The sequence below is a fragment of the Monodelphis domestica genome, chromosome 8 (assembly GCF_027887165.1).
Source record: "Monodelphis domestica isolate mMonDom1 chromosome 8, mMonDom1.pri, whole genome shotgun sequence".
Lineage (NCBI taxonomy): Eukaryota > Metazoa > Chordata > Mammalia > Didelphimorphia > Didelphidae > Monodelphis > Monodelphis domestica.
Genome location: NC_077234.1, coordinates 247,135,540 through 247,207,628, shown reverse-complemented (window position 1 = coordinate 247,207,628; position 72,089 = coordinate 247,135,540). Strand labels below are relative to the sequence as shown.

Genomic DNA, 72,089 nt, shown 5'->3' with positions numbered 1-72,089 from the left:
CTTGGAGAGAGTTGAGCTGGCCAGGAGAAACTGAGAGACTTTGAACTTTGTTTTTTCTCTGCGGTTGAAGCTGAGAAAGGAGACAAGCCAGGCTGAAGGAGAGATTTTGAACTTTGTTTCTCCAAGAAGCCTTGCTAATTTTTGAAGAAGAAAGAAGATTTAAAAGCTGTTGTCCTAACTGTCTTTGAGTCAGTTTGTGACTGGACTACTTCCTCAAACCCTTCTAAAATTATCCTTGTAGTTTAGGGAAATCCTCATCCCTCTCACCTCAGTTTCCCATCCTGCCATTCCAATAAACCCCTTGACTTGAAACAGGAAAAGAAAAGAGATTCTTTATAATTCACTCAGGGGAGGAGGGAAGAACTGGGAGGAGAGAGTGGCAGGAGGAAGAGGGTTGGAGAAGGGAGAGAGTGAAAGAGAGAAGGAGATTACAAAGATATACTGATCCATCAGCCATCAGTAGGGATCAGTAGGCAGACAGACCTCAGAGTATTCCCCAGAGCAGTCCCTTGTGTACCAGCATCTCTGTGTGCAATATCCCTGTGTGGCAGCATCCCTCAGCACTTCTCATTCCTACCTCCATTACAAATAAGCAGCCTCACATCCCATTAGCAGCTCACTCTCTAATCATAAGCCAGAGAACAGCAGTCATTGCAAAGAGAAACAGTTTTCCTCAATTTATCTTTTTCTGTTTCACCAAGTAATAATTTCTTTCAGTTTACCTTTTCTCTATTACAATACATACATATATTTATATATGCAACTAGAGATAAAAAAAGAGGTTAATGCTAAAAGAAATGGGAAAAGAAACAAAAGGGGGTAAATTCATATGTCACAAAGAAGCTCATGGAGGGAGGGGAGAGAACATCAATACACTGGAAGGGTAAGAAAGTTGGAGATAAGAAATACTCAACTCTTATGTGCATTGAAATTGACTCAAAGAGGCAGGAATAATCAAATACATTGGGGCACGGAATTGACTTATGCCCTACAGGGAAGTAGAAGGGTAACAAACGGGCAGTACAAGGGAGGGAGGGGGGAGGGGTAGTTTAAAATGACTGTAAAGAAAATAAGGGGGGAATAAGAAGAGAGGGGGTAGAAAGAGAAGTAAAATAATGGTGGGAATTAGGGGGGCTGATTAAAAAAATCATTGGTGTATAAGGAAATAATGAAAGAAGAAAAGGCAGGATTAGGAGTAGAAATCAAAATGCTGGGAAATACACAGCTGGTAATCATAACTCTGAATGTGAATGGAATGAACTCACCCATAAAATGCAAGTGAATAGCAGAGTGGATTAGAATCTAAAACCCTACCATATGCTGTCTACAAGAAACACACATGAGGAAGGTAGATATGCATAGGGTAAAAGTAAGAGGATGGAGCCAAATCTATTAGGCAACAACTGATAAAAAGAAAGCAGGAGTCATAATAATGATATCTGACAAAGCCAAAGTAAAAATAGACCTATTTAAAAGAGATAGGGAAGGTAATTACATCCTGATAAAAGGCAGTATAGACAATGAGGAAATATCCGTACTCAACATGTATGCATCAAATGGCATAGCATCCAAATTTCTAAAGGATAAACTAGTGGAGCTCAAGGATGAAATAGATAGAAAAACTATACTAGTGGGAGATCAGAACCTTCCTCAATCAGAACTAGATCAATCAAACCAAAAAATAAGAAAGAGGTAAGAGAAGTGAATGAAATGTTAGAAAAATTAGTAGATCTGTGGGAAAAAATAAATAGGGACAAAAAAGAATACACCTTTTCAGCAGCACATGGTACATTCACAAAGACTAACCATGTATTAGGGCATAAAAAAATCTGCAAGCAAGTGCAAAAGAGCAGAAATAATAAATGCAACCTTCTCAGATCTGTGGAAAAGGCATGGAGAAAGAGAGGACTTGCAAGCCAGGTCATGCAAGAAACAAGGCTGGGGACCTGTCTGTCAATCAAGGAGAAGGTTCCAAATGGAATGTTCCCAAGAGGAGGAGGCAGTTGAGCTGGCCAGGAGAAACTGAGAAACCTCTGCTCTCTCTGCAGTCTCTTGACTGACCAAGGAGACTTTGGCTCTCAGGAATTTTCTGATCAAAGGAGGTAAGTCTGACTGTATGGGGAAGAAGCTGAACTGATTATTATTAGTTTCTGTCCCAGGCTGAAGGACCCTTGAGGGGGGACTTCTGAAATTAGGCTGAGAGACCTTGGTGGCTTTGTGGAGAAGAAAAGAACAGTTGTCCTCCATCTCTCTGACTGTCCCTCTGTTACAGTTGTGACTGGACTGATTTCCCAAACCCTCAAATTCTCCTTATAGTTTAAGGAAACCCTCATCCCTCTTTCCTCAGTTTCCCATCCTGTTGTTTCCCAATAAACCCCTTACCAGAGAAAGAAAAAAAAAGTATCTTTATAGTCCACTCAGGGGGGAGGGAGGAAGCCAAAGGCTTCAAGAAGTGGGTAGTTAAGGGAGGGAGTGAGGGAAGAAGAGGGTAGAAGGAGGTTAGGAAAATATTGATCCATTAGCCATCAAATAGTGATCACTAGGCAAACTCCAGAGCATACCCCTGTAGCAGCATCCCTCTATCTCTAACAGCATCTCTCAGCATCTCTCAGTGTCTCTCAAAGTACATCTATCTCCATTGCAAACAGACAGCCCTCAGGTGTGTCCCCTAGTAGCAGCCCTCTAATCACAAGCCAGAGTATATACTAGTTAAAGCAACAAGAAATAGTTTACACTGATTATCTTTCTATTACAGATCACAATGCAATGAAAATAATAATTAGTAAGGGTAAAAGGAGAGGCAAATCAAAAACTAATTGGAAATTAAATAATATGATTCTCCAGAATCAGTTAGTTAAAGAATAAATCATAGAAACAATTAATAACTTCATTGAAGAAAATGACAATGATGAAACATTCTTTCAAAATCTATGTGATGCAGCCAAAGCAGTACTCAGGGGGAAATTCATATCCTTAAGTTCAAATATCAAAAATTAGAGAGGATAGAGGTCAATGAATTGGGCACACAAATTAAAAAACTAGAAAGTGAACAAATTAAAAATCCTAAAATGAAGACTAAATTAGACATCCTAAAAATCAGGGAAATTAGTAAAATTGAAAGTCAAAGAAATATTGATTTAATAAATAAGACTAGAAGCTGGTACTTTGAAAAGAAAACAAATAAAATAGACAAAGTACTGGTCAATCTAATTTAAAAAATGAATGAAGAAAACCAATTGATAGTATCCAAGATGAAAAGGGAGACATCACCACTAATGAAGAGGAAATTAAGGCAATCATTAAAAACTATTATGCCCAATTATATGGCAATAAATATGGCAATCTATGTCATAGGGATGAATGTTTACAAAAATATAAATTGCCTAGACTTACAGAGGAAGAAATAGACTACCTAAACAACCCCATATCAGAAAAAGAAATTGAACAAGCCATAAAAGAATTCCCTAAGAAAAAATCCCCAGGTCCAGAGGGATTCACAAATGAATTCTATCAAACATTCAAAGAACAACGAATCCCAATATTATACAAACTGTTTGACAGAATAAGCAAAGAAGGAGTTCTACCAAATTCCTTTTATGACACAAATATAGTACTATTAATAAGCACATGAAAATGTTTTCTAAATTTCTTATAATCAGAGAGATGCAAATCAAAACAACTCTGAGGTATCACTTCACACCTAGCAGATTGGCTAACATGACAGCAAGGGAAAGTAATGAATGCTGAGGGAATGTGGCAAAGTCAGGACATTAATGCATTGCTGGTAGAGTTGTGAATTGATCCAACCATTCTGGAGGGCAATTTGGAATTATGCCCAAAGGGCGCTACAAGACTATCTGCCCTTTGATCCAGCCATAGCACTGCTGGGTTTGTACCCCAAAGTGATAATAAGGAAAAAGACTTGAGCAATAATATTCATAGCTATGCTTTGTGGTGGCAAATTTGGAAAATAAGGGGATGCCCTTCAGTTGGGGAATGGCTGAACAAACTGTGGTATATGTTGGTGATGGAATAATATTGTGCTCAAAGGAATATTAAACTGGAGGAATTCCATGTGAACTGAGACGACCTCCAGAAATTGATGCAGAGCAAAAGGAGCAGAACCAGGAGAACATTGTACACTGTGGTACAATCAAATTAATTGGATTTCTCCATTAGTGGCAATGCAGTGATCCTGAACAACTTGGAGGGATCAACTAGAAAGAACACTATCCACATTCAGAGGAAAAACTGTGGGAGCAGAAACACCAAAGAAAAACAACTGCTTGATGACATGGGTCGAGGGGATGTGGTTGGGCATGTAGACTATAAATGAACACACCAACAACATGTAAACAGGATCAAGGACACATGTAATATCCAGTAAAATTGTGTCAGCTATGGGAAAGGCGAGGAGTGGCGAGGGAGAGAAATATTGTGATTCTTATAACCAAGGAATAATGTTCTAAATTGACTCAATAAATAAATAAAAATAAAATTACCACTGGTTACATGAAGTTAGGTCAAAGCTAGTTTCTATACAAACCACCAAATTGTGATCTGAATCTGTAAGATAAGAGAGATTTTGCATTTAGGAGAGAGACAAGTCTCTAGGAGGGACCAGCTGAAGAGAGAGTGGAGGAAAGGCAAAGAAAAACTAGAGTTCTAAGGAGGAATCAGAACCTTGGAGCCAACTGACTTGAGAGGATTACTTCCAGCCTAGGAGGTGGAGGAGAAAGATGGATTTCCTGAAAGCTGAGAAGCCCATTTCATTTGAGATTTCCTATCCCTCCTAAAACCTCAAATACCTGCACTAGGACTCTCAACCATAGCTGTTTAAATCTTCAAAAAAAAATTGTGGATTTGGACTTTGAAACAGAGCCATCCAGACCCTTTTCTGAGATATTCTACTCTCTCTCTCTCTCTCTCTCTCTTACTTGTCCCTAGACTTATACGTTCAAGATCTAGTTAGTTTGAGAGTAGGAGCAAGAAATCAGGTGGCAAAAGGCAGAGGTCAGAGCTAAGAAATCTGTGACCTCCAGACTCTAGAGGGCCAACCTGCAAGAGGGGAAAATCTTTAGAGTTTCCTTTTTTACCCACTTTCCTGCCTCATATCCCTGCCTTTCCCTTCCTACTTTAACCTCAATAAATTAATTGACATTTAGGATTTGGGGTTTGGGTCTGTCTCTAAATAACATAATCAAGGTAATCAAAGGTATGGGAGGGTCATGCTTCTCATTAAGAGAGGTTTTGACTTCCAGACCCCTGTAATTCAAGACTGTCTGACCAAGGAAACTGATACCTTTCCTTGAGAGCTGACAGCTTCTAAGCCACTGAAAAGGCTGACAATAAATGTCTCTTTGGGAAGTAGAAGTATAAGAGATCATCTTGCCTCTCAAAGACAGATTTGATCTCAGGAGCCCTGGGTTCCTCTGAGGGAGGCATCTTGCCAAGTCGTTGGGGCAACCCCACTCTAGCCTCCTGTTCCCCATCATCTCCCAGATAATATCTCTGTGGAGCCATACTCTTTTCCCAAAGGGACAGGGCTTGGCTTATCTCTCCCCATAAGTAAAGGAGGAAACAAACAATCCCTGCATTCTCTCTTACCCCCATTTTTCCTCTTTCTCCCCATCTTCTCCTTCTTTATAGTTGGCACCCCAGTTAGTGTAGGACAAGTACCTGACAGTTACTGGTTAAAAGTTAAAAAAGTTAAAAGTTACAGTTAAAAGTGACTAGGGGGAGGGATAGCCATCTTGGGACATAGAATCCTGTCAGTAGTACTCCTGTGGGGGAGTTGCTGAGAGGGGCAAATTCAGACAGACAACTGTTTTCCTTTGAGAGGTTTTTATAATAAAAAGGGGTAATGTTGGGGTACATTGATATACAAGATGTACCAAAAATATTTGTGACCTGCATAATGCTACTTATGCTGGCACAGCTTTACTATTCATTTATGGAATGATAACAAAAATCATTTCTGATTTTGTAGGGACAATAGTTAATATGACTAAATACTGGGAGCAGATAACATTTGAAATAAAAACCTTATGGTCAATATTTCCTGTCATATATGGGTCAGCAATGATGGTATGGCAATTCTACAGCACTGTAAAAAAAGAGATTTAAACTGATCATGGACAAGAATAACAACACTGACAATACACTAGAAAAAGTTCTTATTGAAATGGCCACCATGACTAAAATGTACCAAGATGGACAAGTTAGGAGTGGGAAAGGACATGATGGCTAAAGCTTCCTCAGAGGGGAGAGAGAAGCTTTAAGGTAGGAAGATAGAGAAAGGATAGAAGTTTTAGATACCATGAGGGGGATGATGGAGTCTAATTAGAGATATGAGGTGGCAGGAATGAGTCTTTATTAATTATCAATGAGCCACAGCCAAGCTCTGATCAAAGGACCATTCCGAAGGCTTATACCAGTCCAGAGATCCAGATTTAATACCACACAGGTCGGAGAGATGATAGAGAAAGATTAGAGATGGAGCCTGGCCAAAGGCCAAGCTCCAGAAAGGACAGGCATCAGTGCGAGCTGGAAGGGAGGAAGAGCAGAAGAGAGAAAGGAGGAATTGGCTGGGGCATATTTAATCTCTTTGATATGCAAATATACACAGTACACAGGGATGATCATCATTGGTTAATGACAAGGCATAGGTGTGGTTTCTCTTAACCAGGTGATCACAAAGAAACCTGTGTTCCCGCCTAACCTGGGGGAAGCTGGGGTCAAGGGTCAGAGGCTTTCCCAGCCACGTGCAATACTGAGCATGCTCTCTTCTAAGGCAATCTGTACATACTAACTGTTTCCCTTGCCCATAGCTAGGGGTGGACTGCTACATCGGCAAACAAAGACACTGACAAAGACAATGATAAGGGAGAAGTCACCTCAACCGCTTTAACTGTGGGGTTCTGCACAGAAAAAAAAAAAAACATGGCACACAAGCAAACCAACACTGAATCCACACAAACAGAGGGGGCTGCAGGGGCACAAAAAATCATGCCTTTGCAAGATTTTGCAAAAATAACACCAGATTCAGGTGTAGTCCGTATGAAAGTCCATAAGCTTTTTTCAGCCATGAACCTGGAGGCACTACATAAAAGAATGCCTCATTTTTGCACTGAGCCATTCAAATGTGTAAAGGAGCCAACACATGCCTTTAAATTATATGAGTCAGATTTGGGGGATATGGAGATTATGTTGCAAGAATTATTTACTCCCCAAGAACAAGTCCAATTCATTAGGAAAACTAGGGAAGATCAAACACTTACCAACGGGTCAGAATATTTTGGAGATGTTAAATTTTCTGGACCTCAGAATCTGACCTATCTCAAAAAAAGCAAGAGAAGATCTATCAGAAGCAATAAAGTCTTTTTCTGTCCACCCAAATGCATGGAGCAAATTTGAGAGAATGAGACAAGATTCCAAAGAACACCCTCCATCTTTTTAGATAGGTTCCTGGAAAATGCAGAGGCCATTTTAGGATTCCCCAAGACAGTGAGCAAGTTATAGAACAACATGTGAAAAGGCATTTCTTAAAAGTATGTAATAACATAATTAGGACCTTCTTTTGGAACTACTGTCCAACATACAAATCTCTCACTGTGCAAGAACTGAGAGATTCTGTCACTTATCTGTATGAAACCAATTCAGAACAACAGAGAGAATAAAATGACCAGATCAGGGATTTAAAACAGAAATTAGATGAGGCTAAAGAGACACTCAAACAAAAAGAGATAGAGGAAGCTAAAAATTTGGAACTGTGAGAACATTCTCCCAAACAAAATCTCAATACCAACAAAGAGGTCAAGGGGCTGCAAGGAAATGCTTTTTGTGTAACAAATTTGGTCACATTATCAAATTCTGTCCTCTGAAGTCACAATATAAGCAAGGAACTAACAGAAGATCACATTACAATGGTAATTACAATCAAAACAGGAATAACAATAATAACTATTTTAAAGAAGAGGATTTACAAGACAAGACAAGCATGCAACACAAAGTAAAGGACCTCAGCTGTCAATCAAAAAAGAACATTCCAAATAGAATGTTCCCAGGAAAGACAGTTGGAATCAAGCCAGGCTGAACAGGGAAGAAGCTGTGAACATGACCCCTGTTAGATTCTGTCCTAGGCTGAGGGACTGGTGTGGCTTTTGGAGCTGAGGGAGAAATTTGTGAATTAACTTTTGGCTAGTGGCTGAGTGTAGTGAAGAAGATATTGGTGTCTCTGACACTTGAGTTGAAGGAAGAAGAAAGAAGATTAAACAGTTGTTCTCCCATCTCCCTGACATTTTGTGTCACAGCTGTGACAGGACTGACATTTCCCAAAATCCTCCTAATCCTCTTTTTGGACTAGGGATAATCCCATCCCTCTCACCTCATCTTCCATCGTTGTTGCTGTTTTTCCCAATAAACCCCCTTACTTGAGAAAGAAAGAGTATTTTCTCTAAACCTCATAGTTTATCCTGAGTGAGGGGGGAAGGGTGAAGCTGAAAGGCTTTTGAAGAGGGAGGTGAAGGTTGAAGGGTAGGCAAAAATCTTGATCTATTAGCCATCCAGTATAGATCAACAGGCAAGCACCAGTATCTATTTTATTACACTATAGGGGAAACAATTATTACAATAATTACAAACCAAAATGTTGCGATTCTTGTGAACTCAGGAACCAAAACATATCAGATTTAAAAACAATGCAGAAAATAATCAATTATGGAGCTAAGCCTAGGTATGAAACTGTGGTTGCCGGAGAGGATGCATGATATACCTTATGAAGCCAGAGGAGGGCCATACCTAGTTCAAAAACTATACGGGGTCCAAGGCAAGGGCTACAGCACATGAAGTACTAAAAGAGTTCTTAGTGGAGAAAATAGAATCTGGGGAGGCAGAAGCCAAATACAAAAACTTGAAACAGTGGGAATGAGAAAAAGAAGAAAAAGAGTTGCAAAAAAGAGGTATTAGACATGAAATATAAAATCTTTAAAACATACAGGAGTACACAAGAGAGTAATGGGATGAACAAAGAACAAATCAAAAGATACTTAGACATTCTTACATGCAAATATGGGTTAGGAATAAGCAACATAGTTTTTTCTCACAAGTCCTCAAAACACATCCAGCATCACAACAGAATAATTGGCAACAACAAATCTTCCATATATCCTACAAATCCCCAAAGCTTAGAAACAGGTAAAAAGGAAGTTCAAGCAAGGTCCAATGCTAGACAGGGAACAAATCCTAGCATGCAGGAATGTATACCCCCACATTCTGGAGGGCTAGGGCAAGTTTCTGTACAAAGGAAAACAAGGGATGATGAACAAAAATCTAACCTAGAACAAAATGCAAAAATACTTTTATCCCAAAACAATGGCTAGTGTACATCCCTCAAGTAACAGCAAAGAATCAATCAATGATATCAAACCCCAACAAGAGATCAATGGGGAAAAGGACTGGGAATTGGAGGGCAATGTTCAGACTTCAAATCAAAAATGAATGCCTTTCCATGAACCAGTACTTACTTTAAACTCTAGGGATATGAGTAAGGGAAAAAAGAAACAAAACCAAACAACTTTTTCTTGTCTAAATAACTGTAACACTGAACTTCCACAAAAACAAAGCACAGCTTTGTCACACTCTGCAACTGAAGGTCGGAAAAATCTAACACTGAATAATTTACACACAAGTAATTCAATAATGGGCACAGACATGAATGGAAAAAATTGCACATTACCCAATATAACATCAAGCTATACAAATGAAAAACAAGTCATTGATAGCTTCACAAAACAGGATAGAGAATCAACATCTAACAGAAGGGGAGACAGGTTTACAAACTGAAGACATGGGTCTAGAGCAAGATATCATTGGGGAAGATTTAGTTCGAGGTTTGGAAAACACCGAATCACTGAATGCCATGGTACCATGAAATGGTACCTCTCTTGCAAAGCAATGACAACCAAGAACCTTATGTGTGGACCAAAGTTGGGGAACAAAATTACAAAGCTTTAATTGATACTGGGGCAATGAGTTCTGTTCTCAAATTATCACCAGAGAATAGCAGTGTAGATGGGTCTGAGAAAAAAAGCTGGGGCTACTGGGGAGATACAGAGGGTTCCAAAACTAAAACCAAAGATGGTTAAGCTAGGTCCTTTAACACTTGACCACACCTTCTTATTAATACTGGGTGCCTGGATAATCTTTTGGGGATAGACATTTTATGTAAAATAGGGGTGACTATTCAGTGTGAACAATCTGGGAAATTCTATTTACATCTACCCAAGCAGTCACTGAAACACTATTCTCTGTTATTCCTGGGCAATTAGATTAACACCCAGTCAGCTACACAGACAAACCAATTTATGAAGTCCCCCAAAGATGTCCTGGAAGGGATATGGGCTAAACATGCAAATGAAGTGGGTAGGATCAAATCCATTACACTAGTGAAGATCGAAGTGAGACAGGGGACACCACCAAAAATCCCTCAGTATAAGCTAAGCAAAGACACTATAGATGGCATTACCCCAATTATTGAGAGCTTAATCAAACAAGGCATACTAAGACCAACAATATCAGAATATAATAGCCCTATAATGGCATTCAAGAAAAACAAATCATCTGTTGATGTAGTGTAAAACATGTTGTGTAAAACAGCATGGATATTTGTACAAGATCTCAGCAAAATCAATAATTTTATAAAGAAAACCCAGATAGTTGAATATTGTAGATGAGTAAATTGAAGAAAACCTGCAAACAGAAGCAATGGATAAAGGTTTGCAGAAGCTGTCAATCAAGGAGCATTCAGAAGAGAATGTGACCAGAAGGAGACTGTTAAAAAAGGAAACACCCAAACTTTTAGAGCTCTCTCTTTCTCCTGAGACAGGAAGGAGTAAGGACTAAGAAGATCCTCTTCTTACTGATTTCTCTCTACTGTATCAGAAAGTGACTCTTAGCCACATCCCTCATTTAAGACTCTACACTATTATTCTCAATATAGGATTATTTAAGATCAGGAAAACCCTAAACCCTCTCTCCCATCCAATTTCCTCTTCCTCCCCCTTTCTTTAAGTAAACCCCTTGTTCCAACCATTCAAAGAGTGAGTTATCTATTAGATATATCAGGAAACTTACTCAGAACTGACTTCTAGTTTGTCCCCAACTGAAGAGACTAACTGAAGGGGAAGGGAGAAGGGAGGAGGCAGACAAAGGGAGAAGGGTAGCAGATCTGATTCCTTATTACCATAATCCTTAAAGAACAACCACCTAATACAATGGTCACTCCGTCCCCTAGTGCTATAATATCAGAGATTCCTAGTTCAGCTAAATGGTATACAGCCGTAGATCTGGCTAACGCGTATTTTATGGTCCCCTTAGAGACAGAGGGTTAAAACATTTTCATGTTTACATGGGGACAAAAATAAGCTCTGTTGGACCAAGTTGGTCCAGGGGTGTTCAGAAAGTGCATGGATATTTTGCCAATTATTGAAAAGATACCTAGAATCAAGAAAATTCAAACATAGCAAAATAGTGCACTATGTGGATGACATTTTGCTTGCATCACCATCTGTAAAAAATATGCATACAGGATTCAAAAGCATTGTTGATTGGACTATACAAGAAAGGGCATAAAGTATCAAAGAAAAAAATTACAGAGGGTGTTACCAAAAGTAGAATATCTTGGCTTCATCTTTGAAAATAGCACTAAAAAGATCTCAAGCAAGAGGATAGCAGATATCCAAAAACTGGGGATGCCAAAGGAAAAAAAAAAACCGCTAAGAGCTTTCCTTGAGGTTTGTGGATTTTCCAGAAATTGAATTGTTGGGTACACTCACATCTCCAAATGACTGACTGGTCTAACATAAAATGAAGTAAAAGAACCTTTGAAAAATCACAAAGTAACAACTAAATGCTTTGGCACGATTAAAGCAAGCCATTCTCACAGCCCCGGCCCTTGGAATCTCAGACTACAACAAGGAATTTCACTTGTATGTTCATAAAGCATGTGTGAAAATTGGAATTAGCTATCTCCTGATTATAACAATGAAGATACTTAGCTCTTTCTTTATTGTGAAAATAAAATTGTAATCTCCTGATTGTAACAATGAAGATATTTAGTTCTTCCTTTATAGTGAAGCTAGAATTGTAAGCTACAATCTATTTTTAGATTTTAACTACAAAAAGGTATTAAGTAACTATGAAAGGTGAATTAACCACAACAAAAGTATTAAGTAACTACAAAAGGTGAACTTACCACAAAAAAGTGTTAAGTAACTACAAAAGGTGAACTTACCACAAAAAGGTGTTAAGTAACTACAAAAGGTGAATTTACCAAAAGAGGTATTAAGTAACCCAAAAAAATATAATCTAACCAGAGACGGTGAGAACCAAAGAGTGGGCACTCCTGGAGAAAATCTAACCAAAGATGAGAACTAAAAAATTGGCAATCCTGGAGAAAAACTTCTGCTGTGATTGGTAGACATGAAAATTTAGGGGAGGTGACACAAGAGAAAAAGATCTTTTAAAAAAGGCTATAAATGCTAGAAAAGAACAGTCAGTCACCCAGGCTTTAAGTGAAGGATCAGTCACTTGGAGCTGAAGGGAAGACGGACATTTGTTCGGAGATTTGGCCACTGACTTGGAGGAGAGACCTGAAGGCAGACACCCAGACTTCTTTAAGGCTGTCTCCGTTGATGAGTGAAAAGCTGACTTAGTGACCCCACCTTTCTGGAGGTGTGAAGCCTCTAGGAAAGGCCCAACTTCTTGAGACTCTCTTCCCCTGGCTGGGGCTTAGAAATTTTAACTGGTATCAGAAGAAGCCAGAGTTCTCTCTCTCTCTCTCTCTCTCTCTCTCTCTCTCTCTCTCTCTCTCTCTCTCTCTCTCTCTCTCTCTCTCATTCCTTAATATCTTCCTTATATTGTAAATATTGTAAATAAACTACCATAAATTCCATTTACTTTATTAATAATATATTTCAGTCCAACCACAATTAATTTTAACAGGGGATAGCTTCTGGAGTCTTAGCTCATACTCTAGGACTGCAAATGAGGCCCATTTCATAATATAGCACAAAATTAGACCCTGTAGCTCAAGGCATGGTACATTTTTTAAGGTGCATAGCAGCAGCCCCAATGGTGCAAAAAGCAAATGAATTGGTCCTGGGATGTAAACTGCATGTATACTCAGTACATCAAATAGAGAACATACTAAAGAAGATTAACATGCAAGCTTTTATATCTGCCAGATTATCCCAGTATGAAGTCATCTTGTTAGACAATGAGAACCTCTCCCTACAACACTGTATACCACTAAATCCAGCCACCCTGATTCCAGAGTTACTCCTAGCAGGAGAGCCACTGCATGACTGTTCACAGACCATAGAACTAATGCTGAAATACAGATAGGACTTAAAAGATATACCATTAATAAGTCCTGACCTGGAGATGTTCTCGGATGGATCATCATGGGTATGTGGTGGTACAAGATTCACTGTAGCCTCAGTAGGCACCCAAATGGGTAAACTAAGGCATGCATCTTTGCCTAGCCATGTCAACACACAGGGAGCAGAACTGAAAGCTCTCACTATGGCATTCTTGTAGGAAAAAACAAACGAATCAATATCTTTTGTGATTCTTTTTATGTATTTTCAGTTCTACATGGTACAGGAGATATACGGAAAAATAGGATTTACAACATCAGCAGGAAAAAAATAGAGCATATGGGGAACTCATATCACAACTCTTAGATGCAGTTCAATTGCCAAAGGAAGTAGCCATAAATCATTGCAAGGCTCACTTCCTTTGGTAAAGACAAGATATCACAGGGAAACAACAGGGTGGATATAACTGCAAAATTTGTAGCTAGGTTTGGACCCATATATGTGCTGAACTTCCTTCTAGTGGAAAAGCAAGAATCACACAAGCTTATAATGAAAGAGAGGTTCAGTCATGGAAACAGCAATTGGGGGCCAAGCTAGTACATGGAATTTGGATAGCAGAAGGAGGGAAACCCATTTTTGCCCAAGATGTTGTACTACCATCTGTGCAATGTCATACATTCAAAAGGGCATCATATGGCACTCTAGCCCTGAAAAACACCATCTGGAGATTTTGGGTAGCCCCAGGTCAACATATGCAATAAGAGTATGCCAGGCATGCACTCTTTGCAGGCAATACAATCAAGGGAAATTCAAAAGCAAAGCGTTGGGGGGTAGACCTTTAGCTTTTAAACCCTTTGAATGATTGCAAATCGACTTCATTAACATGCCCAGTGATAAAGGACATAAATATGCCCTAATGATTGTGGATAGGCTAACCAGGTGGCCCAAAGCTTTTCTAGTCCAGAAAAAACAACATAGCCTTTGTAGTTAAAACCCTCTTAAAAGAAATCATTCCCAGACATGGTTTTCCTGACAACATAGATTCAGATAGAGGAAGCCATTTTTCATCTAAAATTCTACAAGAAATGTATCAAAATTTGGGAATAAAAGGGAATCTACACACGATCTATCATCCCAGAAGTACAGGTCAAGTGGAATGTCTTAATAGAGTTGTCAAAACTGCAGAGGGAAAATTAAGTGCACAAACATATCTTAAGTGGACAGAAGTTCTCCCACTTGCACTATTCCATCTAAGAACAATGCCTCAAGTGGATTTACACATATCTCCCACTGAACTATTGTATGGACAGCTATTTTGGCAAGGAAGGACCATAAAACCAGCTTGTATTTCCATGCTTGGAGGAAAATTCCAACTACATACCTATTTAACATTCATCCATAACAGGCTGAAAGAACTACACAATCTTGGCTTAGTTGTACAAAGAGTACCGATAGGCTTTTTCACTGTATAATATTAACCCTAGGGATATGGTATATATAAAAAAGCTTTACCAGAAAAGCAATAACAGACCCAAAATGGAATGGACCATATCAAGTGGCATAAATAACTCATACTGCGATAAAAATCTTAGGAAAAGACCCATGGTATTATATCTCACATGTGAAACCCCAAAACGCCATGACCAACTCAGAAGAAACAAACTTAGAAACCATTCAAGACCCAAACCAAGATGAAATGACTCAGAGCAATGTTGACATGAACAGTAGACCACAAGCTGCTACCAGCTTAGAAACAGATTAAAGTGATATTGAGACATAAGTAAATGATAAAAAGGACTAATTTTTAAAAAAAACTTGAAAAGATAAAAACCCATTACTCTCTCTAATAAGAAAACTATCACACATAATCAAAAAGCTCACTGCAACAAAAAACTCTACACTTCTTCTTACCCACACTCACACAATCTCAATCACTTTCACACCTCCACTCACCCAAATATTACATGCACACACATGTTCCAGTGCAAGAGAGAAGAGAATCGTCAATCAAGAGCAGATGACAGGCAAAATATGCATCCAGAACAGATGAAGAGAGAATCAAAAGAATATCATGAACAAAAGAAAAACTTCTAGGACCAGCAAAGGATCTGAATGAACTATAAGGGACAGATAAAGAACTTTACCCAGGAACAATATGGAATAAAGATCTTCGTGGGACAGGTTATGTAAGATGGTAGCGCCGTGAACACATTAACTTCACATGAGGGACATACATCCAATATGCACACATCTCTGAGAAAGAAGATAGATCCCTTCAGACATGTGACAAGGACATCTTTCAACATGGAATATGTACATGCTAACACTACATATCTAGGGCATGACCACTCCACACACTGACTTAGGGAACCTGTCATAAATAAGCAGCATCCATAACAATAAAAATGTAAGAAACTGTAAATAAAGTTTTTGCAGGGCTCAAACAGATAAAAAGGATGAAAAGACCTTTCTGTCTGGTTGACCCCAAAGCAGAACCCTTGTATGTATGTAATATATGTATGCCTATCATATGTAAATGTTGTACAGCGAAAATTACATGTACATAATGTAAATCACAGTGCAATGACCTACTAACACCACATAGAGATTAAAAATAGGTATACCACTAACAGCAGTAGGACTAACAAACATAGGAAAACCAAGAGTAGGGAAAGCATAGGGAAATAGGAAAGCTGATACTCAATAAGTTAAAAGAAAGGGACAGAATTATGTCATACAAAGTTATCATAATTCAAACATAACAGTAAGAGATTGTTGCCAAATAGCTTTAAGTCAAATTGATGCAAATTGTTCTGGGACATTGCTTGTCCAAAAAACCTAAATTTAATTGTATCAATTCCATGCAACCCAGAAAATATTTACCCATAGCCTTTTTTCCCATAAATCCCATCTTAGAGTTACTTAAGTAAAAAAGGTAGTTAAGGGGAAATAGATTTTTTCTTTTGGGGGGGGATACAAAAATAGTTTTAAAATAGTTAAAAACCTAGTGTTAAGAACAATAATATTAAGTCACTTGTTTAACCCCAGCACATTGTCTGAGTGACAAAAGGCACAAGACAAAAAAGGGGGATTTATAAGATAAGAGAGATTTTGCATTTAGTAGAGAGACCAGTCTCTTGGAGGGATCAACTGAAGAGAGAGTGGAGGAGGGGCGAAGAAAAGCTCAAGGTTCTAAGGAAGAATCAGAAACTTGGAGCCACTGACTTGAGAGGATTACTTCCAGCCTGGGAGGTGGAACAGAAAGGTGGATTTCCTGAAAGCTGAGAAGCCCATTTCATTTGAGACTTCCTATCCCTCCTAAAACCCAAAACCAAAACACCTCTCTCCCTCTCTCTCTCTCTCTCTCTCTCTCTCTCTCTCTCTCTCTCTCTCTCTCTCTCTCTCTCTCTCTCTCTCTCTCTCTCTCTCTCTCTCTCTCTCTTTCTCTCTTACTTGTCCCTAGACTTATACGTTCAAGATCTAGTTAGTTTGAGAGTAGGAGCAAGAAATCAGGTGGCAAAAGGCAGAGGTCAGAGCTGAGAAACCTGTGACCTCCAGACTCTAGAGGGCCAACCTGCAAGAGGGGAAAATCTTTAGAGTTTCCTTTTTTACCCACTTTCCTGCCTCATATCCCTGCCTTTCCCTTCCTACTTTAACCTCAATAAATTAATTGACATTTAGGATTTGGGGTTTGGGTCTGTCTCTAAATAACATAATCAAGGTAATCAAAGGTTTGGGAGGGTCACACTTCTCATTAAGAGAGGTTTTGACTTCCAGACCCCTGTAATTCAAGACTGTCTGACCAAGGAAACTGATACCTTTCCTTGAGAGCCGACAGCTTCTAAGCCACTGAAAAGGCTGACAATAAATGTCTCTTTGGGAAGTAGAAGTATAAGAGATCATCTTGCCTCTCAAAGACAGATTTGATCTCAGGAGCCCTGGGTTCCTCTGAGGGAGGCATCTTGCCAAGTCATTGGGGCAACCCCACTCTAGCCTCCTGTTCCCCATCATCTCCCAGATAACATCTCTGTGGAGCCATACTCTTTTCCCAAGGGGACAGGGCTTGGCTTATCTCTCCCCATAAGTAAAGGAGGAAACAAACAATCCCTGCACTCTCCCTTACCCCCCCCCCCCTTTTCCTCTTTCTCCCCATCTTCTCCTTCTTTACAAATCCCAGGACAACACTTCACTGTTAAGACATCCTGATTATCCCAGAGGTAAAGATGTTTTTACCATGATCCAATCACAACGTAAGGGCCACAAATGTATCCTAACCATTTAGAAAGATTAGGTTATAGTTAAAGCTGTCCTTACCATTCCCAGTCACAAAGTCAGTGCAATAGCTAGACCATAACTAGGCTTCAAACACTAAGCCAGAGGAATCTTTTGCGTTCCTGCGACTCTGAACACTTCATATATCATAACCACAGAGCTGAAACTCCATAGGATTTTGACTACAAGGCCACACCTTTTAACTGAATTATATTTCAACCAGACCCTAACTATAGGTATGAGACCCCATTGGAAATCAATCAGACCACAATATTTATCAGGTGATAACCAGTGAACACCCTCTTGGATCACTGTCTTGTGGCACAGGGGCTTGCATAGCTCAAACTACGAACTATGCCTTACAAGGTTGCCCAAGACAGACAAGCTAGGGTAGAAAGTTCTGACCAAAGTGATCCACCAAAGATGGAAATAACAAACCACTCTGGTATCTTTACCAAGAAAATCCCATGGACAGTATTAAAATGACAAAAGATATGAAAGACCAGAAAAATGAACTGCCTGGGTTAGAAGGTACCCAACATGTTGCTAGAGAAGAATATAGGGCAACTACATCAATATCTTGTGTGTCAGTGATCTTAAACAGATGGGAATGGGTGAATTTACTTCAGATGATCATTTCATCTTCGACTATGGCTAAGAATCCCTTAGAAGAAATGGCATCACTCTCATAGTCAATAAGAGGCTGAGAAAAGCAGGATTAGGGTAAAATCTCAAAAATGACAGAATGCTGTTCAAATCAAAGGTAAACAATTCAACAACAGAATAATACAAATGTATGCCTCAACCACTGACGCTGAAGAGAACAAAGCTGCTTCGTTCTATGAAGATCTACAACATCTTCTAGAAGTAGCATTAAAAAAAAAGATGTCCATTCATCATAAGGAATTGGAATGCTTAAGCAGACAATAAAAAGATATTTGGAATAAAAGGTGAGTTTGGCCTTGGCATACTGTCTGAAGCAGGACAAGAGACTAAGAGAGTTTTGTCAAGATAACTCACTTCAAAATAACACAATAGCAAATATTCTTTTTCAAAAACCCAAAAGGCAATTCTATAAATGGACCAACATCACCAGATAGACAATACAAAAATCAGACTGACCTAATACTTTGCAGCCAAAGGCGAAAGAGCTATATTCAGTCAGTTAAAACAAGATCTGGGGCTGACTGTGACTCAGATCATGAGCTTCTTCTTATAAAATTTAGATTTAAATTTAAGAAAGTAGAGAAAACCATCATAGCATATAGGTATGCTCTAAATAATATTCCTCTGGAATATGTAGCCAGGGTGATGAAAATATTGAAGGAATTAGATCAGGTAAATAGAGTACCTGAAGAATTAGAGGTTCACAATACCGTACAATAGGCAACAACAAAAATACATCCCCCCAAAAGAAGAGCAAGAAAGCTATGTGGCTGTCTAATAAAGCTTTACAAATAGCTGAGAAAAGAAGGAAAGGAGAAAGGGAAACATATATAAAAGAGATTGCAGAGTTTCAGAGAATGGCAAGGAGAAATAAAATTTTCTTAAAAGTGCAGTGATCATCAGGTAAGCTGGAAATACCAAGGGAATGTTTGGTGCAAAATGGGCACGACGAAGATGGCAGGGACTTAACAAAAGTAGACTTTAAGGAAGGAATGTAAAGAAGACCTATTCAAGAAAGACCTTATAATCACTGAACACCACTATGGTTTGATTATTGACCTAGTTAGACGTCCTATAGAGTGAAGTCAGGTGGGCCTTAGGAAGCCCTGCTAAAAAGGCTAGTGGAGGGGATAGGATTCCAGATAGACGGTTTAAAATCCTAAAAGATGACGAAGTTAAAGTGTCAGATTCAATAGGCTAACACATTTTCAAAACTCAAAAGTGGCCCCGGAAGGAAAAGGTCAGTTGATGTCCCAATCCTAAAGAAGGGCAATACCAAAACATTTTCAAACTATCAAACAACTGCATTCATTTTAATTATGTGCATTCACATTAGCAAAATTAGGCTTAAGTTCCATAAGGCAGGCTCTACCAATGTGAACTAAGAATCACCACAAGGGCAGGCTGGCTTTTGAAGAGGCCGAGGATCAAATGGCCAACGTTCACCAGAAGATGGAGAACGTGAGAGTTCCAGAAAAGCATCTACTTCTGATTCATGGACTGTGCTCTAACTTTTGACTGTGTGGATCACAACAAAATGTGGCAAGTTCTCAAAGAGATGGGAGATTCAGATCATCTTACTTCTCTCCTAAGGAGCCTGTACGTGGGCCAAGAAGCAGCAGTCAGAACCAAACATAGACCAAGTCATTGGTTCAACAAGGCTCTATAGGTGTCACCTCATGTTTGCCTTAAAGGCAGAGCACATCAGGCAAAATGTTAGGCTGGATGAATCCCAAACTGAAATTAAGACTGCTGGCCGAAACAGCAACAGCCTCAGATATGCAGCTGATCCCGCTCTGATGGCAGAAAGTGAAAGAGAGTGAAGAAGTCTCTTGATGAGGTGTAAAAGGAGAAGTGAAAGCTGGCTTGAAGCTTAACATTAAAAAAATCAAAACAGCGAAGATCATGGCAAATGGTCTTCTCACTTCCTGGCAGACGGAGGCAGAGGAAATGGAAGCAATGTCAAATTTTCTATTCTTGAGCCCGAAGACCAGTGCAGACCACAACTGCAACCCCGACATTTAAAGGCCCCTTGCTCTGGACAGCCTTCTAAAAACCTGCATTTGTCTGCATTACCCTGCAGACAAACCTACATCGAAGTCAAAGCTATGGCTTTTCCAGTCGTAATGCTTGGCTGTGAAAGAAGGGACTATGAAGGAAAGCTGAGCACCACAGAATTAACACTCTCAAACTGTAATGCAGGAGAATGCTTTGGGGAGCAATTTGGACATCAAGCAGATCAAATCAGTCCCTACTTTACAACAGTACCTCTGACCATTCAATGGAAGGACGAATACTTATCTAGAGCCACATCATAAAAAGACAGAACTCGTTAGAAAAGACACTGATGATGGAAAGTACTGAAGGCAAAAGGAGAAAGAGACAGCAGAGAATGGGATGAATAGACAGTGTCACAGAAGTTATGAATATGACCTTGTTTCAATCGTGCCCAATTCTTCATGAGTCCATTTGAGGTTTTCTTGGCATTTCCTTCTCCAGCTCATTCACAGATGAAGAAACGAAGGCAAACAGTGAAGTAACCTGCCCAGGTCTGAGGCTGGATTTGAACTCAGGTGCGCAGGGTCATGAAGCATTGGGCATGACTGAATAACGGTCTTGTCTTCACCTTCACTTCTGGACCACACTTGAATCAAATGTCCATCATCAGGCAGGAACATCCCAGTCCCCAAACTACCATGAGTAGCCCATACCAGCCAGGGAAACCCTCCAAGTGCCGGTCCTGTGAACAGTCAAGGATACTTTGGAGCCTAAGCCCAGTGGACACTGACATCTGGTCTGTGTTTAATGACCTCCCTTGATCAGCCATTGCTCAACAACCCCCACACCACGGCAAAATTCCACCAGGGAGCAGACCCTCGACCATACTTCTAATAGCCTTGAGCGTTCACCTAAGCAAGACCAAAATGCCAAGACTTGATTTGGCTCCGAGGCAACACTAGGCCTGGCCTTGCTGCCCGTTTTAATGTCCCGCCATTGCATAGAGGCTCCACCCGGGCCTTGGATTCTAGGGGACAGTCCACCTAGGCGAGGGCAGGCCCAAGACTTCAGGAGGTTTGGGCCAACTGGGTACAACGGCAAAGGCCTTGAATGTCTGACCTGAGGATACATGTGGCTCCAGGCCCCGGCCGTGAGTCGCAGGACCAAAGATCCGAAGAGCCCGAGGCGTTGCTGAACGCTGATGGTCACCCCAGCTCCGGGCAATCCTACGTCGCCAGATCCCGCCTCCGGCCCCGAGTAAGCGTTCTAAAGGGCGAGATGGGGCTCTCAGCTCTCGCCCCATTTGCCAGACCCCTTCTGTAACACACAGGGCAGTCTGCAGGCGGCCCGAGCATCGGATCAGGCCATGAGGGCTCGGTAGTCTCATCACTCGGCACAGCAGTCGCAGCTTGGGAGGGATCGGAGCAGACAAGCGGAGTCCTGTTATAACGCCTCCATCAGCAGCAGGGCCCGGCCAGCATCGGCATCACATCACAATCACAGCACCAGGGTCACAAGTCGCCCCGCTTCAAAGCCTGCGTGTATCCCTGGCTGCACCGCTCGCCCTTTGGGGCCAGAGAAAGAGCGCCGAGTGGAGCGAGTTAGTCACCGACCAGCCCAGAGCACCGCGCCGAGGCCGGCTGGTGTGCGAGGGCCTCTCTGCCCCGCCGCCGCCACTCTTCTTCAGGAGCTGACTGTAACTTCGGGGGCTCCGCGGCTCCCAGTCCCCAGACCAAGAAGCAGCAGTTGTGCGGCCACGCCAGCGACGCCAGGCTGAGGGTTTCCCGACACTGACACCGAGCCTGGTGTCTGCAGGCCTCCGAGGCCCAAGCAGCGGATCAAGGTCCCCAGCGGCCACAAGCAGAGCGAATTCCGCGCAGACGACAGCGCCACGTCTCTTGGAGGGCAGAGCAGCTTTACTGGGAAGGCATAAAGGTTTGTTTCCTCACTCCCGATCACTATCACAGGGGTCAATGCAGAAATGTGTTCTTAACAGTCACTAAGTTCCGTCACAAAATAAGAAAACGGCATGAGAAAGAGGGCGCTCCAAACAAAGAGAAATGAACGGAAATACTTGGCTTTTGAAAGTTTTCCAATGCCAAAGGCGTCTTCTGGTTTCATCAGATCCTCAGGCACTCCTGGAGAATGTGCAGCCCTCCCCCTCCTCGTGACGGAGCTTCTGAGCACTAGAGCTCTGGCACGTGTGCACAGCACCCAATTTGTGGGCACTGCAAGTACTGTTTACTAGGCCCCATCCTGGCCTCCGCAACCCCTACAATGTCTTTCACTATTAGAAAAGAGGCCGGAGTCTTTCGGTAGCACTGGATCCTATAACACGGTGAGAGGGGTGAGGGTCTAATGCACAGGAAGCTGAAGGGCAAAATCCACGTAATGAAAATCCGTGTAGAAAGAACTCCTTACAACACCCTTTACTTCTTGTATGTAAGAACAGAAAGTCCTGCTTAAATTCTTCCTGCTAATGAAGCAGACTGAGAGGTCGACTCTGTAGGCAATCGAGGTGTCATTGCTTAGAAGCTCGTTTCTTAACGCCGGCGTCCAGACACCATCCCAGGGTTATCGTTCACGATCACAAGCAACGCCGAGTGAGGCCCCGATGGCCACGGAGGAAGCACAGACCTGGGCACTCCCTACCTTGCCCGGCAGAGTTGTAAACGGAACAAAAACCTCACCAGCGTGCCAGCATCATGGAAACTCCAGCCTTCGCCAGAAAGCCTCACCCTATTTTGACTCAGAACTTACTTATGGTCTCAGTTGTTAAGCAAAGGCTATGCAGGTGTCGACCCTTCGATCAGCACCCAAATACGCTAAACGTTCAGGCACGGCCCTGATCAGCCATTGCTCATTAAGCCGGAACTCGGACGGCTTAAGAACTCTGGCCTGGTCACAGACACCAAGTCATAGCTGACCGAGTCCTTGTTCTAAAGTCATGGGACATCTTGGCCATTTGGCTAACAGTTCACTAAATCACTACAAACACTGAGTTGCCCATCGTCGTAGACAGACAAAGTTGCGGCCGTTTGGGGCTCAGACCACCAGCTCTCAACGAAAGCAGTCCTGAATGATGTGGGAAAATCTGCATAGAGCCTGACCACCAAAACAAAGATCCACTGAGTCCCAAACATGTGACTAACCCTAAACTGGGTCCCAGAACAAGTCAGACATCCTACAGAACTCTGACCACTAATCCATGGTTCTAGAGGATTTGGACCAAATCCAATCCCAAACCAAAACCATATATATTCTATGTCTGGACAAGGGGGCAAAGATTCCCTCTGGCTTTCACCAGCTGGCCATAACTCCACTAAACTTTAGCATTAAGATGATGTTGTCCCAGATTCTAATCCTAGATCATATTGCTACTGATCAAGGCAACATGTTCCCTTTGACCTGGGAGACGGTGAAGTCTTGACCACACCAAGCTTCCAGAAATGTAAAAACATAATCAGTTCTAATATTGTGGCTAGGATTATTCAACCCTGTGCAAAGTGCTTGCCTATTTATCCAGCCATGGCAGTATCTTGATTATCAGGCAGCACTGAATTCCTGTGTGGAATGAGGGGCACAAATCGTTCTCTCCCATTCAAATACAGCAAAGAATTATGTCTCCCAAATCACGTTTATGTTTCTATCAAACTTTGAACACGGGGCCGTGTTGCTCCCATGAACGAGGTCCAAAGCTACCAAGATCAAGAAACAACGCCCCTGGGGGAACCTCTCACCTCCACCGGGTCTTACAAATGGAGCAGCCATTGGCCACACAGCCACAGTTAGTAGGCTAGACGTTCCATTGGACTTAAACCAGTAGAGCAAGGCTGCATGGAATACTGAACTTCAGGTTATACCTCCATCTTCCTCGTACTACTAGGAAAGGTCTCTACTAGGCTTTTAGCCTATGGCTCACCTATCCAAGTAGTCTCAATCACCAGGCACAAACTACCTAAGGCCCAGATATCCACGCACTGGTTCTGGACCACTGAGGAACACATTCAGTGACTCTCAACTATGAAGTTGAGGCTGCATTAGGAAGGAATCCACAAGTAACATACCTTCAACGGGTCTGAACTAAATGCAAAAAACCTGACAGCCTTTTCTTCCACTTCAACCAAGACTTCACCCCATCGGGCTCTACTCACTCTCTAATGACCAGGCAACATCTCCACCAGACTTGGCGCTCAACACCAAGACCAGGATTAAATTTCCACCCCAAACCTCGAATAGGCCTGGATGGTTAGACAGCAATGTCACTGGCCAAAAGAACTTACTTCTTCCCTGTCCTAACCACAAGAATGAGGCTGCATAAAACAGAACACAACACCAAGGATTAGGTAACACAAAGGCCAAAAGGCCATGATGACTAGAAAGACTGAAAAGCACCAGTCTCTGGCTACAAGGAGAAAGCCCAATCGGGACTCAGGGCCCTGCTGGTGGGTGAGAGGACACAGAATCTGGATTTTCAAAATCACTGCTTGACTGGATGCAGGCAGCCTAGCTCCTAGACACCTTCTCTAGCAAAATCCTTAAAACTGTGTTTGGCCAAATAATGGTCAAGAAATCCAATGAGAAACCATAGTAAATTCCTTATTCCATTACAGAACTATGTAAGTCAAACAGAAGCCCAACAACTATGGTAAAGGAGGTCCACCAAGGAAGTGAGGTCCAATATAAGCAAAGAAGACAGGAGTATCCCAGCACAAAGGACTAAGTAGATGTATCACCCACAAATCTCATATGGAGGGGTAACAAAAGCACAAGCCTCTCACAAGAAAGAACCAGGGTGAACAGAAACCCAGAGCATGGACGCTGGAAATAACTGGCATCACTAGTTACCAGTCTAGGTTCTACAGTGCTCAGTCCTGGAAATCTCAGACCCAGGACCTCTCAGTCCCTGGACCTCTTTCTAGAAGCACCATTACGGAATATGAGAAGCCATTTCTCTGAACCTCAAAGGTGCAGGGAGGGTATGGGTGGCCTAACTACACAAAGAGGAAATCTGCACAGGAATCCTAGTGACTCAGATTAAAAACAAGGAGGGACTCCATAAAAAAGCACAGCAAGGGGTGGAGTCCCATCTGGGGACAAACTCCCAATTGAAAATCTCAGGCTAAAATGAATAAACTTAAGAAAAACAATGGTCACTGTAAAGAATTACTGTATATTCAGAGATATCAAAAAACTCAATACCCAAAAATTGAAAGGAAGAGCTACTCCATATTAAGACTCATAGGAAATGATGGATTTCTCTATAAGGGCTATATGAATACCTAGACAAAAATGAAGGAAGAGATAAAAAAATGAAATTAAAATCTATGGAATAAGAAACTCCCATGTTCCATAGAATAAATAGCATATAACATAAAGTAGTAAAATATACCCAAATAACAGACTTCCTGAAAATCAGAATGGGCCAAACAAAAAGCTACAGTTGCTTGGTTTGCTTCAATGAGACAGCAAGAAATATTAGTACAAAATCAAAAGTTCGTTTTTTTTTTTAAAGTCCAGGAAAAAAAGTAAGATAATTTGTTAACAAAAACTAGAAAAAATTAAGTCAAAGAGATAATTTAAAGATCATTGGTAGAGATGGTGTGGGAGGAATTATCTCACCTAGAACTGTTTATACATGCCCAGGAGGAAAAAAAACCCAATATATTCAGTCACTTACAAGTTCCTTTCTACTCTGTACCTATCTTTTATGTACTGAATTGCTGTCTCCCCCATTAGAATAGAAGTTTCTGAAAGGCCTTGTTAGTGCTTTCTTTTTATATCCCTAGTATTTACTTAGTGCAGTGCCTGGTGCATCATAAAAATTTAATTGGTGTTTATTAATTGTATTAATGTCTAGTTGCATCTTATCATCTTATAATCCCAAATGACTGTCATCATGTTCCAGGAATGAAATTGCTCTATCAGGCAAAATTGCTGGTCATATCCATACTGATGCTCAGTTCTGAATAGATTACAATGAAATCTTTCATTCAAATGCCCCAACAGCAAACCTCTATTACAGTATCTTCCACTTATAACACTGATGAGCTTTTCCAAAATTTTCTCACTCAGACTCCTGTGCCTATCAGCAAACCAGCTTGATTTTATATCTGGTAATATCACCTAGACCAGGGATATTATATAGAAATATATATATATATATATATATATGCCATATATATATACTATACCATACATAAGATTTCCTATGGGCTACATACTGATTTAGAAAACTATATTAACATAATCTACATTCTATTTTATTATTTTGTTAAATACTCCCTAATAACATTTTAATCTGGCTTGTGCAGCATTGGGGAGCAATACAGTCAAGAATGCTGCCCATTTGCTATGTCTGACACCTCTGTCCTGGCCTCTATAGTTCTACATAGAATAAAATAGTCTTCAAATGAATTTTTTCTCTCCATGAGGCTTGATAAAAGGCAACCATTTATCACACAGACTTCCTACTATTAACAACCTTCTAATATCACATGCATAATCATAGTTCAATAATTCAACATGTTAGTATTTCAAGTCATGATTTCATCAGTGTGAACATGGTCATCCAATGGCTTCCAGTCTGTCCTCATGCCAATCCAACTTCCACACAGCTGTCAAAATAACCTTCCTAAAGCAAAGGTCTGATGATTATCACTCCTCTACTCCAGCATCATCCGTGACTCTACCGCCTATAGGAAAAATAAAAATCTGTCAGCCAAATATTTTAAAATTCTTTACTATCTGGCATTAGCCATTACTCTACTTGAAGCACCTCATATTCTTGTCAGCCTGCTCCCAAATTAGGCATTTCAATGCCCTTCTCTGGATATATATAACTCAAACCTGGAATGAACTCTCAGCTGTTACCTACAGGAAATCATCCCCAGTTCCCCTAGACCCTAGTATTATTCTCTTCTGCCTTAAATTATTTTTATTTACTTATTTGTTTGCTTATAACTTTTAAGTCAATAAGTGAATTCTTTTCTGATTGGTAGAACCTACCAGATCTCGTACAGTCTTGGGAGAATGAGCATTCAGCTCTACCCTATGGTATAGCATCAAAGTAGGGCTGTGGTGAAGGCAAGGTTCTATGAGATACAGAAAAGAGTAGCATCCTCAAAGAATAGTTTCTAAGGGTTTTTTCTTTGTAGTTTCTCTTCCTTAGTAAGGCCCTCTCAATTCTGGTGTCATAAATCTCATTATATGTAGAAAATTCATCTGCTTCATGGAGTCCTTACCTATCCATGGAGAACTTGAAAACCAAAATAATAACTTCCTTGATGGCATCTCAATTCAAATTTAAATGGTATATGAACAAGTTAAAGTGGGCATTTCATTATTAAGTATAAACATTTCCCAATTATAATACCTAAAAAAGCCCCTCTGGGTACTGAAAGGGTGAAACAGAGTGCTTAAATCTTTTAAACAGTATGTGATTTAATCTCTATGATGCTCCTGGTAGAAATACAAAGCTGGAAGACTGCTGTAACTCAAAGAACACCAGGGAGAAGAAAGAGGCAATCCACTATATGTCGTCTTTTATCAAAATAGGTAAAATTTGGAACAGATTTGCCTTTTATAAACAACCAGAAATGTGGGGGAAGTGGTTTTTAATAGGAGATAAAAGCCAAAGAACACATTTTTGTTCTGATTTCATTTTAGTTTTTAATCTGGTTTTGAAAGGGAAGAGATTAGATATTAGTTGGCAGATTCCTGATCTTCTGCTTCATATTTTTAAACTTTTTCTAAAACAGAAAAAAATATTCATAAATTTAAGATGAACTTAACTTTTGAATTTGTTTTGGATATCTTTTATGACTTTAATAAATGTTTGTAAATAAAATGCTATTTTTGAGCATCTAATTTTAGCTTTTCAGTTTGCTATAGATGTCGAGGGTAGAAAATATTGAAACAAGGACTTGAAAGGGATCTATGAAAGTTATAGGATAACAAAATGCCAGAGGAATCAAGGATGAAAATAGTAGGGATTTATGTGGTAAAGAAGTGGCATGACCCTGGGCAAGTCACTTGACCCCCATTGCCTAGCCCTTACCACTCTTCTGCCTTGGAGCCAATACACAGTATTGACTCCAAGACGGAAGGTAAGGGTTTAAAAAAAAAAAAAAGAAGTGGCATTACCCAAAGTCAAATTCTAGGTATTCCTTTTGCTCTCCTTTCCCGGGTTTTGTATGCTAAAAATCTTCCTTACCTGACTCCTGGTTTGGATAGTTTTTTTTCTAAATTGATGTTTATAAATGTTCAAATCATTTACATATAATTACATGTAATTATAATGAAAACTAAACAGAACTGTGCTATCTAGAATTTTTCTATTCTAAAAGAAATGATTTGGTTCATCTACATATTATTTGGTTTTAAAAGTATCTACCCCAAAGAAGGAAAAAATGGAAAAAGGGCTCTTTAAGAACCTAATCTTGATCCGTTATGAATTATTTCCATATCAATTTGAGGGTCTGCGGAATACTTATGATACTACAATGGTCTGGGTTTAACTGACATTGTTTTACATATGAAAGGATAGAAGGTAGTATATTGGAGTACCTGGGTTTTCCAAGCAGGGCTGTTCACAGGAATCAGATGGTTTTCACACTTTGAAAAACCTCTTTCTCTGGGGTTTTGAGGCTCCCATTCACTCATTCATTCATTCAACAAACATTTATATGCTGTCGCTGTTGAGTTGTTTAGTCATGTCCGATTCTCTGTGACCCTGTGGACTACAGCATACCAATAGTGTCCATGAGATTTTTTTTGGCATTTCCTTCTCCAGTGAATTAAGGCAAAGAGAGGTTAAATGACTTACCCAAGGTCACATAGCTACTAAACGTCTGAGGCTATATTTGAGTCCAGGCCTTCCTGACTCCAGGCCCAGCACTCTATTTACTGAGCCACCTCGCTACCAAATCGTTTATTGACATCTACCAAGTCCAAGGACCTATGCTAAATACTGAAGTTTAAATAAAAATAAACAAGAAATGGTCCCTATCCTCAAAGACATGCTGCAAATGGATCTGTAGATAGGAATCAAAGAATAGAACATGGTTTCCTTAGTTCACGCCTAGATCCAAACGGACTTGGTTTATATGACCTCTGGGCAGAGCTAGATCTGACTGCCAATATACAAGCTTTTATGGCCAGCGGCAGATCTGACAAGTGTTTTATGTTGTCTAACTTTAAGGCAGGGACATTCATCCTGACACTTCTCTCTACTTTCTCTAGGCTCATCTCCTTGTCTCCCATTTCCCTCTGCTGTTGTTAGTTTATGCCTCATTGTCCTTTATCTCCTTGTGTGATCTTGGACAAGTCACTGTATTTCTCAGGGTCTGTTTCCTTTTCTATAAAATGAAGAGGTTGAGTCACTAAAGTCCCTTCCAGCTCTAAATTTATGGCTCCATAATCCTAGGCCCTTCTTTATTCTCATCAGTCATTCACAGTTGATAAAAATACTTACAAAATCTATTAGAACGCATTACAGAAAGCAGCATGTGTCATTACTGAAAGGACTCAATCATAATTCCTTTTTTTCCTCTCTGAGAATAGGTGGTATGAAGGCCAGCAAAGATGGGGCACAGGTCAAATTCAGATATCAAGGTTAATCTTGGCAACACATATTCCATTTTTTAAACACATCCTCCTTCCATTCATATTCCCTACAAAAAAGGCAGGAATACCAAAGTAATAATTAAGACAATTAAGACAGCTAAGGCTGAACAAATTGTGGTATATAAATGCAAAGGAATATTATTGAACCATAAAATAATGAAAAGCAGGACAGATTTGGAGAAACTTGAGAAGATTTATATGAACTTATTAAGTGAACAGAAAAGGAGAACAATTTATACAAAACTTTCTAATAAAGCACTTCTCTTCTACTAAAATACAAAAAATACAAAACTCAGAATTACAAGAATGTTGAGATATTTTAAAATGTAATGTATTGTAATACCCAATGAAATTGCATGTTGGCTGCGGGAAGAGTGGGTGGAGGGGAAGGAGGGAAATAATGTGAATATTGTAACCAAGGAACAATGTTCTAAATTTACTAACTTTTTCAAATGGAAAAAAAAATAAAAATAAAATGTAATGTATTCACTGGTTAAGATTAAATGTCCCTGAACCAAAAGAATCTTTTGGCGAAAGCTTCTTGCCTGCATTTTATCAGCAGGATGTCTTGTTATAGTATGTGACATATTAATTTTGCTTAAGAAACTCTGAAGAGCTAGTACCAAATGGGTAGAATATTAGTTTGGAATAGAAAAGATTGCAGCCAGAGCTTATGGGGCAGCTAAGCTGTGTAGGTCTGAAGGGCAGAATAGAGCAAAACTTGTGATATCCCAGAGCATCATTTTTCAGTCTCTCTACTACTCTACCTTTGAAGTTTTTTAAAAAAGTGATTCTGGGAACCAAAAGTCTTGAGAGTCTAAATGGGGAAACTGTAGAAATGAAAGTTACTCCATTGGAGCTAGCTTTCTAACCTGAGAGCAAAAACACTGCAAACTGACTCTATCTCCACCTTTCTTTCAACTGTAAATTCTATAACATTTCATGAATTTTATTTTCCTTTCATGATTAATTTTCTTCCTACATCAATTACACATACACTGTGGTACCATTTCCTTTGTTTTCTTCACATTTGTACTTACCACATAACAGAAACTTCATCTGGACAAACAAGCATTACTGATATTAGCTAATAAAAATTAATTCAGACAGATGACTATAATGGAATATTACTATATCATAGAATATAACAAATATAAAGAATTCAAAGAAATTTAGGAACCCTCTGTCAGTCAAGAAGCCTACTTAGTAGGTAATTAAGCTCCTACTACTATGTACCATGCCCTTTAGGAAGATTATCTCATTTAAGAAGTCAGAAGGATAGTGAATGGAGTCATATTAAAGCTTATTGACATACTATTTCCAGAAATAGTATTTATCTGAACTACTGCAAGAGCCTGCTAATTGATCTCCCTGCTTCAAATCTCTCCTTCTATCAGTTCATAGTCCCAGTTTCTAATGCCTTCCTATATTTATTTTGTTTACATTTATACAGGTATCTTTCTCTTTAATAGAAAGTAAACTCCTTGAGGCAAGACGCTGATTAATTTTGGTTTTGTATCTTCAATACCTACCATAGAACTGGGCAGATAACAGGCCCCTGGAATATTAAATATGCTTTCAGACACAGTTGATGTTCTCATTTTACTTAACAGCTTTTTCCTCCTCTTTTAAAAATCTTTATTTCAAGTGGAAGAGCAAGAGAGGCAGTTTCACAAAAGAATATGACATATAAAATCTATTTCAGATTGCTTACCTTCTCAGGGAGGCAAGAAGGTAAAAAGAAGGAGCAAGAAAAAAGAATGTGAAACTCAAACTTAAAAAAAGAATGATGGATGCTAAACTGTTTTTACATGTAATTGGGGAAAAAAACAAAATATTATTTTAAAAATATGACATTATCACCACAAACAATTTTTAAAGACTTAGAAACTTAGATCTAGGCAATAAGTAGAAAGATAAAACATGCTACCCACCTTGTTACAGGTGTTGGATTCAAGATGCAAAATGAGACATATTTGTGGGCATCTTTAATGCAAGGAATTTGTTTTTTTCTTGACTATGCATATTTTTTCTTCTTTTTCATTTGGGAGGGAGGTAGAAAAAAGAGAAAATAATTTTTTGTTTACTAAAAAGATATAAAAGCAAAAAAACATTGACAAGAAACTTTAATAAAGCTTTAAGCAAAACTTTAAAGATTATTTTGCTGGCTATCAAGGGGTACATGGGAGTAAGAAAGGTTCAACAACAAAAAAACCCAATACAAATCAGAACATGAAAACCTCAAATGAATTACAAAAGTTTTTGAAGTTGAGCAGGCACAATCCCAGTTTTACATTTGCCTAGTAAATTAATTTCCAAAGTTTTTCACTTTCCCCATGCCTGAACCTGCCCTCATCCTCTCACTTCCTTGAAGTCTCTGCCAAAGTCCCACCTTCTTGCAAGAAGTCTTTCCCAGTCCCTAGAAGGACTTCTTAGTGGCTTCCCTCTATTGACTATCTCCAAATGATCCTCTCTATCTCTTCTTTGTACACAGTTGTTCTTTTCTCCTCCCATTAGGCTGGGCTCCTTGATGGGGTAGATGGGTATTTTCGGGGGGGGGGGGGGCGGAGGGGGGTTAAGGGGTTGTTTTTACCTCTTTATATCTCAAGAGTTTAGCACAATGCCTGGCACACAAATGTCTAATAAATGCTAAATAAAGAATTTTAAATGCTTCATAAATACACAAGGGCCTAGAGAGGCAGGAAGAGCAGGGGGCGCAAAGGCCTCCCTCAGCCATTTCCCAAGCCCCATTATTGACTTTCTTTTTCTTCAAAGCCATCCTATTAAGGGGGGTTTAAGACCTAGCTCCACCCCACTCCAAGAACCTCTTCAGATCATCAATGAACCTCCGACACTCCCACGGTTTTTACCTCACCGTCCTGAGAGCGGCCCGCCATTCCAGTCCAAGGACCGGAAGGACTAGATTACATCCACTTTAAATTTGGGAAATATCTAGAAGAATGAGATAGGGTCACTTTCCATAAGGGGAAACACGTTTATGGAATGTACCATTTTACATGTCAAGGGAGAAGGGGTCGTCCAGGACCATTCCATTTTTGTGTGGCGGGAAAAGGATACCTGCAGCGGGGGGGAAAAAGAGGGAAAAAGATAAAGAAAAAAATAGATAACCTCTAGTTTTCCTGCTCTGTAGAGACCACAGCACTGTCTGGTCTCAAAACCTGGGAGACTCGGGCAAGTTGCTCCCCCCCACGCAGATAGCTCAGGTGGTCAGAACCAGCCGTACACGTGGTCATTCCCACAAGGGACTGGAGGGAAGTATCCGAACCACGTTGGAGGCGGACCTCTGAACTCTTTTTCGTTGCTCTTTGCTCGCAACTCGCTTCGCATCCACGGCAGGTCTGTATGATCACCCTCCTCCCAGGCCCACAGCTCGCGTGTTCTGTCCTGAGTAGAAAAATACCCCGCTCTTTTCCGTCTCTTAAGGGCCTTTTCTTGTGCCCGCTCAAAAAAAGGAACCTGCACGTCTTCCTGGGAGGGATGGGGACTCTCTTGCCATTTCTTTCTCAAGGGACTGTTTCTCAGGGCCTGTTTTCTGAGGTTTGGTTGGATTTGTCTAGGCCATCGTGTGGCTCTGTAGGGCCGCCAAACCTGGGGTCAGGTTCAGATTCCTGAGGACGCGGACTTCTGGAGGCTGTTCCAGACGACTTGCAGCAGGAGTTGAAAGTTTGTATGTCCAGGTTTGTTTGCCTGGTCGAGGCCCAGGCCCACTTGTCTGGATTTGTTGGTCGCTTTGTAATCGCGCCGAGTGTGCTAACAAAATGGGTACGTTTGCAAAGTGGAACAAGTTTTGTTGGCTTAAAGCCCTGCCTGACTCTTCTGTGAGCTATGGATGATAGTGCATCAGGCCCTTCTTTCCTTCACTGCCTCCCAAAATCTGCCCAAGCTTTTGTTTCCATCTCCTGTCTGTCTCATCCTGTGCCCTCCCCATCTCCTTTTGCCTTTAGTCTTTACCAACATCAGAATTTTTTCCAGAGTTCTGGCCTCTCATTTGAGTATTCTTAAGTTTTAAAAAGTTTGATAATACATTAAATTTTTTTCTGAATTATATGTAGATGATTTTTAATAATAGTTTTCTGAAAATGTGGTATCCACGTTCTCTCTCATCTCTCCCCAGATAGCATAGGCATTTATTATACATGTGCGATCACATCATGCAATACATATTTCTGTATTAATAATGTGAAAGAAGACATCATTTATAGAATAAAAAATATTATGAAGGAAATAAAGTGAAATATCTGCATTCAGACTATCAGGCCCTCCTATAGCAATAGATAACCTTTTCAACATGAGTCCCTTGTAGTTGTCTTGGTGTTTCTGATAATAATTAAGTCATTCACAGTAGAGCATTATAAATTATTGCTGTTGTTGTGTACAGTGTTCTCACTTCATGTAAGTCTTCCCAAATTTTGGGAGGAATCATTTTGTTTATCATTTCTTATGGCACAGTAATTTTCCAGTACAATCCTATACCACCACTTGTTCAGCCAGTCCCTAATTGATGGACATCCCTTTGGTTTCCAGTTCTTTGCTAGAACAAAAAAAGCTGCTATAAGTTTTGTACAAATAAGTTCTTTCTCCCTATTGTTGATCTCTTTGGGATACAGGCTTAGTAGTGATATGGATGGGTCAAAGAGCATATACAGTTTGGTGACCCTTTGGACATGGTTCCAGGTTGTTCTCCAGAATAGTTGTATCAGTTTGCAATTCCACCAACAATGTATTAGTGTCCCAATTTTTTTGTCATATTAGTCAATCTGATAGGCATGAAGTGATACCTCAGAGTTGTTTTAATTTGCATTTTTCTAACTAATAGTGATTAGGAGAATTCTTTTCATATGACTAAATGTAGTTTTGATTTCTTCCTCTGAGAACTGCCAGTTCACATCCTTTGAACATTTCTCAATTGGAGAATGACTTGTATTCTTATAAATCTGACTCAGTTCTCTCTATATATTTGAGAAATGAGGCACTGGTCAAAGACACTTGTTAGAAAACTTTTTCCTGTTTGTTGCTTCTCCTCTAATCTTGGTAGGATTGGTTTTGTTTTTGCAAAAACTTTTAATTTTATATAGTCAAAATTGTCTATTTAACATATAATGTTCTCTGGGTCTTATTTGGTCACAAATTCTTTACTTATCCATAGGTCTGACAGGAAAACTATTTTGTGCTTCCCTAATTTGTTTATATCTTCACCCTTTATTTCTAAATCATGTATCCATTTTGACTTTATCTTGGTATAATTGGGTGAGATGTTGTACTATGCATAGTTTCTGCATTACTGTCTTCCAGTTTTCCCAATATTTTTTCTCAAATACTGAGTTCTTCTAAAAGGTTAGATCTTTGGGTTTCTCAAACACTAGGTTAATATGGCCATTTACTGTTGCATATTAAGTCCCTAATTTATTTCATTGATACACTTTTTCTTGGCCATTGTCCCATTGTTTTGATGGTTGCTGGTTTATAATACAGTTTGAGATCCAATATAGCCAAGTCCCAATTTCCTTCATTTGTTCCCATTAATTCCCTTGATATTCTGAACCTTTTATTCTTTCAAATAAATTTTATGAGTATTTTTTCTAGCTGTATGAAATAATTTTTTGTTAGTTTGATTGATATGGCATTGAATAAGTAAATTAATTTGGGAAGAATTATCATTTTTATCATATTGGCTCAGTCTATCCATGAGCAATTAATGTTTTCCAGTTGTTTAGATCTGCCTTTTTTGTGTAAAAAGTGCTTTGTAATTCTGTTCATATAGTTCTTGAGTTTGTCTTGATAGGTAGAAACTCCCAGGTATTTTATATTGTCTACAATTATTTTATAAAGGATTTCTCTTTCTATCTCTTGCTCTTGGACTTCATTGATATCATAAAGAAATGCTGATGATTTATGTGAATATATTTTGTATCCTGAAATTTTGCTAAAGCTGTTGATTGTTTCAATTAATTATTTGTTTGATTCTTTACCTAAGCTATCATATGAGCTACAAGGAGTGATAGCTTTATTTTATTTTTTGACTTTTCCCATCCCTAACATTTCTTTTTCTCTTATTGCTATAGCAAGTATTTCTAGTACAGTAGAGAGGAGTAATGGTGATAAGGGGCATATGCTTATTTTACTCCTGGTTTTAGATAGATGCTAGTTATTATTTTAAAGAATGTTCCATTAATTCCAATGTTCTCTTGTGTTTTTAATAGGAATGAGTGTGGTATTTTGTGAAAAGCTTTTTCTGCATTTATTGAGATAATCATAGGGTTTCTCTTGGTTTTGTTATTGTCAGTGCTGATAGTTTTCCTAATGCTGAACCATCCCTGAATTCCTGGTATAAAACCTACTTGGTCATAGGGTATAGTCTTTATGATATATTGCTATGATCTCTTTGTTAGGAAATTGGTTATCTTTTTCTGTCTTTTTTTTCTCTTCCTGGTTTAGATATCCACACCATACTTGTGTCATAAAAGGAAATTGCTAAAATTTCTTCATTTGTTTTTTCCAAATACTTTATATATTAAAATTAACTTATCTTTAAATGTTTGGTAGAATTTACTTGTGAATCCCTCTGGCACCCTAGTAGTTTTTTTCCTTAGGGAATTCCTTGATAACTTCTTCAATTTTTTTTTTCTGAGATGGGGTTGTTTAAAGTATTCTATTTACTCTTCTATTAATCTGGGTAATTTGTCTTGTTTTTTACTATTCATCTATTTTGCTTAAATTGCAAGATGATTTATTGCCATATAATTGGGCAAAATCACTCCTAATAATTGCTTTAATTTTCTCTTCAATAGTTGTGAATTAACCCTTTTTCATTTTTAACCTGGTAATTTGGTTTTCTTCTCTTTTCTTATCAGATTAACCAATGGTTTATTTGCTTTTCATAAAATCAGCATCTTGTCTTATTTATTAGTTTAATGGTTTTCTTTTAACTTTATTAATCTGTCCTTTGATTTTTCAGGATGTCTCATTTGGTATTTAATTGGAGATTTTTTATTTGTTCTTCTAGTTTTTTTAATTGCATGTCCAATTCATTGATCTATTCTTTACCTCTTTTATTGATGTAAAAACATTTAGAGATGTATATTTTCCTCTTAAGTACTCTTTGGCTACATCCTAAAATATTCCGTATTATGTCCTTGTCATTTTTAATAAAATTGTTTATAGTTTCCATGGTTTGTTCTTTGACCCACTCATTCTTTTCTTTTTCTTTTTATATTATATATTTTATATTATCATGTAAAACACACTTCCATATTGGCCATTATAAGAACAAACTCATGCATAACCAAAACCCCAGAATAAAACCATAAATACACTGATGTGAAAGACAACTCCATCAGTTTTTTCTCTGAAGGTAAATGGCATTCTCTATCACAAGTCTTTCAGGATTGTCCCAGATCCTTGCATTGTTGAAAGTAATCAAGTGTTCACAGATAATCATCATCCAGTATTGTTGTTATTGTGTGTGATGTTCTTCTAGTTCTACTTATTTTGCTCTACATCAGTTCCCACAAATCTTGCCAGTTGTTTTCTGAAGTCATCTTGCTTATCATTTCTTATGGCACAACAGTATTTCATTACCAACATCTACCACAACTTGTTCAGCCATTCCCCAATTGATGGACATCCTCTTGATTTCCAATTCTTTGCCACCACAAAAAGAGTTACTAATATTTTTGTGGCAGTAGGTCCTTTCCCCATTTTTAGGAATACAGACCCTGTCATGCTTTTACCCAATCAAAGGATATGTACAATTATATAGCCCTTTGGATGTAGTTCAGAATTGCCCTCCAGAATGGTTGAATCAGTTCACAACTCCACCAACAAATACATATATAATACATATATATTATATATATATATATATATATATAGTATACCATTTTTGCCACATCCCCTCCAACACTTTTCTTTACTGCCATATTGGTCAACCTGATAGGTTTTGTGAAGTGGTATAGCATGGTGGTTTTAATTTGCATTTCTTTAATGAAGTGTGATTTAGAACATTTTTTCATATGATTATTGATTGCTTTGATTTCTTCATTGGAAAATAGCTTATTCATATCCTTTGACCATTTGTCAATTGGGGAATGGCTTGAATTCTTATGAATATAACTTAGTTCTTTATAAATTTGAGAAACTAGAAATTTATCAGAAATATTTGTAATGAAATTTTTTCCAATTCTATTCTTTAGCCAGTACCAGATTGCTTTGACAATTGCTTTTTTATAGTACAGTTTGAAATCTGGTACTTCTAGGCCTCCATTCACTTTTTTTCCCATTAGTTCCTTGATATTCTTGACCTTTAGTTTTTCCAGATGAGTTTTATTATTTTTTCTAATTCTATAAAATAATTATTTGGCAGTTTGATTGGTATGACACTGAATAAATCATTTAGGCAGAATTGTAATTTTTATTATAATAGCTCAGCATACCCATGAGCAATTAATATTTTTTCCAATATTTTAGATCTGACTTTATTTGTGTGAAAAGTGTTTTGTAATCATGTTCATATTATTCCTTTATTTGCCTTGGCAAGTAGATTCCCAGGTATTTTATATTGTTTAGAGTAATTTTTTAGTGGAATTTCTCTTTGTTGCTGGACTTTGTTGTTCATATATAGAAATGCTGATGATTTGTTTTGATTTATTTTGTATCCTGCAACTTTTACTATAGCTCTTAGTTATTTCTACAAGTGCAAGTGTTTTAAGTTGATTCTCTAGGATTATCTAAGTATACCATCATATCATCTGTGAAGAGTGATAGTTTCCTCATTGCCTATTTTATTCCTTCAACTTCATTTTTTATTGCTAAATCTAGCATTTCTAATATAATAATAAATAATAGTTATAATAGGCATCCTTGCTTCACTTCTGATCTTTTTGGGAAGGCTTTTAACTTATCCCCATTGCAGATGATATTTGCTAAAGATTTTAGGTGTATATTACCTTTCATTTTAAGAAATGACCCATTTATTCCTGTACTTCCTAGTATTTTTAATAGAAATGGGTATTGTATTTTATTGAATGCTTTTTTTTCTGCATCTATTGAGATAATCATGTGATTTCTGTTAGTTTGGTCATTAATGTGATCAGTTATGCTTATAGATTTCCTAACATTTCAACCAGCTTTGCATAGTTGGTATAAATCCCACCTGGTCATAGTGAATGATCCTTTGATATATTGCTGTATTCTCCTTGTTTGTATCTTATTCAGTATTTTTGCATCTATGTTCATTAATGAATTTGGCCTATAATTTTCCTTCTCTGTTTTTGTTTTTCCTGGTTTAAGCAACAGTACCATATTCATGGTTTCATAAAAATAATTTGGTAGGATTCCTTCTCTGCCTATTTTCCAAAACAGTTTATGTAGTTTTGGGATTAATTGTTCTTTAAATGTTTGCTAGAATTCACTTGTGAATGTATCTGGCCCTGGAGATTTTTTTCTTTGGGGGTTCATTGATGGCTTATTCAATTTCTTCTTCTGATCTGGGATTATTTAAGGATTCTATTTCCTCTTTTGCTAATATGGGCAACATGTGTTTTTTATAAATATTCATTTCACTTAGATTGTCAGATTTATTGGTATATAATTGGGGAAAATAGCTTCTAATCATTGCTTTAATTTCCTCTTCTTTGGTGGTGACTTCACCCTTTTCATTTTTTATACTGATGACTTGATTTTCTTCTTTTTAAAAATCAAATTAACCAATACTATTTTTTCATAAAACGCAGCCCAAATTTTATTTATTATTAGTTCATTGGTTCTCTTAATTCAATTTTATTAATTTCCCCTTTAAATTTTAGGATTTCCAATTTTGTCTTTAAATAGGATTTTTAGTTTGATCTGCATTTTCTCTGTTTTATTATTCCAAGCATTTACAGATAATTTTTCCCCTAAGGTACTGCTTTGACCATATCCCATAAATTTTGATATGTTGTCTCCTCATTGTTATTCTCATCAATAAAAACATTGATTATTTCTATAATTTATTCTTTGAGGCACCCTTTTTTTTAGCATTAGATTATTTAGTCTCCAATTCATTTTTTATTTATCTTTCTCTGGAGCTTTATTGAATATTTTTATTGTTCTGATCTGAAAAGGATACATTTACTATTTGAATTTTTTGCATTTGATTATGAAGTTTTTATGCCCAAATACAAGGCCAGTTTTTGGGTAGGAGTCAAGTACTGCTGAAAAGAAGGTATATTTTTTCTGTTGCCATTCAGCTCTTTCCAGAGACCTATTAGTTCTAACTTTTCTAATATTTCATTCACTTCCTTCTTTCTTTTTAATTTTTTTGTTTGATTTATCTAGATCTGAAAGGGGGAAGTTAAGATCCCCCACTAGTATATTTTAACTGTCTGTTTCTTCCTGAAGTTCATTTAATTTCTCTTTTAGAAAACATGTGCCCAAACTACAATTTCAAGCTTCCTGTGAGTCCTTTGCCTTACCTTTGTCAGTGGAGTGAGGGAGTGTTCATATTCTGCTGCTCAGTGGAGAGGCAGGACATGTCCTCAGGCTCTGTGGAGAGGGGGGCAGCCCCCTCTGACATGATGGGATACACATGCCACAGCTTTGCCAACATGGGGCTATAACATTTGGAGCATATCTGTTTAGGTTTAATATTATTTCATTGTTTATAGTACCTTTTAGCAAGATGTAATTTCCTTCCTTAACTCTTAATCAGATCTATTTTTGTTCAGTTTTGTCTGAGATCATGATGTCTACTTTTGCTTTTTTTTACTTTAAATGATGCACCATGTATTCTGCTCTAGCCCCTTATCTTTACTCTGTGTGTCTCCCTGCCTCAAATGTGTTTCTTGTAAACATCATATTATAGCATTCTGGTTTTTAATCCACTTGTCAGTGTGAAATCCCCTGCCCCCTTTTATGATTATAATAGTATTAGCCTTTAGGATTATAATTTGCTTTATATGGATTATAAATATTAGCTAAGAAAAATTAAAATAATTTTTGTTTTATATGAATTATAAACAGTAGCTAAGAAAAAATATGACCTAGTCTAAGGGTCGTATATCCAGAGATGTCACCTATCTGACTCCTAGTTGTCAGCATCAAAAACACTAGATCTTAACCCTTTACTGAAAAGGTTTTGGAAAGGTCAGTAATTATAATAAATATAAAGTTGCCATTCATACTGATTTTTTTTGTACTTTCTAGCTTATTTAGCCCTCACACAATCTGTCCATGTAAAAAAATTCTGTTATTCAGTCTGTCTTTTATGACAATATGTCATCAGATTTCTAGGTATTAAAAAAGGTTATCTCCTGAGGCTCGGGGTCTTTGGTCATGGCATTGATCAGAGTCTAGTTTTATTATGAGACTGGCCACCTCTCAATAAACCTAATAATTGCTCAGATTCTATATTGGTGTGATAATTTTTCACTACACACTCTGCTATCCACTTCTGCTTTATGGGAGAGTTTATTCCATTTACACTCACAGTTATGATTACCAATTATGTATCCCACTCCATCTTATTTTCCCCTTTTGCTTTTTTTCTTTTCACTCTGTTCCTCCTCACCAGTGTTTTGCTTTTTTATCACTCCCCACACTTGACCCTCCCTCCTATCAACACCTCCCTTGCCCTTGACTTATTCTCCTCCTACTTCTCTATAGCCCGTTGAATATGTTTGTTATTCCCTCTTTGAGCCAGTTAACAGTGAGAGTAAAGTTTAAGCACTGTCCATCACCACTTTCATGCTCCCCTCCCCTGTAATAGTTTTTCATGTCTATTTAGGTTAGATAATATAATGCATTCCATCTCTCCCTTCCCTTTTCTCTCTGTAAAAAATGAAGATTTTGAACCCTAGACTTCAATCCCCAGAAGTCCTTGGTATTTCCCAGAATTCCCTATAATCTCACCTGAGTCTCCATGTAGATGAGATTACAAATGGTATTTAACTGGCAGCAACGCCTGCCACGGCTCTCTTCCATTGCAATGATGTAGCAAGTATAGTGTTAAGCTAAGTGTGGGAAATTTTAAATGGGCTAATCAGCCATAGGCATGTGGTTTTTATTTTGTATCTTCTTTATTCCTAGAGTTTTAATGATCCTTAATAAACCTCATAGAAGTTTTCGAAAACTTCCGGTCAAGATGGCGGCTTAGAGGCAGCAAAAGTTCAGACCTCTGAAAACCCTTCCTTACCGATCACAAACTGAATGCTCCTAGGGCACCGAAATTCAAAGTGAACAACAGGACAGATCCGGGGAACCCTCCTTCTGGACTCGGATCAAAAGGTACGCCCCCCGAAAACCAGAATCCTAGATCACTCAGATATAAGGGGAAGGCAGAAGGAAGGTCCCAGGACCCACCCCCCAACCCAGAGCGCTGAGCCGGCGGCAGCAGCAGGAACCTCAGGGCTGGCTATTCTGAAGGACACACCTTGAAAGCAACCTGTTGCTCATTATTTCGTTTTCCGATTTAAAGTTATTTAAGAATTCTATTTCTTCTGTTAGTCTAGGCAATTTGTATTTTTGTAAATATTTATCCATATCACCTAGATTGGCATATTTATTGCCATATAATTGAACAAAATCGTTTTTAATGATTGCCTTAATTTCCTCTTCATTGCAGGGGACTTTTCACCTATGACCCATTTCTTCTTGCATTGTTTTCATTTCTGTCTCGCAAAGGAAAAATGGGAGACAGAAATGAAAACAATGCAAGAAGAAATGGGTCATAGGTGAAAAAATCTTCGTAAATGATTTTTGAAATCCTTTTTGAGCTCTTCCAGAATCTGAGTCCAATTCATATTTTTCTTTTGGATTTAGCATGTATTTTCATTGCTTTCACTGTCCCCTTCCATGTCTGTGTTTTTGCCCTTTGTCTTCATAAAAATTCTCTATGATTAGGTTTTTTTTTAATTCTTGTTTTTGTTTTGATGTTTGCTCATTTTTCCATCCTTTTTAAAAGTAGACTCTGTTCTTCGGGAGGTTAAGGCACCCTCAGTCCTCCCTTGATTCTACCCTTAGCTTTATTTCTGAATTTCTGCAAGTTTCAGGTTTTCCCAGATGATGATGCCCTGTGGGGTGGTAGCATCTGCACCTCCCACTGCTGATTCAATTACTCCCTGAGCCTGCAGTTGGCTCAAATTCTAGCCTCAGACTTGGGTGTAAACTTTTGGTCTCACTCTGGGCTTGAACAGGTCAGGCACCCAGAATGCAGAAGACTTCCCTGCCTGGGGATCCACCTTGAACTCTGGTTCTTTTTTGGCTCTTTCAAGTCAGCACTGTGGGGATTGCCCCTAGATTGAGAGTCCTAGCTCTGGGTCTACATACTCACCACAAGCCCAGGCTCAGGACCCAAATACATCAGGCTACACAGCTGGAATTTCATATTCCACTGTAGGTTTGTTTGGAACCACTATTGGCCCAGTAGATGGGAGACAGGTGGGTGGGGAGGAGCTTGCTATTAGCTTGCTCCTTAATCCTTGCTATATCCTACTGGCTGTGTTCCTTTCTCACTCCAGTGCCTGAGATGCTCTCTGCCTACTTCTCAGATTCTCTTCATGAAAGTTAGTTCACTCTGTCTCCTTGTTGGTTCTTTCATTTCTGGGTTCGTGATGTGGTGTTATTTTAAGATTTGTTGGAGAGGATTTTCATAGTAGTCTTGAGCTTCCTTGCTTCTACTCCACCATCTTGGCTCCAGAACCCAAATTCTAACCCACTCATTCTTTATAATAAAGTTATTAAGTTTCCAGCTAATTTTGTCATTGTTTGCATTCCTTTTTAAGTGTGATTTTATAGCATATTAGTCTGAAAAGATGCATTTATAATTTCTGCTTTCCTGTATTTTGTCATGAGGGATCATTTTTTTTTTTGGTGGAGGTGTCATATACTACTTAGGAAAAGATATATTCCTTTCTATTCCCAGGAAAAAGATATATTCCTTTCTATTCCTATTCACTTCTCTTCAAATATCTATAAAACCTAACTTTTCTAAAATTCTATTCAGCTCCTTAATTTCGTTTTTATTTATTTTTTGGTTTGATTTATCTAGTTCTGAGAGGAGGTTAATGTCCTCTACTAATATAATTTAATTGTTTGTTTCCTACCATAACTCATGTAACTTTTCCTTTAGAAATTTGGATTCTATGCCATTTGATGCATATGTTTAGTATTGATATTACTTCATTGTCTATGACACCGTTTTATCAAGATTCAATTTCCTTACCTATCTCATTTACTCAGGTCAATTTTTACTTTTGCTTTGTCTGAGAAAATAGTTGCTTCCACTGCTTTTTTAACTTTAGCTGAAACATGTTATATTCTGCTGTACCCTTTACCTTTACTCTGTGTGTGTTTCTCTGCTTTAACTGTGTGTCGTATATATAACATATTGTGGGATTCTGGCTTTTAAGCCACTCTGCTATCTTTTTCCAGTTTCGGGGAGGTTCATCCCATTTACTTTTAACAGTTACAATTACTGTTGTTTCCATCCATCTTATTTTCCACGTTTATCCTTCTCTTCCTTTCCTAACAGTCTTTCACTATTCACAAATGTTTTAATTCTGACTACTGCCTTCCCCCAGTTTACCATCCCTTTTCTCCCTTTCTTTTTACTTCTCTTATAGGTTACGATATGTTTCTTTACATGGGATGTTATTCTCATGTTGCACCAATTCTGACAAAAGCAAGGTTTAAGCATTCCCCATCTCCCATCTTCTCCACTGTATTGACTCTGCTTGCCTCCTCATGTGAGATTATTTACCTCTTCCACTTTTTCTCCTTTTATCTTTTCCTAATATGTTCCCCTTAATTTGGGGAGGTTTTCTTTTTGTTTTGTTTTTTTAATATCATCCCATCATATTCAACTTACTTCTGCCCTCTCTCTGTGAATGATCCCACTCACTGCCTTAATAATGGTAAAATTCTTTTTTTTTTTAAACCCTTGCCTTCCTTCTTGGAATCAATATTTTGTATTGGTTTCAAGACAGAAAGGTGATAAGGGCTAGGCAGTGGGGGTCAAGTGACTTGCCCAGGTTCACACACCTGGGAAGTGTGTGAGGCCAGATTTGAACCTAGGACCTCCCATCTCTAGGCCTGGTTCTCAATCCACTGAGCTACCCAGCTGTCCCTGATAAAGTTCTTTAATATCTTTAGTACTTTAAGTATCCTAAGTACTTTAGGAAATCATAGATATCTTAAATATCTCAATTATCACCTTCTCATGTTATAATGTAATCAATTTGAACTCATTGATTTCCTCCAGTCCCTTAAGTCTTAAGTACTTTAAATACCTTTACTATTTCAAGTATCATAGATATTTTAAATATTTTAGTTTTCAATCTTCCCATGTGGGAGTGTAATTAGTTTAAGTCAACCAAGTACCTTAAGTATCTCAAGTACCCTAAGCATCTCTTACATCATAGATATCTTTATTTTCAACAGCCTATATAGGAATATGATTAGTTTAACCCTATTGAGTTCCTTGAGTTCTCTCTTTCTGTTCTACCTTTTTTGCTTCTCTTGATTAATTTATTTGATTAATTTAATCATTGAATTTTCTTTTCAACTCCGGCCTTTCCCTTTTTATCAGAAATGCCTAGAAGTCCTTGATTGCATTAAATTTCCATTTCTTCCCCTAGAGTATTTTGCTTCCTTTTGCTGGGGAGGTGATTCTTGGTTGTAATCCTAGATCAGTGATGGTGAATGTTTTAGATATGCAGTGCTGTTCCCCCCACCACCACCACCAAGTGCCATGCCTCCCAACTCTCCCTCCTCCCTGCCTTTATCCCAGACAGGGGAGAGAAGAAGCACTCCCATTGGACTGCTGGGCAAAGGGGCAGGGGAAATAAGGAATGTTCTCAGGCGCATGGAGAGGGGGTGGCAAACAGCTCCACCTTGAGTCTCTCTGGCTTTCTAGTAACAAACTCTAGCAGGCAGTTGCAGGTGTGCCCACAGAGAGTGTTCTGTGTACCCTTTGGCACCCTTGCCATAGGTTTGCCATCACCATCCTAGATCCTTTGTAATACAGAGTATCATATTCCATACCCTCCAGTCCTTTAATGTAGAAACTGTTGCTGGTCCTGTATAATCCTGACAGTAACTCTATGACTAGGTTGGTTTTGTTTTTGTTTTTGATTTTTTGGCTATTTGCAAATTTTTCTCTTGGCCTGGGGTTTTTTAATTTGGGATCTCTTTCAGGAGATGACTGGTGGATTCTTTCAGTTTCTCTTTTCCTCTCATTCAAGAACTTCAGAAAAATTTTAAATGATAAATTTTCTGCAGTATTGTTTGAGACTTTTTTTTTCTGTTCATGACTTCCAGACAGTCCAGTGATTCTTAGGTTATTGTTTCTCCTGGATCTGTTTTCCAAATCATTTGTTTTTCAGCAAGATATTTCAGACTTTATTCTGTTTTGTTTTTTTCATTCTTTTGGAATTTTTGTTGTTTCCTGATATTTTATGAAGTCTTTAGCTTCCATTTGTCCAATTCTAATTTTTAGGGGACCATTTTTTAAATTTCCTTTTTTAGAAAATTATATGGTAAATAATAAAGTGAGAAATATAAAGCCTTATTGTACTCCTTTCCTGTCTCAAACTAATCACTTGTTCCATGTTTGATTCTAACTGTCACTTCTTGGACCACATACAGTTTCCTCAGAAGAACTGTAGTGATCTGATACTCCCATCTCTCTGAGAACTTGCCACATTTTGTTGTGATCCACACAGTCAAAGGAATTCTGCAGTCAGAGTTAGACAGCTATTTTTTTGGAACTCTTGTACCTTCTCCATAATCTAATGAATGTTGGCCACTTGGTCTCTAGTTCCTCTGCCTCTTCAAAAATCAGCCTGCTATTGAATTAATTCTTAGTTCACATTGCTGAAGCCTACCTTGCAGCATCTTAAACATAACCTTGCTGGCATGGGAAATGATTGCCATTGTTTTGATAGTTTTGATAGACAGCTCTACTGGAATTCTATCACCTCCACTACTAGTCTTATTGTTCACAATGCTTGCCACATTTCACATCACTGATGTTAAGGTCATTCTTGTAGAGTTCTTCTATTTATTCTTACCAACTTTTCTTAATCTTTTCCACTTCTCTTAATATCCTACTATTTTGGGGGGCAGTTATGCCCATTTTTGTATGAAATGTTCTCTTTATATCTAATTTTCTTGAAGAGATCCATTTCCCCCATTCTATTGTTTTATTTCTTTGCATTTCTGATTTAACATAACCTTATCTATACCCATTCTGTGGAATTCTGCATTCAGTTGTGTATATCTTTCTCTTTAACATTCCTTCTTTGCTTTTTGTAAAGCCTCATCAACCAGTCGTTTTGCTTTCTTTCTCTTCTTTTTCTCTGGGATGTTTTTTGTTGCTGCCTCTTGTACAATATTGCAAATGTCTGCTCTTTGTTCTTCAGGAACTCTACCAGATCTGACCCCTCAAATCTATTTATCACTTCTACTTTGTATTCCTAAGGTATGTTATTTACATCATACCTTTATGGTTTGATCATTTTCTCTGTTTTCCTCAATTTAAGGCTAGATGCTATAATAAGAAGCTAATGATCTGGGTGATAATCAACTGCAGGTCTTGTGCTGATTGTATAGAACTTCCCTATCTTTTGTTGCAATATTGACCATCTGATGATTTCATGTAAAGAGTTGCCTTTTTGGTTGTTGAAAAAGAACTGCTATGATTAGTGAGTTATCTTGTTAAAACTATTGACCTCCGCCTTACTTCATTTTGTACTCCAAAGCCAAATTTGCCTATTATTATAATTATCTTTTGATTTTCTACTTTAACATTCCTGTCCTCTTTAGATAAATGTGACATCTTCTTTTGGTCTTATTTCTAGAAGATGTTGTAAGTCTTCATAGAATTTAGCGACTCTGGCCTCAGCTGTGGATGCGTCTGGAAATGAAAGGAAAGTCTGATTCTGGAACGATCTCATAGGAACCTGGAATGCAAGATCTGTGAACCAAGGTAAACTGTTTGTGGTCAAACAGGAGATGAAAAAGTTAGCATTGGCTTCTTGGGTGTCAGTGAACTTTAAATGGTTAGGAATGGGTTAACTTAGTTCAGGTGATCATTGCATATATTGTAAGCAAGACTCTCTTAGAAGAAATAGAGTGGCTTTAAGCAGTACTGGAGTATAATCTCAAATATGTCAGAAAGATCTGTTCAAATCTAAGGCAAATGTTCGTCACTATAATATGAATTTTATTATTTTCCTTTATTGTCCTCAGTGAAATTCTGCTACTTAACCTCTGACAAGTGGCTTAACTTCTAACTGTAGTTTCCTCTTCTCTACAAGGCCAGTAACTAGATAATCTCTGGCCTTCCATACCTTCAAGTGGATGATCTTATCTATAAGTTGACAGACTTATTCAGGGTGAAGTTCTGCATTAGCCAAAGTTTGTCCTACTCCCTATTAGGCATTCTTCCTTTACCATTGAATCTGACCGGAAACTAATATTTAACAAAATGAATAAATATAATAACACAGAAAGAGAGAGAGAGAGAGAGAGAGAGAGAGAGAGAGAGAGAGAGAGAGAGAGAGAGAGAGAGAGTGTGTGTGTGTGTGTGTGTGTGTTTATATATCTACTGGCAAAGATCCTACTACAATTGTGAACCTGGACTGGAAGAATGGTGGTACCATAAGGAAGTTAATAAAAGGTAAAGAGCTGACTTTTGATATTCTGAATTTGAGGTGCCTCTGGGACACCCATGGCATTTGAAGATGTTGAATTTAAGTTTAGAGAAGAGATGAAGATTATGTGTCTAGTTTTGGTAATATTCTTCAGAGAGATCATAACAACTCTAGGGAACCAATGAAATCAACAAAAATCAATCAAATGTCTACTAGATGCTAGAACTGAAGCTTGAGAAATTGGGGCAAGATGTATATAAATCTTTAAGTTATGTGCATAGAAATAAATAACAAATTATTTTGGGGGAGCTATTGAAATCAACAAGATGAGAGATTTAGAGAGAAAAGAGAAGAGAGCCCAGGAGAGGACCTTAGGGTACATCCACTATTGATAAACAAATAGGTAGAAGAGCCAAGTCATATCACAAAAACACAGAGAGGAGACATGCTTAGAAAATAATTTCAGGAGAGGGAGGAAGATTGAAGCCAGGTATCAAAAAGAAATGTAATTGGGGAAGAAGTGAAGATAAAAATTAGTTTTTCCCTAGGAGTTTAGTTGGAAAAGAAGAGAACTGTAGGGCAGCAGCTAGAATGCATCATAGAACTGAATGTTTTGTGTGCACTTTTTTCTTAAGGATAAAAGGAAAATGTTTTTCAAATTTTATGTAATGAAACAAAACTTCTTAGTGTTCTAGTGGTATAAAGCTTAAATCAAAATGGGGACACTGGTATCTTTGGTCTGATTTCATCTCTTCCTGAATCTTGATCAGTCCTTGATAAAATTGACATCCATAATAAAACCAATTCATGTTTAGCAACAGTAATACATGTAAGAAGTTCTAAAGGGAAGGGAGACAAAAGTTGAGTAAATAAAGAAGACATTTCTGGAAGTTCTAGGCTTCAAAATTTGCTTTTAGCATATGTGATTTGAATAGGGTACTTGGAAATTCACATAAAATTTTATTTTTATGTATAGTTTCAGGGCTGACCTCAAACTATATGAAATAATATCTAGTGACAAATAAAGCATTATTTGAACTAGTAAGTTTTTAGGGGTTAATAGGGAGGGAATAGTAGCATAAATAAGCCCTCAGCTGTCAGCTGGAGAATTTTGACTGATAGATTATAAAAAGATGAAGCCCAAGGGCAAGAGAGAAGAAGCAAATGAAGAGATGGGAGGCACAAAGGAGGGAAGAAGGAAGAACAAGAGAGAAACAGATTAATGAAATTAGGACCAAATTTCTGCTTGATTTGTCAGTAAACATTTTCTTAAGCTCCCTCTATGTACCAGCCACTATGCCAAGTATGAAGGCTATACTTCAAGAAAGGTAAAATATAGTCTCTGCTCTCAGCTCAGTCAAATAGGAAAAAAAACACATACACTCTGTAGAAGGCTGGTAAACAGGAGGACTATTAGGTGAGTTTGAGGGAAGAAATAGGTGACTGATTTTTCGGTTGTGAGGTTCCAAATTATCTTCAATTTAAACTTACAAGATATCAAGAAATTCTCAGAATGGTTAAAAAAATTATTCAAAGAAACAATAGCTTTTGTGTACTTTGTTCAAGTTGAGGATATGCATGCTTGCTAGAGGACAGATTTTCATCAAATGAAGGAAAAGAGAAACATAATTTCAAAAATGTCTAGCAATTCTTTCCTGAGTCTCAGTTCACAATAAGATTATGAAAAATTCATACATTTAATATTTTTAAAATGTGTTTTATTAATGACTTTAGTCTGTTTTATTCCCCACTTTAAATGGGCTCCACCATTGTGGTAGAAAAACAATGTACAGTGACTACTACATCTGGCAGCAGATACACTATTCTGTCCTTGTCTCTTGCCTTTGTTATGGTGGACAAGGTATGCTTTTTTGGTGGTTTGTAGTTTTTAAATTATACCTTCCACATTGAATCAATAAGATTCCTTGCATTGGGGGTTAAGTGACTTGTCCAGGGTTACACCGGTAGGAAATGTCTGAATCCATATTTGAACTCAGGACCTCCCATCTCTAGGCCTGGCTTTCAATCTACTGAGCCACCTAGCTGCTCCCACACAGTATGTTTTGTTATCTATCCTTCAAAACTTTCATCAATTTTTCATTTATTTGAAATTTGAATTCCTTTTAGTGTTGTTTTCATTTACATTGTTTGAAGTTCAAGCCTCATTCTTTTAGTATAAATTACTGTACCTGCTGAAATAGTATATTGGTGCATACTGTCCTGTGGATCTTATTTCACTTTGTATTGGTTCATACAAATATTCTTGTTTCCTCTGGATTTTTTTATTTTTCATTTTTTAAGATATTTCTTCGGTGACTTCAAATCCAGAAAAAATAGAAATTAATCTCTTTAAGGACCCATACATGATTTCACAATTTAGATACTATGGAATTTCGTGGTGGCTGCTGTTATTTTGATTATTTCACGCTTCTGAACTTAATCAGCTTTATTGGTTTTGATGATTGCCTCTATAGGAAGCTTACTTCCTATACTGGATTTCCCAATGCCAAGGAGTCTATATTAGAACTGGGTGAGCCAGAGATGGTAGGTGAGACATTTTATCTAACTACCAATACTCATCTACAACTTGCTCCCAGATGCTTTTACATGAGCCCCAAATGCATGGTAGGAGTCAACCAAGTGATTACTTACTGCTTACAGGTGGCAAATGAGTGAATTTCCTACACTGACAACAAGCCCAGAGGGGAAAAAAGTAATTCTATTTCGAGCTGCTCCATCAGGGCCCCATTCAAGTTTCCCAGACCCAAAGATCTAGGTAGTGACTGTATTTCCTAAAACAAAGAGAAACGTCTCCATTTATTCAGATCATTCAGTCATCCCCAAATCATCCCAAGCACCCATGTATGTGCGTCACACTATGCTAAATACTCTAGCAGATAAAAGAACGGACACAGTGAGCTCACTGCAGGGTAGATAGGACCCTCAACTGGGACATAAAGTCATCATTTTGTGTTTGTCTAGAGAAGAAAGGACCTCTTGTGTTAAAAGACATAAAGGAGCAGAAACCGGTGAGGAGGAGGGAAAGGAAATTCCTTTTTTAGAGTAACTACAGTTCCATGCTGTTTGTATTCAGCTTGGCAGCAAAGCCCATTAGACAAGGTTCACCTATTAAGTAAGCCCCTTATACATGGCCCCAGGCTGAAGAGCGCTTATTCCGGAATGTCGGAATGTTCTCCTGTTCCCTGTCAGGCCTGGGACTACAGAATTCAACCCTATCGGGTGGGTCATCGCAACGACAGTTTGAAAGAAGGAGAGAAGAGAAGGGAAGAGGGCAAATGGAAGTGGGGTCAAGATCTCTTCCTTCTCTAACCCTGATTTTGTGATAAGCCCATCCCAGTGTCGTGAAGCTGTGTATCATCGAATTCACGATCCCAAAATAAAATTCATGTCTAGCACTTGGGACAGAGAGTTCTGGGGTTCGGGTGGGCCTTTGCAATCATTTTGCTAAATGAGATAATGTCAGTGTTGGTCTTGGACAATTTATAATTCAAAGTCTAAGAAAAATTTGACTAAGAATGTTTCACTTCAAATGACTGAATATTTGCAACTCCAGCTTTAGTGCTCCATTTTGAAAAAATTAAGCCTTTAACTGCCATTATAATACCTCTCAAAAGACAGCTCTATTCTTTCTCATTTGCTTATGAGTAATGTAAATGAGTTATTGTTTTTACTTTCTTTTGGAGCAATTTTTAATAAAAGGGGGAAGTATCTGAGAATCCAGAATATAGAAAATCATTTATATCAAATATATGAATAATAACTCTAAAGATGAAGCAGCCACTGGCCAAGTGGATAGTGTCAAAAGACCTGAGTTCAAATTTGGCCTCAACCACTTACTAGTGGTATAACTCTGAGATAGTTACTTTACCTCTCTCAGCCTCAGTTTCCTTATTTGTAAAAAGGGGGGTGATAACACCTTCTTCTCAGGGTGGTTGTGAGGCCCAGATGAGATCATTATAAAGGGCTTTGCACACCTTAATGCTAGCTCTCATTCCCCTTAATTTTCTTTGAAAGGCAATGACCCGCTTTACCTATTTTTTTCCCATTTTGTGGAGACTGATTCTAAGGCAAGGATATAACAACTTGGCATATATTTGCAGTGACATAGACTAGGAAGGATGGGATCGGAAAGCTCCAGCAGAGAAGTGCTTTAGGCAGAGTAGCATAGGCAATGGCAGGTGTATCTGCACAGATATATGCATACACATTACACACATATTTACATAAACATATATTTGTGCACATAGGCATGTATCTTCCCTCTCCACGACCCCCCCTTGGAGATATCCTTCAAGCAGAGAAAGAGATAAAGGGTATTTCCAGGAGGTGAGACTTAGGTCTCCGTTACATTTCCCTTTGCGAGCCCTCCCGTTATCCTCCTGGCCCTGTCCGTGCTTACCTCCAGAACTAGTGATGAGTGGAAAACGCCGCTCAGGCTTCTGCCTTGACGAGCTTTCGGCCCCTGGAAAGCACCTCTGTTCTCTTTGAGTCTCCTTTTGCCAGATCTCAGTCTTGATTGCCCACAGAATACCTTAGTAGTCAGTCGTGGGTCTCTGTGACCTTGGGAGTCAGTCTGCCGTCTGAGCCTCCGTCCTCTTTCTCTATAAAATGTTTATAATAATGTCTGTGCTACTCCCCTCGCGGGGGGTTGTCGGAGAGTTTGGGTAAAGTCTAAAGCGTTAGAGAAATGCAGTATCTTCATCTGCCAAATGAGAGTCAGTATCTTTTCTGTGCAGATAAAGAAGCGCCACATCTGAAAGAGGTTTGACAGTAACGAAGCACCCTAAAAATGTATGGCGTTACGATGGTGCTCCTGCAAGCGTTCCTCCTGAGCCCACCCCTTTAGTTCTCATTCAGTAAGAATAACCGGCATCTATACGATGCTGTACGGCTTCTGTCCGAGTACACAAATTTATATGTGTGTGTGTACGTTTGTACTTAATGCTGATTCACACTTATCGTGTACGAACAATTTGTGTAATGCTTATGAATTGATAGAAATGATCTCATTTGAGGCTTCCTGCACTCCATCCGCTTTTACCACGTGTGCTGGCTGTGTAGCGTTTCCGTTCCGCGGCTCATCTGGTTTCTTTTCTGTTAGCAGCCCTGCTGTCTGCGGTCCAGAAATCCGTGGTCCCCCAGCCCAGACCGGGTCACCGTGACAACGGAAGCGCCCCGAGGCGGGCGTCAGCTTCAGCCACGGGCCCAGACAGCGCCCTTCTTGAGCGCACCATTGCAAACGGCTGTCTGAAACCTGACTGCTCGGCACCGATTCTGCCATTACGTGTTTTGGAGCATGGAGCCGGGCGTGCCTAAAGTACGGACGCAGGGAAGAGAACGAGGGCAGCCTTTCCTTCGGGGGCTCTGCCTGTGGGCCAGAGGAGCTGCTCCCGCCGGGTGGGCCCAAACAGCACCGGATTGTCTGTCCTTGACGGCGCTGAGGATGCCCCCTGTGCGTGCCATTCGCGGTCTTTCCTACGAGGCCAGACTCGCTGCCGTTAAATCCCCTGCCATCGCCAGGAGCCCCCCCCAACTCTGGTCATCTGGCTGCAGCTTTGACAATAGCCGATGTGGACCAAGGCGTCGAGCCTCCAGGCCTGTTGGGACGCCCTGAGGGCCAGGACGGTTTCCAGACGGCACCTTCATCGCATCCCAATCACAGCACCAGGGCCACCCCCGCGTGTTCGCTATGCCCCAAACACTAGTGGATAGCTGTGGCCCAACTTGAAAGAGAGGCTGGCCAGTAGCTCCACCATCGCTAGGCTTCAAACTCTTGGCCAGAAGAACGAGCTCGTCCCTCACTAGTCCTGGGACACGAGTCCGAGGCCTGTCTCAGCCCTTCGTGAGCTCTGGCCACACGGCCGGTACCCTGAGAAACCGACGCTCAGGTCAGGGACCCTTCTGGACTGCCGCAGAGACCACAGCAACGTAAATCTATAGCCAGCCCGACTTCCGGGACCAAATCCCCTAGAGAAGAATCCACAGACGCAACCGAGACAAAAACGCTCCTCGTGCTGGGGACAGAACCTTGTGACTTGGCAAAACCCCCAAGACGGAGACTTGGGCGGCTGTAAAATTCAAAAACAAATAAGTGGGCGCTGCTGCCCTGACCTCGCCTCCACTAGGTCTTGAGCACGGAGCTGGCGCTGGATTGGGCCACGGCTCCCGCGAAGCTGAGCTGCATGGTATTCTGAACTTCAGACCATACTTCCGTTCTTCCCAGGCCCCACGGCTAGAATGTTCCTGAAGGACCCAACACCTAGATGTCGCCTGTCCTCCCTGCTCGGGCCACAGCCCAAGGCAGCGCCTCGAATGGGCCGACATATCGCGGGCCTGCCATTTATGGGAGTGGGCTGCTTCTGGGGACCATGCCTCTGCCTGGCTCAGGCCCACGATACACGATAGCGGAAAGAATGCCAGGTAGGTATCTGGTCTTGCTCCTGATAAAGCACCCCCATGTTGATCCAGGGGGTTCAGAGGACTCTGGGGAGAGGTTGGAATGACATTTGGGTTATATGTGGAAGATGAGAAATGCCTCAGGAGGTGGTTTTTTTCAAGTAAAAGTTATGAACAAACATCTGCAGACTTTGTAGCCATGGAGAATGGTTAAAGAGCCCATTCCAAAAACCAATGAATATTTACTCAAAGGCTTTCAGTCTCATTAATTTATTTTCTCTTTTTCTTGGTACTTCTCTGCATCTAAAATCTGTGTTCATTGTCTATGTCTCTGCTGGTGCCAGGCCTTTATTATTTGTTGACAACAATAATACCTGCTCCATTGATGATCTCACCAAAACATTGGAATTCAGCTCGTAAGAAAATGGGGGTTTCCACTTACAGACCACCCAATCTGGTTTCTCCATCTGCTTCTATATAGACTATTTCCCAGACAAGCTCAAACTTCTGACCAATATATACTTACTAAAAATGCCTTTAGTCAAAATAGCCTATTGTTTCTAAGGACATCACTTTTTACTATTGACTTGTCTGAGATCATGATTGTCATCTCTGCTCGTTGCTGCATTGACTAGGCTTGTCTTTCTGTGGTTGCAAGAAAAGGCAAGAGAAAAGGCATGGATTTGATGCCTATGTACCAAGCATTTTGCTGAATTCTTTTTTGCAAATACCTTTTTTAAAATTCTACAACCACCGCGCTGCAAAGAATGTGCTATTATTATTAGCCCCATTTTATCATTGAGGAAACTGAGGCCAAAGGGGGTTAGATAACTTGCCAGGCTTACTGAACTGGTGTCTGAGGCTGAATTTGAACTCAGGTCTTCCTGACTCAAGGCCTAGCACTCTATCCACTGGACACCTAAATGAAAGAAAAAAATATATCCTTTTTCAGTATGTGTAAACATTTCAAAGTTCCCCACCCTGAGAAGGGACTTCAGATTCCATTCTTTCCTTCACATTAGAAATGATGAGTTTTAAAGAAGGTAACCTTGGTTTTTCAGATGGGCCTCAGTAACGCCCTGGAAGGCGATTTGTTAGGGCCTTTGATCACATGTCTTCTATAAGCACCTGTTTGCTATTTTGCCAGAGCTTTAAGCTCTCTATTATCTTGATCTTAATATCATTTCTCAGGGGGATGGACTCAGATTCCCGAGCCTCTTTGGTTAACCAGTTGAACTGCTAGGGCAATGACTTGGCTCCTTTGCACTATGGGCTCCCAGGTAATTTTCCTCATGTTCTGGGTGTTTTTAGGGGTAGAATACTCTTCAATTCTTATTTCACATATTCCCACCACTATTTTAATTCACTCATTAGGCAGATGACAGACATTCAAAAAAGGTTTTAGACAGCATTAGATAACCTTTCCAGGAAATTTGAGCTCACACTTAGGAGTCCACATACTCAGCTGCAAAAGTTGTTCTATAAAAACCATAATGTGGAAAAGATATACATGAAGAAATGTGCAGGTACAGACACAGAGAACATGTGTCAGCATACGTACTTTGAAGAAAAACCCATCCTTTACAGACTTCTAAGTCGTGTCATTCCCCTGCTCTTGCTTTAGAACTCAGTGCTTCATTTGAAAATATCTGGTTTATCGTTTCTGTGACCTTTCTGGCAATGTATACAATATTTGCTTCTCGGAATTTTGTAACTGAACATACCATTCTTCCTCTGAGAAATGTATAACGAAATGATATTTCTAGCTGCAGCATATGTACAGAGCTTTTCTTTATATTGTCAGAGTTTAATAAATAGCTCAGTTATGACTATGGGAGTTGAACTCAGAGCTCCCTTTTATTCATCCCCCTGTGTGCTTCAGCCATTTAGAGAAAAAAAAGTCAGAATGCAATAAAAATCAGCTTGTCTTTATTCAGAGATAGAACCCATTATTATAGTTGGGAAGTAATAAACAAGATTCAGAGAGTAGGAAACTCCCCAAAGTATATGATACATTTCAACAATCCTAAGGAAGCAGAGGAAGGAAGAAGTGCAGTGTGATTACATTCACCTGGTTCTAGTAGCTGTAAGGAAGGAGCAGTCTGGAAGAGAGGAAAATGCTGTCTAGGCAGATCACTCCTTAAATGGATCAGTGAGCCAGACAAAAGTTAAAATTTCTCGTGATTATATTCATTTTGGAACAGCAGTCCCCTTTAGTTGCAATCAGCACAATATACACCTCTCAATTTCGAGGCCCTTTTAAATGAAGTTTAAGAAGTTCCTATGCAGTCTATTTTCTACCTCCCATGATGTTTTAGTTCTTCTACCTGAGAAAAATACTTTATATTCTCAATGAAAAAAACTGCATATGTATGCATATTTGCATGTTATGCAGAGCCATATTAATAATTAAATTATTTTACCCTTTTTTAGGATTTTTGTATACTGGAATTTAATAGTTTTTTTTCCTCTATAGAATATAAATTAGTATCTGTGTGTAAAATTTTAAAAGCAACACAAAAATTAGCAGACACATCTAAAAAGGCAAAAGATAGAGATTTTTGTCCAAAAATAACTTAACCAGAAAAACTGACCATAACACTGTAGGAAAAAAAAAATGTACCCTTAGTGAAATAGAATACTTCAAAGAATTCTTGATAAAAAGACTAGACATACATAGAAACTTTAAAATACAAGGATAAGAATTGAGAGAAATGTACAATAAATGTGAGGGACCCATCATAAGTAACTAAAAGAAGATACACTATTTACATTTTAATGTAGGAAGATGATACACAAATCTCAAAAATCTATTATCATTAACAACCTGATCTGAACCAGAACAACTTCTGTAATAACAATGGTGTCATATAATTTTGAGGCTCATAAGAAATCTGGTCAATAAAATGATAAGCTATGATTCCAAAGGACTTGAAATAAAATATGCTATCCACTTCCTAACAGAGGCAATAGGCTCAGAGTGCAAATTGAGACAAAATTTTATTGGAGATGACCAACAGTGGAATTTATTTTGGTTGGTTATTCATTAAAAGCATTTTATTTTTCCTTTCTTTTCAATGTGTGGGAGTTAATGAGGGGTATATTTTTGTTAATGAAAAAATTGTTTAAAATAGACAATTTCTCAGTGTGCTTAGAAGTTCTGCAAAACTTGGTTTCAGGGGCCAGCTGGGTAGTTCAGTGGATTGAGACAAGAGGTCCTAGGTTCAAATCTGGCCTCATACACTTCCTAGCTTTGTTATCCTGGGCAAGTCACTTAATCCCCATTGCCTAGCACAGTATTGATTCCAAGATGGAAGGTAAGGGTTTAAAAAAAAAGCTTCAGAGAAATGTGCTGATTGGCACAGGTAGAAGTTTCTTCCATTAACTTATTTGTTATACCAGTCTCTATTGCTGTTTAAGGGAAGTCTGACGTATCTTTGAAGTATATTAAAAATATGCATTAAAAACAGTGAATATAAAGAATTCAGAGAAGCATGAGAAGATCAATATGAATGAAGAGTAGAGTAAACAGAATCAGGAAAATGGGTATGTATATATATATAGTGGTAGTCTCTCAGTTACCGAGAATGACAAATATATATATCTATATAGATATATATATAGTGCCAATCCCTATAAACCATCAGTGAAGACAGAATTAATCAGCAAGCAGCTTTCAGAATTCCCACTCCACGGGCAAAGAAGTCTGGGAAAATGAAAAAAAAACAGCAGAAGAAACATTTGACCCTTGAATTTTCTATGGGGACAAAGAGCAAAGAACAGAACCAACGGGATAGTGAGATCCAAGCAACCCCATGCAGAACTTTAAAGGGGGGTGGGGGGGGTTCAAGCTCTGGAAGAATTAAAAAAGGAATTAAAAAATCAAATATGACAGGTCAGAGAAAAATGGGGAAAAAATGAAAACAATGAAAAATAAATATAACAGCTTAAAAAAGCAAAATTGGTCAACTGGAAAAAGACACAAAATCCAATGAAGAAAAGAGTGCCATGAAAACTAGAATGGACAAAATGGAAAAGGAAGATCAAAAGGTCATGGAAGAAAATCAGTCTTTAAAAATTAGAATTGGACAAATAGAAGATAATGACTTAATGAGACATCAAGAAACAAACAAAATCAAGTAAGAGTCAGGAGTAAAGCTGAGCAGCCAAATAAAACTAGAGAAAAAGATTTCTGACTTCTCTGGCCTTAGTCCCAAGCAATGCATAATTAATAAGCACCAACCCTGAGGCAGGACCTGCAATCTCACCTAGTCTGCTGAACTAGAGAATTTACATTCTGAGAGCAGATTACAGTGAAGTTGACAGACAGAAAGCCCTGGGGGAAACTGTGCGAGCTGTAGCCTCAGCTCCAGAGATCCCCACTCACCCACTGCTGACCAGGGGAAGATTTCAGGAGCCCAAACACAAAAAGAAGACACTTGCTTTATACAAGGCTACAGTACTGGGAGAGGAAGAGTGAAGAGGGATTACTCACTGATAAATGTGGTTGCTGAGGGACTGGGACCCTGTCAACTGTGGTCATTCCTAGGAGAATTGCAGTCCCTTTATTCCACCACCAGGGGAAGGTGAACTGCCTGCTTGCAGTGGCAGAACTGCCAGGGTGCTCTGTTTCGAGAAACCAAGGTCAGTCACAGAGTGGACTTGAGTAGGGGACCAGAGACTACTCCAGACCCTGAATTATAGAATCAGGAAGAACTAAATAGGTCCTAAGAAATAACAAACAAAAAAAAATCTCAAAACCTAAAGCACTATTCCCCACACCCTAGGAATTCTGGAACTCTAATGTAAAGCTACCTAATAAATCTTTTGACCTGGGTACTAAGTTTTTTAATAGATAATCAAAAGAGAAAGAACTCAACTATTGTTAGCTATTATGTGACAGAGAAGATCTGAGTTCAAACTCAGAGGGAAGTAAAGTAAAAACAGCTACTTTTCTAAAACACCAAAGAAAAATAACAAATGATCACAAGCTCAAAAAGAGCATTTTGGAGAGCTTAAAAAAAATCCCCAAAACCAAATGAGATTGAGGAAAATGGTGTGGGGGTGGGGTGAAGCAATGTAAGAAAATCAAGAAAACTGAAAGACACATCAAATGAAAAAGAAATCCAGAAACTCATGGAAGAGAATAATTCATTAAGAACTAGAATTGGACAAAGGGAAGCTAATGATTTCCCAAGTCAAAAAGGAAATAATAAAGCAAAATCAAAAGAATGGAAGAGAATATGAAACATCATAAAAATAATTGATATGGAACAGATCAAGGAGAGAAAATAAGAATAATCAGACTCCTGGAAAATTCTGGTTAAAAACAATAAATTTTAGACACCATACTCCAAGAAATCATCATGAAAAACTGCCCAGAAATTCTTGAACCAGAGGGTAAGATAGAAATTTAAAGAATCCACCAATCACCACCACAAAGAGACCCAAAGATGAAATTGCACAGGAACATCATTGCTAAATTCCATATCTGCGAGGTTAAGGAGAAAATAGGTGGCAAGAAAAAAATAAATACTGTGGAGCTACAGTCAAAATAACATAATACTTCAAAGCTTCAACATATAAAAGAAGAAAGGGCATAGCACACAATATTTCAAAGAGCAAAGGAGCTAGTTTAGAACCAAGAATAACATACCCAATAAACCTCAGTATAATTATACAAGGAGGGAGAAAAAGATAATTTAGTGAATGAAAGAAGTTCTTAATTGTCTTACGGAAAAAAAAAAAACAGAAAGACCAATTATAAGGGACTCAAATTGTTTACTTTTTGTATGGAAAATGTCATCTATAACCCTTAAGAATGGCATCATTGCCTGGGTAGTTTGAATCAATATGTAGATAGAAGATTTGAGGTTGAGTTGACTATAAAGCAATGAGTTAAAAATAATAATAAAAAGCTGCAAGAAGTAAAATGGAACAATTCATCTTTTTTAACATACAGAGAAACAGCAAAAAGGAATATAATAAGGGATGAGAAAAGGGAGGATAGATTAAGAGAAAAAAGGGCATGGCAATAAAGGCAGGGATACTCACCTTACCCCCCCCTTGTTTCTTGATTTTTAAAAATAATACCTTTACCTAAAACAAGCAAGCATTTTTTGTAATGGGGATAAATTAGAAGCTTGCACAATGTAAACCTTAAAATTTCTTAGACTTATAAATGTTGGAAATTTCACCATTGGGAAATTTCATACTTGAAAAATTTCCTATTGATAGTGGGAACTCTATTGGAATGTGAACCCCATTGGCATGGGAGGTTCCTCCTCCTCCCTTCTTAAGATTACTTTAGGACAGAAACCTTTTGCTGAACAATGGAAAGGGCTTTGACCTATGCTTAAGCATAGAACAGGAATTTCTTTGAGTCATGATTGATTTTAGAATTGATACAATAGAGATACTTGGAATGACAGAACCAGGTCTTGGAAATTACAATCTCCACCCTACTCAGTCCTAACAGGATTTAGGAAGGGCTGCAGCATAGATCAAAATTTAATTATTCCAATCTCTACCCTACTCAGGTTAACAGGATTTAGGAAGGGCTGTAGCAAAGGATCAAGATTTAATTATTGAGAATATGACCTTCAACAGACATGTGCAAAGCCACAGACCTCTGGGCAGTCCTGGGTTAAGCTAGAGCCACCATTGGCACAGGGAAGACATGGACAGTGATTGGTAGATGTGAGAACTGAGGGGAGGGAACTTGGATGGTGTCCTTAAAAATAGCGGGGTCTGAGGACTAGAAGTGGTTGGTTGGAGAGGTTTTTGGTCTGAGAGGTGGTGCCTTGAGGATTGGCTCTGAAGGAAGCTGGAGGTGGAGGCCCCTGAGACTGTTTCTCCATTTTGGTCACGTGAGTAATAGGGACTGATCTCCTTTCTTTGCCCCAGCTATCTAAGGGCTTGGGCCTTTTGGCCCAGCCTAAACAGAAGGGGTATTTAAGCCCTATTCCCTTCTCTCCCCTTTCTCTCTCCCTCTCCCTCTCTCTCTCTATCTCTAATACCTTTCTTCATCCTGTTTGTAATTAAACTCCATAAAAGGTTGACTGCTGACTTGAGTTTTCATTTAGGAATTACATAGCTGAATTCCTTGGCGACCTTAAATTAATATATATCAGTCTTTTAAAGTGATTTTCTTGTCACAACAATAAGATCGGGAGTAAAACAATGCCCATTATCACCAATATTATTTAACATAGTATTAGAAATGCTAGCAAAGGTAACAAGAAAAGAAATGGAAGGAATCCAAATGAGAAGAGATAATACAACTATCTCTGTTTGCAGGTTACAACATTGCATATATGGAAAATCCTAGAAATTCAGCTAAAAAGTTAGTTGAACCTGTCAATAATTTTAGCAAAATAGCAAGATATAAAATAAGTTCACATAAATCATTAGTATTGTATATATTACTAACACAAAGTCCTGCAAGAAGAGTTATAAAAAGATACTCCAGGCCAAAGTCATGATGGTATAGTAGAAGCAAGGAAGACCGAAACTATCATAAGCATCCTCTCCAACCAATTTAAAATACTACCACAAAACGAAAACAGGAGTGAAAAAACAACAAGGAAAAGAGTAAAATAACTTTCAAGAAGAGAACAACCTGAAAGATAGGTAGAGAATATCTTGGGGTAAGAGGGGGTCATGGCCAGCAAGAGGCTATAGCAAGGAGTAAGGAGCAAGTATCAAATAGCAAACCACCCACACGCCACACCCCCCATCTACTGCGCCAGGTTTGAGAACTGGGTCCAAGCCAACATTCATACTCTGAGATCTTGCCTGGGTCAGTAGCAGTCCAACCTAACACATACCCCTTAAAGTTCCAAGCGAGCACCCCAGGGAAGTCTGCTGCACAACCTGATCTTTGTGGGCCTAGAACAAAGCTAGAAGTCCCAGCCCAGGCTTGTGGTGAGGACATAGATCCCAGTTTGGGGCAGTCAGTAGATTCAGATCTGGGCCCCCAATCCCTGGCAGGGACAGTCCCCATGGTACTGACTTGGTCCTAGCTGATCATTACCAAAAGCTTAAGTCTGAGCCCCAGGGCAAGGCAGTCTGCTGTGTGCTAGGTGCCTGACCTGATGAAGCCCAGAGTGACACCAAACGCCTACACCTAAGCTATCGGCTATCTCAGGGAGTAATTGAATCAGCAGTGGGAGATAGCTCTCAGAGTTCCCAGCCAATGGGCCATCATACCATCTTGAGAGAAATGAAACTTGCAGAAACTCAGAAATAAGGCTTAAGGGCAGCCCTAACTTCTTTTTTTTTTTTTAATTTTATAGTATTTTATTTGATCATTTCCATGCATTTTTCATTAAAGACAAAGATCATTTTCTTTTCCTCCCTCCCACCCCCCGTGGCCGACGCGTGATTCCACTGGTATCACATGTGTTCTTGATTCAAACCCATTGCCATGTTGTTAGTATTTGCATTAGAGTGTTCGTTTAGAGAGAATGCCCTAACTTCTTGCAGAACAAAGCCCACCTTCAAAAAAGGCTCGTAAAATGAGCAAACATTGAAAAAAAAACCTAAAGAGAATTATTATGGAATTAAATAGGAAGTCATAGCACAGAAGGGGACAGTGAAAGCAAAGCAAATATATGCAAAGTCCAAAAGGAAAATATGAATTGGACTCAGATTCTGGAAGGGCTCAAAAAGGATTTCAAAAATCATTTAAGGGAGGCAAAGGGAAAATGAGCAAGAGAATGAAAACAGTACAAGAAGAAATGGGCCAAATGAAAATGGATAATCAAAATATGAAGGAAGAAACTCATTCCTTAAAACTTAGAATTGGGCAACTAGAAGCTAATGACTTCATGAGACATGAAGAAACAAAATCAAAAGAATGAAAAAAAAAACAGAAAACATGAAATATCTCATTGAAAAAGAACTGACCTTGTAAATTGATGCAGGAGAGATAATTTAAAAATTGGACCACCTGAAAGACTTGATACAAAAAAAAGCACCTAGATATCAGAATACAAGAAATTATCAAAGAACACTGCCCAGATATTTTTCACCTAGAGAACAAAATGGAAATTGAAAGGATCCACAGATCAGCTCCAAAAAGAAATCCTCAAATAACAATTTGCAGAAATAAAATAGCTAAATTCAAGTACTTTCCAATAGCTAAGGAGAAAATAAAGCAAGCAGCCAGAAAGAAACAATTCAAATAACAGGGAGTTACAATCAGGATGACATAGGACTTAGCAGCTCCTACATGAAAGGATCAGAAAAGTACGATATTCCAGAAGGCAAAAGATCTAGATTTACAACCCAGGGTTACCTATCCAACAAAGCCGAGTATATTCTTTCAAAGGGAAAAATGCTATGCAATAAAATAGAAGATTTCCAAGCATTCCTGAGGAAAATACCAGACCTAAATAGAAGATTTGAAGTCCAAACATGAGACCCAAGAGAAGCCAAAAAGGTAAATAAGAAAAAGAAGTTTAAGAGACTCAATATGGTCAAATTGTGTATATTTCTACATGGAAAGAGGATATTTGTAATTCTTAAAAATTCTTACTAGTAGTAGAGCAGTTAGGAGGAGTATACTTAGACTGAAGGTGGGGAAGTAAGCTGATTAGGATAATATGATATGCAAAAAAAATCAAGGAGGGGGAAGGATTGCACTTAAAGAAAAGGGAAGGGAGAGATGGAATGGGATAATTATCTAACCTAAAGAGACATGAAAAACTATTATAGTAGAAGGGGGCATAATAGTGTTGATGGGCAATACTTAATCTTTACTCTCATTGTAACTGGCTCTGAGAGGGAATAACAACAATATTTATTGGGGTACAGAATCTTATCTTACCCTATGGAGAAGTGGGGGTGGATAAGTCAAGGGCAAGGGGGTGGCAATAGGAGGGAAGGCAAGTATGGGGGGATGATAAAAACCAAACATTGGTAAGGAGAAACAGAATGAAAAGCGGGAAAGCAAGATCAAAAGGGGAAAATAAGATGAAGGGAAATACATAGTTGGTAATCATAGCTGTGAAGGTGAATAGGATGAACTCACCCGTAAAATGGAAGCAGATAGCAGAGTGGACTAAAAAACCTAATACTACTATGTATTGTTTACAAGAAACACATTTCAGGCAAGATGATACATATAGAGAGTAAAGGTAAGGGGCTAGAGCAGAATTTATATGCATCATATAAATGCACCAAGTAGTTTAGTCTCTAAATTTTAAAGGAAAAATTAAATGAACTTCAGAAAGAAATGTTAAACTATACTAGTGGAGGATCTTAACTTTCCCCTTTCAGAACTAGATTAATCAAACCAAAAAATATACAAGAAAAAAAAGTAGAGGAAGTGAATTAAATCTTAGAAAAGTTAAAACTAATAGGTCTCTGGAGAGAGCTGAATGGCAATAGAAAGAAATATAATTTTCCACAGTACATGAGTCCCACACAAAAATTGATCTTGTATTTGGGCATAAAAACTTCATAACCAAATTTAAAAAATGAAATATAAATGCACCCTTTTCAGATCAAAGCAATTAAAAAATAAAGCTCCATAGGAAAATAAATGAAAAATTAATTGGAGACTAAATAATCTAATGTTTAAGAAAGGGTGCATCAAAGAACAAATTATAGAAATAATCAATATTTTTATTGATGAGAATGACAGTGAGACACATGTCAACATTTATGGGATATAGCCAAAGCAGTGCTTAGGGGAAAATTTGTATCTCTAAACACTTGTATCAAAAATATAGAGAAAATGGAGATGAATGAATTGGGCATGCAACTAAAAAAAAGAATAAATTTTAAATCCTCATTTATTGACTAAATTAGAAATTCTAAAAATTAAAGAAGAAATAATAAAATGGAAAGTAAAAATGCCATTAAACTAATAAATAAGATTTGGAGTTGGTTTTATGAAAAAAAATAAAATAGAACATTGGTCAATTTGATTAAAAAAGGAAAAGAAGAGATACTCCATTTAAAATTATTGCAGATAGAGTGAAAGGAGCAGAATCAGGAGAACAGTACGCACAGAGACCGATACACCATGGCACAATTGAACATAATGGATTTCTCTACTAGCAGCAATGCAATGGATCTATGACAGTTCTGAGGGACTTGTGAGGCAGAACACTATCCACATCCAAAGAAAGAATGGTGGGAGTAGAAACACAGAAGAAAAATATTTGCTTGATCACATGGTTTGATGGGGAAATCATTGGGGATGTAGACTCTAAATGATCACTATCTTACAAATATTAATAATATGGAAATAGATCTTAATCAATGATATATGTAAAACCCAGGGGAATTGCTTATTGGCTATGGGAGGAGGGAGGGAAGAGAGGAAAGAAAGAATGAAGTCAGATCTAAATAATTGGAGAAAATGTCCTTTTTTTATATATATATCCTAACCCAAAAAAGACAATCTCTTCCCTCAAGGAGTTTACAGTCCTAATTCTTAGAATATTTATTGAACAAAACAGTTATATTGTACAGTGTGTTGCTTTTGCCCTGGTGTTTTTATTATTGCTGTGGTCTCCTAATCATGAAAATAACTGTCATAGAGCTGAAATATTTAGTCTTTATGTTTTCATTATATCCTTGTAATTCTTTATTTATGACATTATTTTTACAATGTTACAGAAGTTTTTGTCAAAACAAATTTCATTGATTTGAAATGAGGCATGCTACAGGTCAGCACTTGAATATTTCAGTATTTGTATGAATTCTCCTTACACAAAAGACCCAGGTATCCTTTGGGTCTCTCATTTTTCTGGCTTTGTGTCAGAAATTCAGGTGAAATCTGAGTACTCCAGTATTTAGCCCTCCACCTAAAATGGCCACCAGCTCCTCTTAGAAGTACCTGATCTCATAAGGCTTCAAAACACAGAATAATTCAACATATACAGTAAAGAACATGGAAGATATTTCCATTAAAATCCATAGAGTATCAAGTGATTCCCCTTTTCTTTTCCCATGTGACATCTTCCTACATTATCCTGTACAATCCCTTGACTGTCTTGGGTGAACCTCAACAGTGGAGAAAGGCTGGTAGTTCTCTCTCATTGCTGCTTTGCAACTCTTCCATTCCTATGTCCTGCTTTATTCTTTACCTATTTTCACTAAATGTTTTACATCTTTATTGTTCTCTACTCTTTTTTTTCCCTTTTAAACATTATTTTATTTGGTCATTTTCAAACATTATTCATTAGAAACAAAGCTCATTTTATTTTCCTCCCCACCCCCACCCTCCCATAGGTGACGCGTGATTCCTCTGGGTATCACTTGTGTCCTTGATCCAAACTCATTTCCATGTTGTTGGTATTTGCACTAGAGTGTTCATTTAGAGTCTCTCCTCAGACATGTCCCCTTCACCCCTGTAGTCAAGCAGTTGCTTTTCCTCGGTGTTTTTACTCCCACCTTTTGTCCTCTGCTTGAGGGTAGTTGTTTTTTCTCCTAGATCCCTGCAGATTGTTCATGATCACTGCATTGACACTAATGGAGAAGTCCATTACCTTCGATTGTACCACAGTGTGTTTGTCTCTGTGTACACTGTTCTCCTGGTTCTGCTCCTCTCACTCTGCATCACTTCCTGGAGGTTGTTCCAGTCTCCATGGAATTCCTCCCCTTTATTATTCCTTTGAGCACAATAGTATTCCATCACCAACATATACCACAATTTGTTCAGCCATTCCCCAGTCGAAGGGCTTCCCCTCATTTTCCAATTTTTGGCCACCACATTGTTCAAAGAAACTAGGTATAGACTAATATCTTACACCATTCACTAAGATCAAGATAAGAAGACTTTCAATAAGTAAATTGGAAAAAGGCACATATTACCCATCAAATTAATGGTTGAGAGGGATTTATGGATCAATAATAAATAAAGAGCATTGTAAGATCTAAAATGAATAATTATGAGTACATTTAATTAAAAAGGTTTTGTACAAATTTTAAAACAGAATTTTTCATGACTAAGAGCATGTGGACAATTTTGAATGTGTAAAACTCTAAATGTTTTGCAAAAGCAATAATGATGGATTCAAGAGACAATAAAATACACATTTCTGGACATGATCAATGTGAGAAATTTTTGATTAATACATATTATAAGGGTTTTTCCCTTGTTTTTCAATTGTGGAGAAGATTGAAAAGAGAACATACTTGTTAACTGAAAAAAATTCAAAATATGATCTATGCCTTTCATTTTAAAAATTACTAGTTAAAACAAAATGGTCTATATGCAAATGCCATCCTGCACAGTAAGCTATCGGAAGATATTAACATTTTTTATAACAAAACTACTATTCTCATAAACTAGTCTCATTGGAATCTTTGTGACTTGCAGTACCTTGATTGCAAAGTAACCTTCTGTATCTTATCAAGTATGTCCTGGAAGCTGGATGATATTAGAATCTACTATCCCAAACTATATTTTTAATTCATTTCTCCTTTGCATTTTATGAACAGTCAACCCCATTTTCCTCCCCTGCTTTCTTTATTTCGCTAAAAGAGATCATAAATATAGGGAAGAGATTTGGACTAGCCAACTGATTCTTGTTTTGTCCCTTACTCAATCATACAAAAACAAAATTAGTACAGTATTTTTTAAAAAGTCATTTATTCTGATTGTCACCTACTTGAACCATGGCCAAGTTCACTACTTAAGTAATTTCACTAATTTTTGGTTAAGTAAACTCTGTCTCTATTAAAGTATTACTGCTTATTCTATCATCCAAATTATGGCCCCTATCTGCATGTAATACAACATGTAAGTGCCCCCAATCTAATATTTAAAGATTTATTTAATCAAAATATTACAAGTAAATTAGGAGAGGGGAAAAGTAATTTGTTTTCCCTCATACACAAATAGGTAAAACTCCTTATGCCTCCAGAAGTGGTGAATGTGAGAGAAACCCCTAGAGAAGAGTATCAAGGGCTAGAAAAATTATTGGGGTTTTAAAAATTAAATTATGTTAGTTTCTTAAGGAGACTGTATTTTTAAATTTTTTTATTTAATTACTTTAGAATATTTTCCCATGGTTACGTTATTCATATTCTTTTCCTCCCCTCCCACCTTCCCCACTTCTGGAGCCGATGAGCAATTCCACCAGGTTTTACATGTTATCATTGTTCAAAACCTAGTTCCATGTTATTCATATTTGCAATACAGTGACCATCTAAAGTCAACATCCCCAATTATATCCCCACATGTGACCAATCATGTTTTTCTTCTGTGTTTCTACTCTTACAGTTCTTTCTCTGATTGTGGATAGTGTTCTTTCTCATAAGTCCCTCAGAATCCTGTGTCATTGCATTACTACTAGTAGAGAAGTCCATTGTGTTCAATTATACCATAATGTATCAGTGTCTGTGTACAATGTTCTCCTGGTTCTGCACCTTTCACTCTGCATCAGTTCCTGAAGGTCTTTCAACACAATAGTATTCCTTCACCAAAAGATACCATAATTTGTTATGCCATTCCCCAATCGTTGAACACCCTCCTCATTTTCCAGGTTTTTGCCACTACAGATAACATGGCTATAAATATTTTTGTACATGTATTTTTCCCTATTATCTCTTTGGAGTACAAACCAAGCAGTGATATGGCTGGATCAAAAGGCAGGCAGTCTTTTAAAGATCTTTGCACATAGTTCCAAATTGCCCTCGAGAATGTTTAGATCAATTCACAACTCCACCAGCAATGCATTAGTGTCCCAATTTTGCCACATCCCTTCCAATATTTGCCAATCTGCTAGGTGTGAGGTGGTACCTCAGAGTTGTTTTGATTTGCATTTCTCTAATTATAAGATTTTGAACACTTTTTCATGTGCTTATTGATAGTTTTTATTTCTTTATCTGAAAACTGCCTATTCATGTCCCTTGCCCATTTATCAGTTGGTGAATGACTTGACTTTTTGTATAATTGACTTAACTCCTTATAAATTTTAGGAATTAGAGCTTCATCAGAGGTTTTTTGATATTTTTTCCAAAATTTGTTGCTTCCCTTCTAATTGTGGTTGCATTGCTTTTGTTTGTACTGAAATGTTTTAATTTAATATAATCAAAATTGTTTATTTTCTATTTTGCAATGTTCTCTAACTCCTGCTTGGTCTTAAATTCCTTCCTTTCCCATCGATCTGACAGGTATACTATTCAATATTTACCTAATTTGTTTGATTTTCCTCTATATTTAACTCATTTATCCATTCTGAATTAATCAGTTATATTGATCTAAGCCTAATTTCTCCCATACTATTTTCCAATTTTTCTAGCAGTATTTGTCAAATAGTGGGTTCTTGTCCCAAAAGCTGGGATCTTTGGGTTTATCAAACAGCTTGCTACTGTAATTTATCCCAAGTCTATTCCATTGATCCACCTTTCTATTTCTAAGCCAAATACCATATTGTTTTGATGACCACTGCTTTATAGTACACTTTAAAATCTGGTACTGCTAGGCCTCCATCCTTCACATTTTTTTAAAAATTAGTTCCCTTGATATTCTTGATCTTTTGTTCTTCCAGATGAACTTTGTAGTAATTTTTTCTAATACTATGAAAAAAATTTGGGGTAGTTTGGTAGGTATAACACTGAATAAGTAAAGTAATTTATGTTGGAATGTGATTTTTATCATATTAGCTCATTCTACCCATGAGCAATTGATGTTTTTCCAATTCTTTAGAACTAGTTTTATTTGTGAAGAGTATATTTTGTAGTTATGTTCATATAATGCCTGATTTTCTCTTGGCAAATAGATTCCTAGACACTTTATATTGTCTAGAGTGTTTCTAAATGGAGTTTCTCTTTCTAACTCTTGCTGCTGCATTTTGTTGGAAACATACAGGAATGCTGATGATTTATGTGGATTTATTTTGTTTCCTACAACTTTGCTGAAGTTATTAATTCTTTCTACTAGATTTTTAGTTGATTTTCTCCAATTTTCTAGGTATACCATCATGTCATCTGTGAAGAGTAATAGTTTAGTTTCCTCATTGCCTACTTTGATCCCTTTGATTTCTTTTTCTTCTCTAATTCCTACTGCTAGCATTTCTAATACAATATTAGATACTGGTGGTGATAATGGGCATCCTTGCTTCAATCCTGATCTTATTGGGAAGGCATCTAAATTATCCATGCATCTATGCAGATGATTCTTGATGATGGTTTTCTATAAATACTACTTATTATTTTAAGGAAAATCCCTTTTATTCCTATATTTTTTAGTGTTTTCAATAGGAATGGTTATTATATATTGTCAAAGGCTTTTCCTGCATCTGTTGAGATAATTATGTGATTTCTATTAGTTTGGTTGTTGATATGTTCAATTATGTTAATGGTTTTCCTAATATTAAACCATTCTTGCATTCCTGGTATAAATCCCACCTGGTTATAGTGAATAATCCTTGTAATAATTTGCTGTAGCCTTTTATCTATCACTTTATTTAATATTTTTGCATCTATGTTAATTAAGGATATTGGCCTATAGTTTTCTTTCTCTGTTTTTGGTCTTCCTGTCTTGTGAATAAGTATCATATCTGTGTCATAAAAATAATTTGGTAACAATTCTTTCCATATTTTATCAAATAGTTTGTAGAGAATTGGGAGTAGTTGTTCTTTAAATGTGTTATAGAATTCACTTGTGATTTTTTTCTTGGGTAGTTCTTTGATGGCTTCTTCAATTTCTTTTTCTGATATGGCATTATTTAAGTATTCTACTTCCTCTTCAGTTAATGTAGGCAATTTACATTTTTGTAAATATTTGTCCATTTCACCTATATTGCTATATTTGTTGTCATGTAATTGGGTGAAATAGCTCTTAATAATTGCCTTTCTTTCTTCTTCATTAGAGGTGAGGTCACCCTTTTCATTCATGATATTGTTAATTGGGTGCTCTTCCTTTGTTTAACTAATACTTTATTTTATTTGTTTTTTCCCCATCATTTTGATTTACTCTTTTTAATCCTGCCCTTTCTTTTTTTTCACTATTTCCTTCCACACCAGTGTTTTGGTTTTAATCAGTCCCCCGTTTCCCCTCCCTTATTTTACTTTCCTTCCCACTCCCTTCTTATTCCCCTCCTATTTCTCTTTA

General features: G+C 38.2%; 1 long non-coding RNA gene across 2 annotated transcripts; it reads left to right on the top strand.

Annotated features, from left to right (window-relative positions):
- The first annotated feature begins 33,168 nt into the window (after positions 1-33,168).
- Positions 33,169-55,262, top strand: LOC130455781 (uncharacterized). Of its 2 annotated transcripts, none has more exons than XR_008913885.1 (4): positions 33,169-33,299; positions 42,027-42,224; positions 47,798-47,925; positions 53,718-55,262. It is a non-coding gene; the product is annotated as an uncharacterized LOC130455781 (long non-coding RNA). The 2 variants fall into 2 exon arrangements; XR_008913886.1 differs by having other exon boundaries at positions 53,715-55,262.
- Positions 55,263-72,089: the final 16,827 nt, after the last annotated feature.